The following is a 72,089-nucleotide window of genomic DNA, read 5'->3' on the forward strand; positions in this document are numbered from 1 at the left end:
GAAATTTAAAATCTAGCGAATAAAACCATATCATGTAACATATCTATGGAAAGCTCTTGATGCGTAGATCACGGATCTGTAGTCTCCGCTCAAATCGAAGCTTGTATGTAGAAGTTATGGAGGTCCAAAAATTGTAAAATTGGGCCCCCTTTTGGGGGAAAAAGTACACCCTTTGACCACTCTTACACCTCTCTTAAAAACCCAACATTTCAGTCCACATGGCAACCCCCCCATTTGGCTATTCCTTAATCACCTTGATTAGGCTGGGGCAAATTAAAGGGCCCAAGAAGACCCCATTCACTTCCTAATGAAGAGTCTACACAACTTAAAGAAATATCAATCTTTTTCAATTGAATATTTATTTTATAAATTTCATGAATGTAAGACATGTTTTTAAATGGACTTTCTTGGGAATTTTACCTCCTAATTGTTGGCTATATATAGAATGTCTCTATATATAGCCCTAGGATCTCCTCTATATATACTCATCTATTGTGTGTATTCCACACACTTTGGGGATTCAATCTTGTGTCTCGTGTGCTTCTCTCTCATCTCTCTCATGCTATCGCCTCCATCTCCAACATGGTATCAGAGCTATGGTTCTACATGAGCCTAGAGATCTCTACAGGTCAAAGTCTATCGGAGAGGTTTGTGTGACTCTCGTCTCCATACGAAGGAACTCTGTGTTTCTGGTTTGAAGAAATAAAAAGCAAGTTGAGGATAGAGAGCAGCCTGCGCAACAGCAGCAGCAGAGCCCGAGTCGTGTCTGCTCACGTCTAACAAGATCAACAAAAAGCAAGGTGGGGATAGCTGCGCAACAGCAGCAGAGCCCGAATCGTGTCCGCTCTCACGTCAACAAAAAGTAAGTGTGAGAGGCTGGCTGGCTGGCCAGCAGCCAAAGAGAAACGGTGGTGGGATGCCGCCCAGACACACGACGAGGAAGAAGCAAAGCAGTTGTTGTTGTTGGGCTTTGCAAAGAGATGGCGGGGTGGGGAAAACACCCGTCAGATCGCTCAGCAGCCTTCACCACCGGCGGCGGAATGATACACAAAAAGTAAGGTGGGGATAGAGAGCAGCCTGCAGAGCCCGCGCAACAGCAGCAGAGCCCGAATCGTCACACGGATGTCCAACAAGATCACACACACACAGTAGTCCGTCCACGTGCGCACGTCAACAAGAGGAGAAAGCAAACATGTAATCGTAGTCCGCTCACGTACGCACGTCAACAAGAGGAGAAAGCAGTGGTGTAATATCAGAGGAGTCAATATCATCACACAAGCTGCTTGCGAGCGTGTGGGTCTCACGGATTGGGAACCTGCACCGTTCTTCGTGCGGATGGCAGATTAGCGCAGAGTTCAATCGGTGGGCTTACTCAAGGGCGTCGTAATTGATGTGGCCGGATTAACTTTTACAACCAACTTCTGAAAATCTTCAGATAGAAAGCTATTGCAAGACTACGGATGATGTTTGGGTACCCAGAACTATCTGAAAATTTATGATTTCATGGATTCTCCCCTCCCTGTCAAGCCTGCTGGCTGCTGCGGTAGGTGCCAACAAGAGTAGGAGAGTTTGGATTATGGCGAGATAAGTTCTCTATTTTATAGTTTGTTTTGCATTAACTATGAGAAATTGTATTGAAATTCATACATGAATCCACTATCAAGCGTCTCTTAGACAGAGCATAACTACTATTTTACACATGTTCACGCTAATTTTACCTTTCTCACCCTGCATTTGGTGTCGAGTTTGGATTATGGCGATCGTAACCTGCTAATTTTGACATCTTTTAATGAAAGCTATTCAGGAGTAGTTTGTGACCTTAAGGAAGAACTTGTGGAGACATAATCCTTATCTCCATCAGACAATGGTAGCATTGGTTCTCCATCACGAAAACTGCTATATGGGTAGGTATCCATCAAGTGCGTGGAGGATACTCAAATCTCACTTTTCAGATGAGGAGCTAATAGGTATGATTCTCATATTAAATCCTCAAGAAAAGGTATTGATTGTGATGCTTTTAAATGCATCTTGTTTCTTTCATATTGATGGAATGTGCATCCATTGACTTGGTTACATGTTTCCATGGATCGTTGTTCCATGGTGATGGTTACATGTTTCGTTGATGTTGGTCATTCCAAGCTACATGGTTGATTGTGTTTCCATGGATTTTATCCATGATGCCGTGGTGTTGTTCCGTGATGATGGTTACACGTTTCCTCAAAATGTCCATGATGCCATGGTGATGGTTACATATTTCATCGTTATTGGTTGACTATGTTCCCATGAAAAAGATCCATGATGCCATGGTGCTCTTTTATGATGATTTTTCAAACATACATATGGATGCTTCTTCGTCAAAATGTCCATGATGCCATGGTGTTGTTCCATGATGATGGTTACATGTTTCGTCGATGATGGTTGACTACGTTTCCATGGATTGTATCCATGATGCCGTGGTGTTGTTCCATGATGATGGTTACATGTTTCGTCGATGATGGTCGACTATGTTTCCATGGATCGTTGTTCCATGGTGATGGTTACATGTTTCGTTGATGTTGGTCATTCCAAGCTACATGTTTCGTTGATGTTGGTTCACTTGGGTAATCTATATTGGTTGATTGTGTTTCGTTGATGTTGGTCATTCCAAGCTACATGGTTGATTGATATTGGTTCACTTGGCTAATCTATATTGGTTGATTGTTGTTCCATAGTGATGGTTACATGTTTCATGGATGATGGTTGACTATGTTTCCATGGTGATGGTTACATGTTTCGTTGATGTTGGTCATTCCAAGCTACATGTTTCGTTGATGTTGGTTCACTTGACTAATCTATATTGGCTGGTTACATGTTTCGTTGATGTTGGTCATTCCAAGCTACATGTTTCGTTGATGTTGGTTCACTTGACTAATCTATATTGGTTACATGTTTCGTTGATGTTGGTCATTCCAAGCTACATGTTTCGTTGATGTTGGTTCACTTGACTAATCTATATTGGTTGATTGTGTTTCCAAGGATTTTATCCATGATGCCATGGTGTTGTTCCATGATGATGTTTACATGTTTCATCGATGATGGTTGACTACGTTTCCATGGATTGTATCCATGATGCCGTGGTCATTGGATGCACCGTGCCTTGGCTTTGGCTCATCAGATTGACTAGGTTTATTTAAGTCTATCAATGTCTTTTGTGGTCGACAATGCAACCGTGCAGGTCTAAATGGCTATAATGGTGGTCAAGTCTTGGAATTCAATCTATGGCAACTAACAAGAAATTCCGTCGAGCATATTTTCCGAGAGAGGTTCGTTTTTTCATCATGTCTGGTCTTCCTACCTATGGACGTCAGAGGTTTGATTTCTTGTCCCGTCATCTTACGAGGTTGGTTTACGTTCACGTCATGTCATCCTGACTACATGTCAGAGGTTTGATTTCTCTTCCCGTCAGAGGTTTGATTTCTTGTCCTATCAACTTATGAGGTTTATGTTCACATCATGTTATCCTGGCTACATGCTGCCTGCGGGCGGATGTTAAAGGTTTGATTTCTCGTTCTATCATCTTATGAGGTTTACTTTCACATCATGTTATCCTGGCTACATGCTGCCTGCGGAGATGTCAAAGGTTTGATTTCTCGTTCCGTCATCTTATGAGGTTTACTATCCTGATTGTGAATGTCACACGTTTGATTTCTCGGCCTATCATGTTATCCTGGCTACATGCTGCCTACGGATGTCAAAGGTTTGATTTCTCGTTCCATCATCTTATGAGGTTTACTATCCTGATTGTGAATGTCACACGTTTGATTTCTCGGCCTATCATCTTATGAGGTTTACTTTCAAGTACGTCATGTCAGAGGTTTGCTTTTTTCGTCTCATCAGAGATTTCTACATCCTAATTATCGTTTCATGTCAAAGGTTCGTTTTTTCATCATGTCTGGTCTTCCTACCTATGGACGTCAGAGGTTTGATTTCTCGTCATGTCATCTTATGAGGTTTACTTTCATATCATGTCATCCTGGAGGTTTGATCCAAGATATAGTTGTCTCATTATCTTGACTCATAATATTGGAGGTTTGATCTTATATCATAGATTTTTCCCATGGCAAAGATATGATTCTCGCTTTCCATGATATCCTTACTAACTAGAATGAATGTCATTTTCTATTTTAGTGTTTATTGACAAGTCAATCTTCCAAGTCAACTTCTCCAAGTAACCAAATTCTCTTACCAAATCTAGCTCATTTGCCATTGATTGGATGATCTTCCACAAGTTGACATTGCCATGCATGTCCTTGCGGCGGCGGATGGACTATATTCATAAGCAACCATATAATAGATACCTTTATGTCTATTTCTTTGTGTACATCTTTTCGTGTACATCTCATATTTCTATAACAAAATTATGGTTTTCCATTTGTTATGGAGACTTCTTCCATATTATAGGGTTTATGGATCAGGATTGTATTTGGATATTGTTGAGCTTCAATATAGAGAAGAGACTACAAAAATATTATTGGGCATCGTCACGAAGATAGACTCGCACCCAACCTACATGAATGGATCAAGACAACATGAAGATGGATGACGATGACTCCTTCGAAGCCTTCATGGCTATTGTACACATATAAGAGTGATGAAGTATATATGGGAGTGATGTAGCTCCTTCATGGCTATTCTATATATGGGAGTGATGTAGCTCCTTCATGGATATTGTGTATATGGGAGTGATGTAGCTCCTTCACAGCCTTCATGGCTATTATATAGAGCTGTGGGTTTTTCCCTTGAGCCCCCAAGGGTTTTTTCATCCACAGTTAGAGACCCTTCTTTGAGCGGAGGTGTTGGCTATATATAGAATGTCTCTATATATAGCCCTAGGATCTCCTCTATATATACTCATCTATTGTGTGTATTCCACACACTTTGGGGATTCAATCTTGTGTCTCGTGTGCTTCTCTCTCATCTCTCTCATGCTATCGCCTCCATCTCCAACACTAATTATGTTAGGCATGTCTGTATTATGGAACACTCAATGGAGGGTATCATGTTCCTCCGTCACACAACCTACATGATAAAATTGAAAGCGATATTTCTTTAATGAAAGAGTTAATGAAACCAAAAATAAAAAAGAATAAATTCATACCTCAAATGACCCAAGCCACCAAATATTGTTCTGTGATTGCACACTAAAATATATGGGATCTTTTTTTTGTATTGTGTTATCCAATGCCCCATTCATTAATGTGATTGTTATTCTCTCTATTTTCCTTTGCTTCAAAACTTCACATTCATCAAGTTTGATAACAAACTTAAGGACTCCTCCTCTAGTCTCTACTAAGGTCATTCCAAAAAATTGGACCATTGCCTTTTGTGATATTTTCAAATCAAAGAAAATATTGTTAGTCTTATCATATCTTATTTCTTCGTTGTTATTAAGGTAGGTGTCTTCGATGTGAAAAGGCTGACCAAGCCAAGTTTTGATTGGCTCATTGAGCACCACACGTTCTCTCCTAACATGATATGGTTTCGGAAGAAGTGTAGCCCGAATTCCATTTTCTCTGTATTTTGAGTTTATTAGCTTTAAAATCTTGGAATACCCCTTTCTGTCAATGCCAACATCATCAAGACATTTTTGTATATCAAGAGCTGACACTTAGCTTTTCTTTGTAAATTGTTCTATGAATGTTCGTCGTACTTTCTTATACTTCTTCTCCTTTAGGATCTGGCCTACCATATTTGAAGATAAAAGCATGGAATATTATCTAGCTGCTAAATCCAATTCCATGTTTTCTTTATTTGGATGTAGAAGACACCTAAAATGAATTTGTCTTGTTATAAATTTACAAGTTACATGCACTAAATGTTGTATCATAGAAATGTAGAAGTTTATTACCTTGCATCTTGTATTCTTTTCTTAACTCCCCCACCACCACTTGGATTAAGTTTCTCTATGTTCCTCAGATTCCTTTCTCTTCCTCTTATGCCAATGCTTGTTGCTTTTACACATGCACCCTGTAATTTCTTGTCAAGCTCTTGTATTGTTTTAGATTGAGACTCTATTTTGCATAAGAGTTGTGAACTTCTTTCTTGAAGAGAGGTGTACATTTGTTGCAAATGACTATACTCCAAATGTGCTGCACAATTCAAGTCTTTTAGAACTCTATTCGATTGGATTAGTGCATTGCAATAGCCAAGCAGTCCTTGGTGACCATCACCAACATATCTAATCAATGAGGTTGGATTGAAGAATGAGGGTGTGCTTGAGGTTAGAGGATTATTTGGATACATAGATCCATCACACCATAGGTCTATATGCTTTGAGCCTAAAGCTCTCATCTCTTTCTTGTCTCTTCCATTGATTGAAAGGTGGGGCTGATTTCTTTTCTTCCAAGGTGCATATTATTCTTCAAGATCAATATGCATATGATATGGCTTCCTCTTCTCTCCCATATTAACGTGATGCAACCACATCACAATTTAGCACAATGATAAGCTCGCAATAACCTAAGTTCACGGCGGAGAAATGCACTTGAATGTCTAAAATGGGAGGAAAAAGTCACTAGAAGGGCAATCCTTCGCCAAAGAGGAAATAAACACACTAATAAATCCTTATCTTTTCCTATGTTTTTTTATGGTCGTTGGATAGTTGATGGGAGCACTTTACCTACGTTTTCTTTCTTCTTTTTCTCCCTAAGAGATCTCTGCTTGGTTCTATTTCCATTAAGAATTTGTTGGACTGCACCACCTTGGAGTTTATGCTTTGCGCTGCCTTTCTCTTGCCTTCGTCAGTTTTGTTGTGTGTCAATTGGTGTTGACGGGGCTGACTGCTTATTGTTGGAAATGACAACTACCTATTTGCTGCTAGGGCTAGTGATGCTTGCAGAGTGTCTCTAGAAGCCAATCAACTTTGTCCCTCAGCAGCAAACTGGTGCTGCAGTTTGTGATTTGTGGTGTGATTTACTCACTCTATCTGTACCCATCGATGCAGTTGGTCATGGTGCCAAGGAAAATGCGGTTGTTGCTAAAGCTAAGGAACACGCCTATTCTTCTTTCTCACTTCATGGGCCTCCCGACCATTGTTGCTTCTATGTCTTTGTCTTCGTCGTCTTCTTCACGACAATGTTGCTTTCATCTCGTCAACTTCTTCTTTGTCCTCACGACTACGTTGTTATGTGGCTGATTCCAGGACCTCGCACAGGTACTACATTGACATACATTGGGTTTTGGGGGATGATTCCATAGTTTTTGGATTTCTTTGTCGGTATTCACTATTGAGGTCGCCTTTCGATTTCTGTGTCATTTTCATGTTTCTCTAAGATATGATCTTTTCATAGGTGCCCATCTAATGTAGGTAGCTCATAAAACATTGTATCCACCAACACGGCCACAATAATCTATTAGGAGGTCATCCCATTGGCAATTATACTTTGTATCGTGCCGTTGTGATCATTTTGGGAGATAGAAAGTTTAAGAGGTGAGTCCCCTTCTATCTACAAAAACTACCACAATAACGCGAGGGGAGGGCATTCTACCAGCAAGTATGTGTCGTATCGCGTTGTTGTGGCAAAGAGAAATGCAAGATGGGAAGTCCTTTCCATCGCCCAAAACTACCACCACAACGTGATGCTAGGTCATCCTATCGGAAAGTATACCCCATATCGTGTTGTTGTGGTTATTTTGGGTGTGAAGGTATGTTTTGTTTGAATGCAAAATCTTATATTTCGATAAATGATCACAACAATGCAATACAGACCAATCTTGGTCAAAGAATGACCAACATCACGTTGTTGTGGTCGTGTCTTGTTTTCGTGCTTCTCTGAGATACGACCTTAGCGCAGGTGCTCGTCTTATGTAGGCAGCTCAAAAAACATTGTATTCACCACAAAACATTATGTAGCGTAGGCAGCTCAAAAAACATTGTATTCACCACAACTACATGTTGGGAGGTCATCCCACCAGCAATTATACTCTGTATTGCGCTGTTGTGGTCTCTTTGGGATGTGAAGGTATGTTTTGTTTAAATGCAAAATCTTATGTTTCGTGCAGATGCATTGGCAACAACAATCAATGCCCTCATGTGCTTGATGATGATTTGGTAGACATTACCTTGCGTGGTCTTGGCAAGGAGTATAAGTCTTTTGATACATCCATCTCGGTTCGGAGTACAGGTTTACCAGATTTTGATGGGTTGGTTTCACTCTTGCTTGTTGTTGAGGAAATCAAACTCAGTGACTCTTTTCATGATGCATCTACTAGCCATGATGATAATGGCAGAAATCAGGCTTTCTATTCACAAAGGGGATTTAGAGGCAGGGGGAGGTTTGCATCACGTGAACGTGGTAATGGTCGTGGATGGCAGGACAGGTCACCACAACAGAATTTTCACCCTACATATGGTGCTAGAGGTGGTCGTGGATATACACCTCAGAGAGGCAGAGGTAATCCTCGTGGTAGAGGACATTGGCAAGGCCAACAAACATCTATGCAAAATGTGGAATGCCATTACTATGGGAAATTTGGTCATATGGCATGTGATTGTTTCCGTAAACAAAATGATTTGAGAGGAAGTAGAGCACAACATGGTGTGAACATTATGCACAACATGGTGGAAATTATGCAAGTGCTAGAAATTATGCATCAAGCAGTAATGATGGCAGTGCAAATCACTTGTTTGCCATCAAACATGTTGTGGGATCTATGATGATGAATGGTGAAAGTGATGACACTTGGTATATGGACTCTGGAGCATCAAACCATATGACTTGTCATGGCGAATGGTTTGAGCATATGAAGCCTATGGGGATGTGAAAGGCTATGTGGAGATAGGAGATGATACCCAACATGCTATCACACATGTTGGAAGTGTACCATCGGTTATGCACAATGGTGAAACAAAGTCTATGGTAGATGTCTTGTATGTGCCCTCTATTACAAAAAGTTTGGCCTCAGTTGTGGTCAAATGGTGGAACAGGGTTTACATGTTCATTTCAACGAGCATGATTGCTTCGTTGAGGATTTCAAAAATGGATGTAGAGTCATTGCCAAAGGCAAGAAAGAAGGTAGGTTATTTAAGTTGGATGCTGGGATTCTTGAGTTGAAATCAGCTATGTTCTCTAAAAGCCAAAATGTGGTACAAGACATTGACATGTGGCATAAAAGGATTGGACATGTGAACATACAAAGGTTAAAGAACATGCAGGCAAGAGGCATTGTTAGTGGGCTGCCTAGATTCAAGTATGATGGGAATATGCATTTTTGTGATGCCTGTCAGTTTGGAAAGTAGGCGAGGTTGCCGTTTCCTAAAGAAGGCAACATGAGTACCAGGCCACTTGAGATAGTTCAAAGCGATGTATGGGGTCCTGCACAAAACCCATCCATTAAAGGCAGCTTGTATTATGTGACATTCATTGATGATTTCAGCAGAATGACTTGGATTTACTTTCTCAGAGAGAAAAGTGAAGTGTTGGGAAAGTTTATGGACTTCAAAGCTTTTGTAGAGAAGCAATATGGCTCTTGGATAAAATGTTTGAGGACAGATGGAGGTGGTGAATACACCTCACATGCTTTTGAGCATTTCTTGAGAAAGCATGGCATAAGAAGGTAGTTAACTTGTAGGTACACACCTCAGCAAAATGGTGTTGCTGAGAGAAAGAATAGAGTCATTTGTGATGTGGCCAGGCGATGCTCAATGAAAAGAGCATGCCAGACTATTATTGGGCAGAAGCATGTGCCACCGCAGTGTATGTACTTAATAAGACACCCACAGCAGCCATACATAGAAGTATGCTAGAGATGCGGCTTACAGGTTTTAGGCCAGACATTGGACTCCTCAAAGTGTTTAGTTGCATAGCTTATGTACATGTGCCTAACGAGAGAAGGAGGAAGTTGGATCCTAAGGCAGAAAAGTGTGTTTGTTGGATATGCATAGGATCGCAAGGCATATAAATGTTACAATCCACAAACTAGGCAAGTGGTTATCTCACGAGATGTGGTGTTTGATGAACTTGCTAGTTGGTACAAAGCAATGAATGAGGGTGTCATTGATTCCCTTGATACTGATGTGCATGTGAACTTGCCACAAGCAAGTTCTATTTCTATGTCTGGGCTAGTAGAGTCTGAGAGTAGCACTATACGTCCATGGTCAGGACGCTTGAGACATGAGAGTGTGAGCACTGGAAGTAGTGCTGGATAAAGGGAAAAAGAAGGTTGAAGGAATTGGCATTACAAGGTATGAGTCATCAAGTTCAGAGAGTTTGGATGAGGAACTTGGCATACCAGTTTTACGCACACCTGGTGGGCAAGGCATGATAGATATGTGCCTCCACATGCTAGAGTGATAGGTGTTCAGAGTGATCCGCATGCATTGCGAAGATCCCAAAGGGTCAAGTATCCAGTTAACAGGTTGACATATCGTGATTTTGCTATGCATTACGCATATATGACCTCTTTGGTGAAGCATGTGCAACCTACATGCTATACAGAAGCTATTGGGAACCATGTATGGGAGAAGGCAATGGATGTTGAGATGGACGCCTTGGTTCATAAATAATGAAACATAGTATTTAGTTGCCTTACCACCACAAGGCAAAAATGTCATTGGTTGTAAATGGGTTTACAAGGTGAAATGCAAGTCAGATGGTTCCATTGAACACCATAAAGCAAGATTGGTAGCTAAGGATTACAAGGCAAAAATGTCATTGGTTGCAAATGGGTTTACAAGGTGAAATGCAAGTCATATGGTTCCATTGATCGCCATAAAGCAAGATTGGTAGCTAAGGGTTATGCACAAACCCAAGGCTTGGACTATCATGAAACATTTAGTCCAGTTGCAAAGATGGGAACAGTGAGAGCAGTCATTGCTATGGGTGCAGATGGTTGGGAAATGCATCAAATGGATGTGAAAAATGCATTTCTAAACGGTGATCTAAAGAGGAAGCTCATATGGCACAGCCAGAAGGATATGTACACTCGAGGTATCCCACTCATGTATGCAGATTAAAGAAAGCATTATATGGTTTGAAGCAAGCACCTCGTGCTTGGAGTGATAAGATAAGCCGATATCTTATCTCCCTTGGATTTCAGGTTTGTTCATTCAGCAGATTCTTCACTCTATGTGAAAAAAACAGATCATGGGATTGTCTTACTTGTCATCTATGTGGATGACATGATTGTCACAGGAGATCATGCTACAGATGTTATGCATGTGAAGAAGGCATTGAGTGGGTAGTTTGACATGAAAGACGGGTGAATTGAGATATTTTCTTGGGATTGAAGTGATCAAAGGCCATGCAGGTACATGGGTAGTGCAATGCCAATATGCATTGGATATGTTGGCAAAATATGGGATGACAAGGTGTAAGCCAATGAGTACACCTTTGGAGCAGAATGTAAAGTTGCGGGCTGATTTTGGTGAAGAGTTGGATGATCCATCTATGTATAGAAAGATGGTTTGGCAGTCTTATTTACATGACTACCACATGCCCGGATCTCAGTTATGCTATGGGGCTAAGACAATTTATGCAAAGCCCCAGAAAACCTCATTTGGATGCAATGAGATGCATTATGTGATATGTAAAGACCATTACACATTATGGTCTTCTTTATGAGCATGGTAAAGGCTTGGATGTACATGGCTACACAGACACAGATTGGGTAGGTAGCTCGTATGATAGGAGGTCTACTAGTGGTTATGCCTTTACATTTGGAAGTGCAGTGGTGAGTTGGAGAGTAGCAAAAATCAACCTACTGTTGCTTTATCTAGTACAGAGGCTGAATACATGGGTGCAGCCATTGCTACATGTGAAGGAGTATGGTTAAAGAGTCTCTTGGCTGATTTGGGTGAGCCTATTGATGGCAAGGTTGTCATTCATTGTGATAACATGAGTAGCATACAGTTGGCCAAGAATCTAGTTTTTCATGCGTGGACCAAACACATAGAGGTCCACTATCATTTTGTCAGAGAGAAAGTGCTGGATGGTACAGTGGATTTGCAGTATGTGAAGACTGACGAGCAGGTGGCCGACATCTTTACAAAGCCACTTAGCAGGGAGAAGCTTGAGTACTTCCATACTATGTTGGGAGTACGTGGGATGAGCTTGACGAGGAGTGTTGAGAGCTTTGATAGCCCAAGCTCATCTACATCTTCATCTATGGCAGTACATCATGAGATTGAGAGGGGCTGTTGAGATTCAAGCTTGATGTCAGCTTGTGACAGCTGCACCATGTGCTGGCATGTTAGGTAGCAGCATGTGTGAGACATAAATGACTGCATCTAGCTGGTCATAGTGTGTGGACATTAGCTAGGGTTAGCTGTTGTGTGTGGACACAACACATAGTGTGTGTTGTGTATTATGGATTATGGCTTTATGCATTGTGTGACAAGGGAGATGGCTTCCCTCTATGGTTAGGGTTTGCAATATACATTAGGGTTTGCTCCTGTGTGTGTGTCTCCTCTCCCTCTACCTGTTTTTCATCACCTTGCACTTTGTTTTCCTTCTAGTCGAGTTGACAAAAAACCTTGTAAGTTTTCACAAATGACATACATCATGGTCAAGAAGATTAACAAACATAACAAACAAAATAGAAATCATGATTAGCAAACATAGCATAATGAAGTTTACCAAACTATTTAGATTGAATAAAAAAAGAGGCTTAGAGAAGAAGAAGAAGAGATGAAGCAAATATGGCGGAAATAAGTGAGGCTATAAGAGAGGCGGGAAACAAAGAGAAATAAGTTCAAATTGTAGAGAAATACATTAGGGAAATTATGAGCTCATTTTGGGTCCCTCTAAGGAGTTTCATGTTCTTTCTCTCACTAAAGAATGGGGCCATGGTGAGCCCTATCAATCTTATGTCAGAACCACTTCATGTGATATATCATTGATAAGCTTATGATGAGAGTAGATTTCAAATATACAAGTAGTAATGCTCAAGATACACCACAAACAAGATTTAAGATGCCAAAATGTAATGTTACATGCCACATCATCACTTTTGAAACCACTTTTTGGGGAGCTTCACTATCCTATGTTAGAATCCTATCATGTTATATACCATTAGAAAGATCTTGAAGCGTACATTCTAAATTTACCAACTCCAAAAAAAATGGGAATGATGTGCTTAAATTTCATTGTGGCCCCATTTTTTAGAGAGAGAAAGAGAATGAAACTACTTAAAGGGCCTCAAAATGAGCTCATACTTTCCCTAATGCTTCAATCAAACTAGCTTTCAATCAGTCTAGCCTCTTTTTCTCATATTCCTTTTGACATACATTTTGGTAGGTGGTATTCAAGCCTGATATTCTTCTATTTTTGAGTTTTATGCCAATATATTTTATTCTTTTTTGAGAATCAAAATTTTGGGGACCACTTTGACAAAAAAGATCCATGTTACATGGATCTAGAATCCAAGAACTCTCATTGTCTACCCTTATATTATTTTAATGGAATCTAAAAGGGCCCATTTGGAGCCCGAATCTCCCCCAATGTCATGTTTGTTATAACTTTCCACTTTGATTTAGCATGCTTCAATAACTTAGAGAGACAAAGATAATGTCTTCTAATCCAATTATCATAGCACCATGCAGATTTATGAAGCTAATCATGGTGCTTATTAAGGACTAGAAGAAGCCAACCATGAAGAACATTAGGGAAAATCAAGACTCATTTTTGGGCCCTATAAGATAATCCGTCACCGTATTTTTTTGTGGCCCAAAAATTAGAAAAAGGAAGGATTTTTGACCCTTTTGTGTATTTTTGTAGAGAGAGATAATCAACACGATGGTCTAGACGTTCTTAAATTCTAAGATAATATACCGTCACCCTATGGGTACATAATAAATATCGAAGGAAGAAAGGCGCAATATGTATCTATAGGTAAGCGAGCTCTCATTAATGCACTTTCTGAGCGTGTTTATTTCCTCTTTGGCAAAGGATTGCCCTTCTGGTGACTTTTTCCTCCCATTTAAGACATTCAAGTGCATTTCTCCATGAACTCAGGCTATTGCGAGCTTATCATTGTGCTAAATTGTGATGTAGTTGCATCACGTTAATATGGGAGAGAAGAGGAAGCCATATCATATGCATATTGATCTTGAAGAATAATATGCACCTTGGAAGAAAAGAAATCAGCCCCAACTTTCAATCAATGGAAGAGACAAGGAAGAGATGAGAGCTTCAGGCTCAAAGCATATAGACCTATGCCTCATTGATTAGATATGTTGGTGATTAGATATGTTGGTGATGGTCACCAAGAAGAACTGCTTGGTGACCATCACCAACATATCTAATCAATGAGGTTGGATTGAAGAATGAGGGTGTGATCTATGTATCCAAATAATCCTCTAACCTCAAGCATACCCTCATTCTTGAATCCAACCTCATTGATTAGATATGTTGGTGATGGTCACCAAGTGATGGTCACCAAGGACTGCTTGGCTATTGCAATGCACTAAGCCAATCGAATAGAGTTCGAAAAGACTTGAATTTTGCAGCACATTTGGAGTATAGTCATTTGCAACAAATGTACACCTCTCTTCAAGAAATTAGAAGTTCACAACTCTTATGCAAAATAGAGTCTCAATCTAAAACAATACAGGAGCTTGACAAGAAATTACAGGGTGCATGTGTAAAAGCAACAAGCATTGGCATAAGAGCAAGAAAAAGGAATCCGAGGAACATAGATAAACTTAATCCAAATGGTGGGGGAGTTAAGAAAAGAATACAAGATGCAAGGTAATAAACTTCTACATTTCTATGATACAACATTTAGTGCATGTAACTTGTAAATTTATAACAAGACGAATTCATTTTAGGTGTCTTCTACATCCAAATAAAGAAAACATGGAATTGGATTTAGCAGCTAATATTCCATGCTTTTATCTTCAAATATGGTAGGCCAGATCTTGAAGGAGAAGAAGTATAAGAAAGTACGACGAACATTCATAGAACAATTTACAAAGAAAAGCTAAGTGTCAGCTCTTGATGTACAAAAATGTCTTGATGATGTTGGCATAGATAGAAAGGGGTATTTCGAGATTTTCAAGCTAATACACTTAAAATATAGAGAAAATGGAATTCGGGCTACACTTCTTTCGAAACCATATCATGTTAGGAGAGAACGTCTGGTGCTCAATGAGCCAATCAAAACTTGGCTTGGTCAGCCTTTTCACATCGAAGACACCTACCTTAATAACGACAAAGAAGTAAGATATGATAAGACTAACAATATTTTCTTTGATTTGAAAATATCACAAAAAGCAGCAACGGTCCAATTTTTTGGAATGACGTTAGTAGAGATTAGAGGAGCAGTCCTTAAGTTTGTTATCAAACTTGATGAATGTGAAGTTTTGAAGCAAAGGAAAATAGAGAGAATAACAATCACATTAATGAACGAGCCATTGGATAACACAATACAAAAAAATATCCCATATATTTTAGTGTGCAATCACATTAATGAACTGGGCATTGGATAACACAATACAAAAAAAATATCTCATATATTTTAGTGTGCAATCAGAGAACAATATTTGGTGGCTTGGGTCATTTGAGGTATGAATTTATTCTTTTTTATTTTTGGTTTCATTAACTCTTTCATTAAAGAAATATCGCTTTCAATTTTATCATGTAGGTTGTGACGGAGGAACATGATACCCTCCATTGAGTGTTCCATAATACAGACATGCCTAACATAATTAGGAGGCAAAACAAAGGAGAAACGCTTCATGTAGAAGATATAGGAATTTTCACTGTGGAATAACATGTGGCAGGTATGGCTTGTATTGAGAGAATGACACAAAAATAATTCCCAAACAATTTTTCTAAACAGGAAGCATTTAATACAATTCTTTTGATTTTATATTTCAGGATACTTGAAAACACTCAAGTGCATGTATAATATTTCAAAGGAGACTTGAAAACACTCAAGTGCATGTATAATATTTCAAAGGTTGGGAATGTAAAGTTTCCCTGCCTATACTGCATGCAGGAACATGCAAGTATGATGGACAAAAGAAACTGGTCATGGGCCCTTAACAGGCATGAGAAAGATCCAAACTTCCAACCTATGCTAGATATTCCTCTTGCAAGAGTACATATATGCATATTGCACTCACTATGCAGGATAATTGAGAAACTCGTATTCCTATACATTCGATTATCTTTGAAGCTCTTGCCTATATGCAGGAGCAAAAGGGCTATCAAATCCTTGGAAAAAGTTTTGTCTAGCATTGGCTTGCATGGGGGTAACATCAATATAACAGCAGACGAAAAGAGGTCAACAAAGAGCGTCCAAGTACCATCAAAGCCATCAATTGGTGGAGTGAAAGCAAGACGCTTTCTGTCCAACAATAGACATAATGTAGAAACAAGGAGGAGAACTACAGTGTCATATGAGAAATGGAAGGCATTGCTTAATGCAGTAAAGGATCATGGGGATGATGGAAGTGTAAGAACGAAGAAGAAAGATGTGTGGAAATCCATAGACAAGATCTTCCATTTCTATGCGAGAAGAAACATTGGGGAATAATGAACTTAACACCTTCGAAGCCACCATCGAGAAATTTCAGAAATCGATGAAAGATGCATGGAGCGAATTAAACATCACACTTTATATGGTTGAATTCATTTCATTCATTCAACAAGGACTCATTCTATTCATCATGCATTGTAAGGACATAACTCATTTCATTCATAATTATCTTTTTGCAGCACATAATATACAACCGTCTACCATGGCTTGTGAAAGAGTATGGAACTCCATCAATATGGTCAACAAGGACTCATTCTATTCAACAAGGACTCATTCTATTCATCATGCATTGTAAGGACATAACTCATTTCATTCATAATTATCTTTTTGCCGCACATAATATACAACCGTCTACCATGGCTTGTGAAAGAGTATGGAACTCCATCAATATGGTCAACACAAGGAGAATGGAGAAGTCTCACTAGCAAGCAAGAAACGCATACTTTCGCCACACTAGACATACAGGAGGGAAAGTGAGAGCAAACACTCTACATGTATTCCAATGGTTCTATCGGAGGATTTTACAAAAATTATGATGAGTAAGAAGAAAATTGGAGTGCGTGAGGCCTTACAAAGCACATTGAGTAGCACAAAAAGCAAAAAGGCAACAAGCATATAGAGGGTCAAATGTTGCATAAAAACACTTAGAGTGGCAAATTGGCAATCACAGAAAGTGTGCATCAATCAATGTTGCGAAGACCGCACAGAATGAAGCTGCTCTTTTGAATTTTTTTGTACGTTAAAATAGCAAGAGGAAGTATGTACAAGCCTTTTTATATCTGGACGGAGATAATACCAAGGAATTTCATCATCTTTTTCCTTATAACATGATTCTATTAACAAGACATGTTTATAATTACAAAAGACGATACCAACATGTGACAAGGGGTAGTCCTGTGTTGAAAGAGAACCTATATTACGTTGCTGTGGTCACTCCTAAAAATCATGTTTAGTGAATAATGATATGAAAAAATAATTTTTAGTACCTCATGTTTGCATTCTCTTTTACAACTAAGGAAGTTGATCATCATTTTGTTCTTGTCCATAAGACGGTGCTGTTAAAAAAACATGTTTATTACAAAAGGCCACAACAACGCAACAGAGGGTAATCTTGTCTTGAAACATAAAATCTTGCATTCAAACATCTTCATTTACCGAAACATAAGATTGTGCATTAAAACATTTACATTCAAAAGAAACATACCTTCACAACCAAAATGACCACAACAACGCGATATGGGGTATATTTGCAGGCAGCATGACCTAGCATCGCATTGTGGTGGTAGTTTTGGGGGATGGAAAGGACTTCCCATCTTGTATTTCTCTTTTCTACAAAAAATACCACAACAACGTGATACAACACATACTTGTCTCGGTAGAATGCCCTCCCCTCGCATTATTGTGGTAGTTTTCATAGCAAAGAGAAATGGACATTTGATCAATGGATTTTCCCACCAAGAGAGAGAGAGAGAGTCTAAGGCAAAGATCTGAGAGAATTGGACATTTGATTAAAGTATTTTCCCACCAAATGAAATTTTGTTGTGTCTACTTCTTTTTCCTGAGATAGAGAGTGATACTGAAATAAGGGCATTTGTATGGAGCATTTTACCACCAATTTTGATATTTTCTGAGAGTGTGTGTGTGTGTGTGTGTGTGAGAGAGAGAGAGAGAGAGAGAGAGAGAGAGAGAGACTCAGGCAAAGAGTTGAGGGAGTTTCAACAAGATAATTTAAATAAAATAAAACAAGGATTAAATCCTTATCTTTTCCTATGTTTTTTTATGGTCGTTGGGAGCACTTTACCTACGTTTTCTTTCTTCTTTTTCTCCCCAAGAGATCTCTGCTTGGTTCCATTTCCATTAAGAATTTGTTGGACTGCACCTTGGAGTTTATGCTTTGCGCTGCCTTTCTCTTGCCTTCGTCAGTTTTGTTGTGTGTCGATTGGTGTTGACGGGGCTGACTGCTTATTTTGCTGGAAATGACAACTGCCTATTTGCTATGCTGGTGATGCTTGTAGAGTGTCTCTAAAAGCCAATCAACTTTGTCCCTCAGCTGCTGCAGTTTGTGATTTGTGGTGTGATTTACTCACTCTATCTGTACCCATCGATGCAGTTGGTCACGGTGCCAAGGAAAATGCGGTTGTTGCTAAAGTTAAGGAACACGCCTATTCTTCTTTCTCAATTTTCTCTTCTATGAGCTATTCAAAGAGCTTATGCTAGTTGTCCCCTTGATTAATGAATGCTTTCATTGACACTCAATGAATGCTAGTTGTCCCCTTGCTACACATTGATCAATAAATGCTTTCATTGACACGCAAGGTTCTAGTGCTTGATCTCATTATTTAGCTCACTGAGGAAGCTCACAAGTTGCTCCTCTTGATTGATTAGGACACAAGGTCCTCTCTCTTCTTGAATGCGCAAAGCATCAAATAACTTAACCTAATGTAGAGACTAAATGAGAGGATACGGGCACCACAACCTAACCCTAAATGGCATGAATAACAAAATGCCTAATCACTCCTAAAACTTGCTAATGAAGATTCTTAAAAAACTAATGGAGAGCCTCACCCCCTTGCTATGATACCATGTTGAAAGCATGGATTGAGCCCTCCTAACTACACATCCTAACCACACACTAATTTATTCTAATGACATTACTAATCTAAGGTGGATATAAAGGAAGGAGACACATTGTGAGTGTGTGCTAATTAAGATTAGACTTAAGTTCAATCAGGTTACAAGATGGAAACTTGTACTCATAAAAAAACTTGAGATGTTGAAATTTTCCCCTTTTATATGAGGAGATACACCCTTTGGCTTGTACATCAATGTGAGATAAATCTCTTTGCACATGTGACTTAATGCTAGGCTTTGCACTTTCTTAGCTTGCTCAACTTACTCCCTACCTCTTCCTTGTGCTCTTTTGCACCGACATGTCTCAAAATAGATTGTAGCTTCTTACACATGTGCCTCTTTATGCTTTGTGTGAGAGAGTGTAAAGAATGAGATAGGTAAGTGAAAAAACTTCTTAGTGACAACAACGAGGCTTGGGAGTTAGAGCTAGCAACCACCATGATTGGTAGAGCTTAGAGGTCAAAGAGATACTGAGTTGGAAGCAAGGTAAGAATCCCATGGTCGTGGTTTCTTGTTTCACTTCTTGCTTGAATGGTAGAAGTCCTTGGAAGAGTAAAAATATATCATAACACTATTAACAAGGATTTTGCTACATCTCTTTTTAAGGACACACCTCTCTCACTCCCTACACTCTCTCTCACTAATCATAGAAATGCACGTGTACTAAGCAAGCATCTCCTTTTAACTCTCTATCTCATACACACACATACACAAGAGTAATAGAAAGAACTCACTTAGCACAAATTTAAAGGGGATTATGTCTTTGCAATATTAGCAAGTGTCTTATATACAATTGGCCCTTATTTACATTTGGGTGCCTAAAACTTTAAAACTAACTAATCATTGGCCATATTTTCTTGTAAGTTTTAAAAATTTTAATAGTGACTTTTCATGACACTTATTGCTACTCTCTGTAGTAGAGAGTGCCTCAATTTATCCCAAAATAGGATTAACACTCCTCTCTACCTAATCTAAGTTCCATCCTCAAAGCTTTCTTATTACTACCCAAAGGCATGGTTACCAAGCTTGACTTTGTAATGGTTTCTTCTAGAATGCATCTTTGGAGAGTCATCTGAAATAAGGATGCAAGAACCAAAAAGATGTATCTAATCATATCTTCAAATGTGATGCATGTAACGTGGTATACATCAAAGACTATGATAATTCCCATATTCATGTCAAAGCATAAGACTTATTTCTCATAATCATTAGGGAAAAATAGGACTCATTATTGGGCCTTTTAGAGAAGAAAAAATAGGCGCCCAACCAATGAGCATAAAGGCTACGCAACGTAGAAATTCTTCAAAAAAGAGTAAAATTTTTGAAAAAGATCGAATTTGTTGCTGCAAAAGAGAGAGGGAAAATGACATTCTCTCTCTTCTTTTTCCTCTTGTATGTCAGATGTTGTCAACATTAAAGTTATGTGACAAGATATTGATAGCCATTTTTTCGGCTATCCACATTACCACAGGGAGCTACCTCGGCCAAGGAAAATCACATAAACTCTTTGTCATAAATACCTTTTCACTGTAAATAGGCGTGTGTGCGTTAGGGACTTTACCCATATCTTCTATATATTTTTTATGTTATTAAAAAAAAGTTTTTTCTAGCTACTCATCAAAAATAAATAAAATTATTACGGCCCATTTTGTGTAAATATTTCATTTCATATAAGGGCCTAAATATGGGAGTCTCTATTTTCTCAAATATGTAAATACTTCATTAGGTGTGTGTATTACAAAACCTAAGTATATTTTATTTATTTATTATTATTTTTTTCATAATACTTTCGGACCATCATTGTACATATGCTTCAACTTCACCATGCATAAGTAAATCCTATGCCCTCACATTTCTATCCACACCATGTAGAAAGCCTACTATCCAAATCACTTTTTCCCTCATCTTTTATTCTCTCATTTACCCTAAAATAAATGAGGGTCTCCCTCCCTTTTGACTTCCATAGTTTAGTATTTTTGTATATATTTTTTACTATTAAATATTTTATATATTTTCATTAAATACTTTTTTATATATCAATTATTTTTGTATGTTTTATTTTAGTATTTAATTCACAATTGGATCTCTTTGTTTATTTTATTTTCCTATCATAATAACCATATTGTCATGATATGTTGACTAGTTAAATACTAGCTTGTTTTTTCTTATTATGTAAATTCTTTATAAAATGGAAAAAATCTCCTCCATGCAAGTGTCCACATACACTTGAGTCTCTAAGGTCAGGGTATGATTTATTGGGGGGTCACTCTTGGAGCTATCAAGAAATTCCACCAATGGGGACCCACACAAAGATTTTAAAAATTCAAAAAATACATGATTCTGCTGAATTTTTTGCGCCCGCCTCCACTCCTAATTTGGACTGGTCATCAAAAGACAAAAGCTAGCTCAGGAGCTCAGGAATATGTTCAATGTTTTTGAGAATTTTTGGAGCTGATGGCGGTGAGATATGAATTTTTTATTGGACCCCAGTCTGCCCACTTTTGGCAAGGTACACCTAGTCTCTTCTCAGCTCCCTTACACATTCATCACCTACACACTTACTCATTCCTTTCTCACTCCATCAAACCTGCAAACTTCATGTCCTCTCTCACCCTCTCCACCTTTGCCCTCTCCTTTCATCTCCATTTACTCTCATATCTACTCTACACCCATACCTCATCTCCGTTTCTCTCCCTACTACTCCCATATTACTAAATTATTTTCCCAATCTCAAAAAATACATAAAAATTCAGCATGAATGTATCATATTAACCTCTGCAAATATGGGGTTTCCATCTACAAAAACCCCCATGTTCTTCACCTCAATCAACTTTTGTGGCGTCAAATGCAAGAAGGAGACCGGCGGTTAACTTAAAGATCTACACATGGGAGAATCCAAGCTTCTTTGAGCTTTCAACCACACAAAGGATCTTTCCAGATCTTTACTTCTCTCACTCAACCTCTCAGCCCTTCTCACCCATTTTGTACATTGTACTACTAACCTTTTATAGTGATTAACCACTAACATTTGTAAATAAGCACCCACTCTACTACTTTTGGAGTAGGCATTACTACAAGTTATTTGCTCAAACCTCTACATCACACTCTCCTCTCATCTTCAATAATTCTCTCACCTTGAGCCCACATCCATGTGACTCAAGGGATAAGAAGAGGCCCACTCTCATTTCAAAATAAAAAATCCATAATCTATGATTTTTTATAATAAGATTGATTAGGCTTAATCCTAATTGGGGCTTCTCAAACCTATAAATAGAGCCCCCTCCATTCCTTGTAAAGGGGGATTACACACATTGTACACCATTCCCAACTCTAGTGTGTAAGGAGATAGTGAACTTGTGAGCTCTCTCTATACATCAATACCTTTGATTGCATAGAAAAGCTTGAAGCTAGTTATGTCATTTGTGAGGGCTTGAGTGATGCCATACTTCCTATCATAATTGTATCTTGCCTTTGTGCATAAATAAGATTAGTATTTTGGGTGCAATTGTGTACAAAATCTTGGACTCCTACAACTCCAAAGTTGATTTAGCAAAGCGGTCCGATGTTTGATTTAAGGTAAATTCGATCCTTGTATTTTGTGGTGTGATTTTATGCTTGGCGGCTTGAGGGCCTGTTTTTGATTTATTGCCTTTCATTCCATGGTAAGAGGGTTGTATGGTGAGAGGGCTCCCGTAACCTTAAGACCATGTATATACCGCGACAACAAAATCAAGCTTATATTGTCTTTCTAAGTTCTTCTCCAAGTTTAGTGTGCATCTATTTGTGTTATGCTAGTCTCCTTCACACAATACCATATGTTATGAGTGTTTGTTGAGGGTGTGTGTGTCTTTTGACTGATGTATATGGTTAGCTTGTATTGATTAGCTACAAGGAAAGATCTTTGGTGTCCTAGTTCACACACATAACTAGGTGGTGCCCCTTTCTTGTTGAGTGTGTGGTTTTGGGGTTCTTATGTTTATGTTGCGTTGTGCCCCAAGCCCATTGAGCAACACGGGAGCCTTGAGGAGTGCTTAGAGGCCACTCTTCTTGTTGCCCACCCGGGACTGCCTCAATTTTGGTGCCCCCACTGAGGAATGAGCAGTTGAATGGGTATTTAAGGTACATCGATCTCTTTAACACATAAATTTCCTTGTGTGCTTGTTGGGTATCATATTTTAAGAAGGAAAGTTGGTACTTTTATGTGTGATCTTTCATGAATAATCCACCTCCTCCTAATCCTCTTGGGATTCAATTCAACCAGTTTCATTGGGTGCACTCCATTAGAGTGAATGTTTACATTGATGTAAAATTTTCTACCAACGCATGGTTTTTCTTTTTGGTCCAGAAAGACTAAGAGAGGTTTTAGCATCACCTAATCCTGTCATACTTTCCATTGTAGATTACACAATTTCCTTTGATGTGCATATTTTCATCTTGTTTTAGCTTAGTTTTATGAATCAAGAAGACTTATACCGTAGGTTAATTTCTTATGCTAGGCAAGAAATACACATAGTTGTTGGTAGTAAATTGCAATTTCAGCGTGTCATTCGTCGTATATTTGGACCTAGGCAAGTAGCAGCCATTAATGCCTCAGTTAATCCATTTATTTTGCCTTTGATTCATTATGACATAAGCTTTGACGTCTACATTTTCATTCTACTTTGGAAAAAAAAAAGAGTGAGAGAGAAAGAGAGTGAAGGAAGACCTTTGTGTAATCATATTTGTGCTTCCTCTTCTTAAGCATGGATACCACTAGGCAAATGAGTGGCTACCCCTTATTCTTTGGAGAGCCTGGTGAGGATGCTGAGTTGTTCTTATCAAACTTTAGAATGGCACTCCACATAAAGAGAGTGGTAGGAGACCAAGAGTGCTTAGACATGTTTGAGTTGGTCCTACGAAGAGATGCTTCCAGCAATCATATTTGTGCTTCCTCATCTTAAGCATGGATACCACTAGGCAAATGAGTGGCTACCCCTTATTCTTTGGAGAGCCTGGTGAGGATGCATGTTCTTATCAAACTTTAGAATGGCACTCCACATAAAGAGAGTGGTAGGAGACCAAGAGTGCTTAGACATGTTTGAGTTGGTCCTACAAAGAGATGCTTCCACTTGGTTTCAATCTCTACCTGCACCTGCACGAGTAGATTACAAGGGGGTCATACAACTTTTTAGAGACAATTACTTCACTCCTTTGAACACACAAAAGCTATGGCAAGAAATAGTTGCTCATAAGCAAAAGGATCTAGAGGACTACTTGAGTTATAAGCAAGAATTCTTACGTCTTTGGACTCTTTGGTTGCGTAGTCTTCCTAACCCTGGAGATGGTGCAGAATTCTTGAAGAAGGAGAGATTTATTTCAAGGATATACCCATCACTAAAATTGCAAGTAGAGTCAGGAGAGCCCACAACATTTGATGTTGCTGAGGCTAGGGCTACCAAGAAACTCCGAAAGATGAGGTGTATGCTTGGGGGGGGCTTTATCTTTGATGACTCAAAGCCTAGGGAAGAGGTATAGTCTTGCACTCGTAGAGAATCACCTGAGGTCACAATCGAGGTGATAGAAAAGTTAAATGAGTCTTTAAATAGAAAAGTTAAATGAGTCTTTAAATAACTTGTCTATCCACTTTGCACAAGCTGTGGAACAGAAGGGCCAAGCTAAAAGGGTTGAAGAACGAGAGCAACGACCTAGGTGACTCTTGCAATGTTGGTGTAAGATTCCTCCCCCAACCCCTTTTTTGATGTCTAGTATCTTCCCCTAATCAATCCCTCTTCAGAAATATAAAGACCTTGTTTCTAACTGTTTTAACCTAGAGAGAGAAAATATTCTAGAGAGAGAATATTCAGATTTTGAATATTTTTGGATAGAAAAATATCTCATCTTATTAAAATAAGTTCCCCTGAAACAGAAATTCAAAAAGAATTTTCTAATGTGCAATTGGAATTAATTGGAAATGGGTATAAAGGACCTTAGTATATGGGTCTAGATTTTTAGAAATTTTTGGATTATGATCCAATTAAGGTTCCTATGGGCCAATAGCATCAATCCATGTGTAGGGAGGAGATAAATCCAATTTGTAAAAGAAGATACCCAAAAATGAGTAAATGCTCACATAAGATGAAGAGTTGAAAATGTACAAGGTTTATTAGTAAAAAACTATGAGCAATATTAAAAATATGAGATATTTTAGGTATCCAAAAATGAGTAAATGCTCACATAAGATGAAGAGTTGAAAATGTACAAGGTTTATTAGTAAAAAAACTATGAGCAATATTAAACATATGAGATATTCTGGGTATAATGATTCCATTTTGACACATATGTGTAAGAAAGGGGAGTTCTTTAAAGGAGGTGCATATTTCACATAAGATGAAGAGTTGAAAATGTACAAGGTTTATTTTAGTAAAAAACTATGAGCAATATTAAAAATATGAGATATTTTGGGTATAATCATTCCATTTTGACACATATGTAAGGAAGGGAAGTTGTTCAAAGGAGGTGCATATTTCACATGCTTGAATGAGTTTTAAACTCAAAAATAATGTGATATTTTTATCTCTCATCTCTCTTGAACCAAACCAAATCAAAATGGAACCAAACCGAATCAAAAAGTAACCAAACTAGGTCCAAATCTAGTCCAAATTCAACCAAACTGACTTAGAAAATTCTAGAATCAGTTTGTTTGGTTAGGAGCTCACTTTTTCCTATAAATAGAAGCCTCCCCTTGTTGAAAAAAATATAGTGTCTTATGCTTTGTTACTCTACTCCACCTAAGCCAAGAACTGTGAATTCTTTAATAATTCACTAGTTTTTGACATTTCTCTCTTTCTTCAATCCCCATTGGTGGCTCCATCAACATACTAAACCATTGGTGGCTCCATCAACATACTAAACCAATTGATTGGTTGGGGGCCTCTACCGTGAACAAAGAATCAAGCAATTTGTAAGGTAAGTATAGTGAATTTTGCTCTTTTCTATAATTTCTCAATGTTTTATATCTTCTCAATCCCTCTCAAGCTTGAGAAGCTTAATTGGTATGGTTTTTGAATGCTATTGAAGTTAATTGATTAATGATAGTAAAGAATTACATAAATTTTCATTTATGTTTAATTCTAATGGCTTTTTCTCTCTCTCACTCAAGAAATGGTCATACTCATGACCCTTTCTCAATCCAAATGAAGCTTTTCATAAAGTTTTTCCTTAATCCAAGATTAATCTATGCTTAAGACCAAATTAATGGCTTTCCCTATGCTTTTAGTTTATGTATTTCATGAATATTGATGATTCAATCCATTATGGGTTAATGATCCAATTAGAGATCATTCTAATCATTCCCTTAATAATAAGCTTTATCTTTTTAGATAATTGAGATTTATCAGTCATAGCAGCAGAGCTATGGCAAAATTTTTATAAAAATTACACATAAAATAATTTCATTCAAAGCATGAAAAGAGGACTTCCTACCATATTCTAAGAATTATCATCCTAGATTAATTAAAAGAATTTTATTGTAATCATGGAGATGTGGATGTATGCATGTAGATGTAGATGTATAGATGTGGATGTGAATGGAGATGTGGATGTATGCATGTAGATGTAGATGTATAGATGTGGATGTGAATGGAGATGTGGATGTATGCATGTAGATGTAGATGTATAGATGTGGATGTGAATGGAGATGTGGATATATACATGTAGATGTAGATGTATAGATGTGGATGTGAATGTGGAGGTGGATATATGCATGTAGATATAGATGTATGGATGTGAATGTGAATGTGGATGTGGATGTATGCATGGAGATGTGGATGTATGCATGTAGATGTAGATGTATGGATGTGAAGGTGAATGTGGATGTGGATGTGGATGTATGCATGGAGTTATGGATGTATGCATGTAGATATGAATGTATGCATATAGAGGTGGATGTATGGATGTGAATGTGGATGTAGATGTGGATATATGTATGGATGTGAATATATGATATGTGATGTGAAGGAATCTGAAGTGAGGAGATGGAAAATGATGTGATTGGATGAGTACACATATAAATGGAATGTGGAATAAGTAATGTGGGTTGATGGGGGATAATGTGGAAAAATGAGAGTTAATATAGAAACTGTAATTGTAAACTGTTTGTAAATGCTGTTTGTAAATGACTGTTTTATGTCAAGAATGCTGGGGAAGCATTTTGACCGTCTTGTGATTAAGGTCGTGCTGATAAAGTTGCAACTGCTGACGGAGAGTCAATGGAGGACGTCTCGCGTAGCAAGGTCGGTGCGATTAAAATGGTGAGCTTCCGGTACGGTGGATGAGGGGCCAAGGAAGCGGCCTATGAGTGAAGCGCTAGGTCACCTGCTCTGCTGCGAAGGATCCTAGAGGGTGCTGACCATACGGTGCTCGGCTCTGGGTCGCCTAGGATACCCACGCATGCGTCGAGGAAGATATTGGAACAAGGAGTAAGAGTTGTTTTCTGAAATCGGGCATGGATCTGGTTGATTGACCTTGCTGGTCTTCAATGGATGAGTCCATGGCTCTTTATATGGATCTGTTGGTTGATCTTGCTGATCTTCAACGAGAGTCCATCTTGATAAGTGATTATATTGCCGAGTATTATGGGCTAGGGACTAGGAAACGGCCCCTGAGTGGACAGGTGGTGAGCGTCCTAGTTGCCAATGATGCTATAGATACTCTGATGAAGGAATGATGGGAAAATTAAGAATCAACCGGATAAATTGGAAGATGGTGATCAGTGATACTATGGTTTTATTAAAGGATTGTTTTAAAACTGGTTGAATCTGTGAAAAGGCAATTTCATATTGGGTGTGTAAGTGGTGTGACTAGTTTTATTTTTACATGAACTTCCGGCTAGGGGGCCTTGGAACTCTTTTCCTTGGTACCCGGGACAAAACCTAACCAAATTCTTAATTGGATCCCATCACTACAGTGGTTGGGCGGTTGGCTAACCCATGGGACTGGATGGGGTTAGGTTGGACTGATGGATCCGTAAATCGAGACTCAAAAATTCTATTATTACGATAGATAAAGTAAATCCCGGATAGTAATTGTTCTATGGATAGGAATCAACGGCTGTGCCTCTTGAATGGGGAAAAAAGCGTTGATCCCAATGATCCAAGTGCAAGTTTCTTCCTTGATCTGACCAAGTATCTTATAGATGCAATTGGATCAGCTCGATTAGAAATGATCTTGACTACGTTAGAGTAAAAAGTTATCCTGGTGGAATCGCCCCTGCTTTTCGGTAAAGGAAGTTTTTTCGGGTTCAGTTTTGGAACAACCGACGGATTTGTCTCTTATCCGGATATCCGTGGGTAAGGCCCCGAGTGTGGGACCCCTGTCCCGCGCGAGAAGTGTTACTTCCGCTGCTAGTACCCGAATCCGTTGCTCGGTGGGAACAGGGGATCTCACAGTTGGAATTGCAGAGAGTCGGGGAATGGAATGTATAATTGTCCTTGGCCTCGTGGGGAGCCAGGGAAGCCTAACATGAATTATCCAGTGATGAATGCAGGTGAAGGCACTAGTCAACAACAAGCGATGATTTTGCAGAGGCCCAATGTAAGATTCCTCCCCGGCCTCTCAAAATGTCCAGTATCTTCCCCTATAATCAATTCCTCTTCAGAAATATAAAAGACTTGTTTCTAACTGTTTTAACTTAGAGAGAGAAAATATTCTAGGGAGAGAATATTCAGATTTTTAATATTTTTGGATAAAAAATTATCTCATCTTATTAAAATACGTTCCCCTGAAACAGAAATTCAAAAAGAACTTTCCAATGTGCAATTGGAATTAATTGGAAATGGGTATAAAGGACCTTAGCCTAAGGGTCTAGATTTTCAAAAAATTTGGGATTATGCTCCAATTAAGGTTCCTATGGGCCAATAGCATCAATCCATGTGTAGGGAGGAGATAAATCCAATTTGTAAAAGAAGATACCCAAAAATGAGTAAATGCTCACATAAGATGAAGAGTTGAAAATGTACAAGGTTTATTAGTAAAAAACTATGAACAATATTAAAAATATGAGATATTTTGGGTATAATGATTCCATTTTGACACATATGTAAGGAAGGGGAGTTCTTTAAAGGAGGTGCATATTTCACATAAGATGAAGAGTTGAAAATGTACAAGGTTTATTAGTAAAAAACTATGAGCAATATTAAAAATATGAGATATTTGGGTATAATGATTCCATTTTGACACATATGTAAGGAAGGGGAGTTCTTTAAAGGAGGTGCATATTTCACATGCTTGAATGAGTTTTAAACTCATAAAAATTGAGATATTTCATCTCTCCTCTCTCCTCATTCAAGTCTAGTTCCAAAAAGTTAGCTTAACTGACCTACAAATGGTCAAAAATTGACCAAACTGATTTGGAAAATTCTAGAATCAGTTTGTTTGGTTAGGAGCTCAAATTTTTCCTATAAATAGAAGCCTACCCCTTGTTGAAAAATATATAGTGTTTATGCATCGTTACTCTACTCCACCTAAGCCAAGAACTGTGAATTCATCAATAATTCACTAGTTTTTGGAGCTTCCCTCTTTCTTCAATCCCCATTAGTGGCTCCATCAACATACTTAACTAATTGATTGGTTGGGGGCCTCTACCGTGAACAAAGAATCAAACAATTTGTAAGGTAATTAGTGAATATTGATCTTTTCTATAATTTCTCAATGTTTCTCTCTTCTCAACCCCTCTCAAGCTTGAGAAGCTTAATTGGTATGGTTTTTAAATGCTATTGAAGTTGATTGATGAATAGTAGTGAAGAGTTACATAATTTGATGAATGCTATTGAAGTTAATTGATTAATGATAGTAAGAATTACATAAATTTCCATTTATGTTTAAATTCTAATGGTTTTTATGTAATTTCTCTCTCTCACTCAAGAAATGGTCATACTCCATGACCCATTGTCAATCCAAATGAAGCTTTTCATAAAGCTTTTTCTTAATCCAAGAGTAAGCTATGCTTGAGGCCAAATTAATGGCTTTTTTCTATGCTTTTAGTTTATGTATATTGATGGTTCAATCCATTATGGATTGATGATCCAATTAGAGACCATTCTAATTATTTCCTTAATGATAAGCTTTATCTCTTAGAAAAATTGAGATTTATCAGTCATAGCAGCGGAGCTATGGCAAAATTTTTATAAAAATTACGCATAAAATAATTTCATTCAAAGCATGAAAAGAGGACTTCCTACCATATTCTAGGAATTATCATCCTAGATTAATTGAAAGATATTCATTGTAATCATAGAGAAATTGATTTTTTATATTATGCATAATTGATTTTCATGCATAGAGGTATGCATAAAAGATTATTATTTTAACATAAAAGTGTTACTTTTATCATATTTGGATTTCATGCATACAGGTATACATAAAAGATTATTACTTTAATGTAAAAGTGTTACTTTTATCATAATTTATTTTCATGCATAGAGGTATGCATAAAAGATTATTATTTTAACATAAAAGTGTTACTTTTATCATATTTGGATTTCATGCATAGAGGTATACATAAAAGATTATTACTTTAATGTAAAAGTGTTACTTTTATCACAATTGGATTTCATGCATAGAGGTATGCATAAAAGATTATTATTTTAATGTAAAAGTGTTACTTTTATCATAATTGAATTTCATGCATAGAGGTATGCATAAAAGTTGACTATTTTAATATAAAAGTGTTTCTTTTATCATATTTGTATTTCATGCATAGAGGTATGCATAACAGTTGATTATTTTATTATAAAAGTGTGACTTTTATCATATTTAAAATTCATGCATAGAGGTATGCATAAAAGTTGATTATTTTATTATAAAAGTGTGACTTTTATCATATTTGGATTTCATGCATAGAGGTATGCATAAAAGTTGATTATTTTATTATAAAAGTGTGACTTTTATTATATTTAAATTTCATGCACAAAGGTATGCATAAAAGTTGATTATTTTATTATAAAAGTGTAACTTTTATTATATTTGGATTTCATGCATAGAGCTATGCATAAAAATTGATTATTTTATTATAAAAGTGTGACTTTTATCATAATTGGATTTCATGCATAGAGGTATGCATAAAAGTTGATTATTTTATTATAAAAGTGTGACTTTTATTATATTTATATTTCATGCACAAAGGTATGCATAAAAGTTGATTATTTTATTATAAAAGTGTGACTTTTATTATATTTGAATTTCATGCATAAAGGTATGCATAAAAGTTGAATATTTTATTATAAAAGTGTAACTTTTATTATATTTGGATTTCATGCATAGAGGTATGCATAAAAGATATTCTTTTTATACTAAAAGTGTGATTTTCATCATAAATGGATTTTATGCATAACTTAGTTGCATAAGAGAAATTCTTTTATTCTAAAAGTGGAATTCCTACCAAATTGAATTTATGCATAAGAAGATGCATAAAAGATTGATTTTTATTTCGAAAGTGTTAGTCTCCTTAAATCGAATTTATGCATAAATAAATGTGTAGAGAAATCTTATATCAAATATAAGAATTCTCTTAAAAAAAGATATGAAATGTGATAAGAGGTGTATGAGATGTGATAAGATGTGATAAGATGCATATGGGAAGTGATAGGATGTGATAAGATGTGATAAGATGTGATAAGATGCGTATGGGAAGTAATAGGATGTGATAAGAGGTGTATGAGATGTGAAAAGATGTGATAAGATGTGTATGAGATGTGATAGAATGTGTTAAGATGAGTTAGGAAGTGTTAAGATGTATATGGGATGTGTTAGGAAGAGAATGGATGTAATATGGTTGTATGAATGTGATGTGGATGTATATATGTAGATGTACATGTATGTATGTAGATGTGGATGTATGGATGTGAATGTGAATGAAGAGGTGGATGGATGTAGATACGGATGTGGATGTATGTATGTGACTGTGGATGTATGAATGAGGATGTGAAAATGGATGTATGCATGTGAATGTGGATGTATGAATGTGAATGTGGATGTGTGGATGTGGAAATGGAAGTATGGATGTATAAATGTGGATGTGGATGTGTGAATGTATGATGTGGATGTATGGATGTGGATGTATGCATGTAGATGCGTATGTATGAATGTGAAATTGGATGTATGATGTGGACGTATGAACATGGATATGTATGTAGAATAATTAATATGAAGGTGTATGTGAGATAATGTGTAGTCTATATGAGTGAATGGATGAGAACGAATGGAATGTAGAATAAGTAATGTGGTCCGAGAGTGGATAATATGGAAAGACGAGAGTTCGTTATAGAAACTGTATTTTGTGACTGTTTGTAAATGACTGTTTTATGTCAAGAATGCTGGGGAAGCTTTTTGACCGTCTTGAGGATTAAGGTCATGAAGACCGAACTGATAAAGTTGCAACTGCTGACGGAGAGTCAATGGAGGACGTCTCGCGTAGCAAGGTCGATCGAGGTCTTGACCAGTCTCGGTTCGATTTAAATGGTGAGCTTCCGGTACAGTGGATGAGGGACCAAGGAAGCGGCCTATGAGTGAAGCGCTAGGTCACCTGCAAAGGATCCTAGAGGGTGCTGACCATACGGTGCTCGGGCTCTGGGTCGCCGAAGATACCCACACGTGCATCATGGAAGATATTGGAACAAGGAGTAAGAGTTGTTTTCTGAAACCGGGCATGGATCTGGTTGATTGACCTTGCTGGTCCTCAACGGATGAGTCCATGGCTCTTTTATATGGATCTGTGTGGGTTGATCTTACTGATCTTCCACAGAGATTCCATTCTATTATATGAATATATTGCCGGTTACTATGAGCTAGGAACTATGGAAAAGGCCCCTGAGTGAACAGGTGGTGAGCGTTCTGGTTGCCAATGATGCCATAAGTATACCAATGAATGAATGACTAGAAATAAGGATTCAACCAGAGATTGAGGATTGTCATCAGTGACATAATGGTTTCATTAAAGGATTGTTTTAAAGTTAGCTGCTGATGCTAAGAAAAAGGCAATTTCATATTGGTGGGTGTGTAAGTGGTGTGACTAGTTTTATGTTTGCATGAACTTCTGGCTAGGGGGCCTTGGAACTCTTTTCCTTGGTACCCGAGACAAAACCTAACCAAATTCTTAATTGGATCCCATCACTTCAGTGGTTGGGCGATTGGCTAACCCATGGGACTGGTGGATGGAGTTAGGCTGGACTGATGGATCCATAAATCCAGATTTAAATTCTATTATTATGATAGATGAAGTAAATCCCGGATAGTAATTGTTCTATGGATAGGAATCAACGGCTGTGCCTCTTGATGGGGAAAAAAGCGTTGATCCCAATGATCCAAGTGCAAGTTTCTTCCTTGATCTGACCAAGTACCGTTAGAGGTGCAGTCGGATCAGTTTGATCAGTAATGATCTTGACTACGTTAGAGTAAGGAGTTATCCTGGTGGAATCGCCCGTGCTTTCCGGATAAAGGAAGTTTTTTCGGTTTCGGTTTCGGATAAACCGATAGATTAGTCTCTTGTCCGGATATCCGTGGTGGGCGAGGCCCCGAGTGTGAGACCCTGACCCGTGCAAGATGTGTTACTTTCGCTGCTAGCACCCCAAATCCGTTGTGCGGTGGGAATAGGGATCTTACAATTGGTATCAGAGCCAAATTGAAAGCTAATAAAGATAATTAAATTCTTATCTGAAGTTGGTAATAAGAATTCAGAAATAGCATTTTCATAATGTATTTTCATTCCGTAAGCTTCTTGAATGAAGAAATTTTAATCAAAGAAATTGTTTTTATAGATGGAAGTTCCCCATTTATCTGGTATTCCCGACCTCACCCAGTCTCAAGATATGATTGCATTTGCCTTCGAGCATCTCATCTCTTCCGCTTCAACTCGAACAGGCGGAGCAAGACTCGCACGCCATTTCGAGGAATTATATTTTCCTAACCTAGTGGAGAGACAACAGCATAAGTGGTTTGCAGGGCTATATATCCATGCCTCTTGCAACCGGCATACAATGCTGAGGCAGAACCTCTCATTGGCCATGATTTTGATAAAGCTGAAAATGACGCGTGGTGTCATTCTATATCTTTCAACGCCTCAAAATTTCAGACTTGCTTGCCGAGTTTATAGACTCTTCAGTCGATTTATCCCTAAGGAGAAAATAATAGCTCCCTTCGCAATTAGAGAAATTATGTAACAGGGCATGACTATGGCCCAGTACTGTCGTCTTATGCGTCTCTCGAGGAGATTTTGAATTTTGGAGCCGAGCCACTCTATGTACTTATTGCAACTTGTATATAAATATACACATGTTTTTTTTTAACGAACGATCGGATAAAGAAAAATCTGTTTATCAGACTTATGTCATAGATCTCCAATAAGATCAACTAAGGAGCCAATTATGTCAAAAGTTATCAAGATGCACAAAAAGGTTGTAATTGTGTGATATAATTCATACAATTTGTTATTCAAACTAAAATTCATAAATTAGGACTTCAATTGGAAGTACCGCAATTTTATAGAACCCTGACTTGCTTGAGACCTAGACATGATGGTATTTACCTTATAGTTTCGAATATCATGACTATCCGTATATACCGAGGGTATAACTGCAGCTCTTTACCGACAGTATATACGAGTAAATCTAAGACTTGAAATTATAAGCATTAATGCTATCCAATTGATGAATTCGAATGTGGTTGATATGATTTTTAATTCTGTTGAGAATTAATGGATTGATTTGGATTCTGATTGAAAAATGATGATTTTTGAAATTTAGTTGAAATGTAATAAACTGAGCGAAACCACAATATGGATGATTGGGACGAGTCCCTGTGATGATAAATGATGATAATGATTTCAGCAAATCACTATGAGATTAGTGGATTTTGCTATCAAATTGCTACTGTTAACACTTGACTTGGTAGATCAAGTTAAGGGATGCTAAATTGAGAACTTACTTAACTGAAATTCCCGTGGTGGTGGAGGAATGTTCAGAAGAAAATTTTTCGGTCTAATGGACCATTATCGTATGAATGATATAATCTAAATGAATTATTATTTAATGATGAGTTCTATATAAGGAATATTTATCCCAGTATTCTGTTGGGTTAACCAGAATATAAGGAACCCAGAATAAATTGGAAAAAGAGTTTTCCTCTACCTGCGAGATGAGGACATCTCGCACCTTTTTTGAGTGGGGTAGAAGTTTGTAAGATTCCTCCCCCCAACCTTCGAGGTATATAGGAGTAAGAATCTCCTTTTCTGATCTTATAAATTTTCTTTCTCTAAATAAAAGAAAGATTCTATTTAAAAAGGGAAGACACTTTACCCATAATACCTTTTCAGGAGCCCACCTATTTTAAAGATTCAGAATGATGAGTTCAGAAGAAGTGAGAACCAGTGTTTTGAATGCCAAGGTTTTAACCATCAGTTAAAAGATTGCCCGACTCCTACCATGAAAAAGGCACAGGGAAGTCTAGAACCCAAATTCAGAGACCAATTCCTTCATACCAATCTAATCAGGGTCTGTCTCAGACAAGATTACTTAACTCCATTAACTAGGTCCGATCCATTGATTAGGGTCGAGATGACCAGTCAAATGCTTGGCGACTTAGAGCAACACATGCAGGCAATTCATAAAGATATAAACGCTGCCCAGGATTGACAGAGACAATATTCAGATAAGAAGAGGACAGTCAGAGAATTCAAAGAAGCAGTTATAGTCTTCATTTGAATACTGACCAAAAGAAATTCTTTATCTCTAGGGAAGTATAAGTAGTTATCCCCCAGATATTGTGGACCAAAGAAAGTAAGTGACTTAGCCTACGAACTTCTTTTATCTCCTCATCTCAAAGTTCTTAATGCCTTCTATAGAAATATGTGCCAAACCCAAATCATGGAAAGACGGAAAAACTTCAGTGGCAAGATACCGTTGGCTTCTAGATTACGCTAACTCCTTCCTTTATATAAATCGTAACTTTTACTTATCGCTCACAGTAATCTTACTTCCATCGATCCCCCTTCTTCTTAATCTCCTTCATGGCTTGGCAACAGGAATTAGTTTTATCCGTGATGATTTCTCACCTTCAAGACGCAAGCGAGTCTGTGAAGAAGGATTTTATAGAACAATATGAGTGCTCACTTTTTCCTCACTTGGAAACTTCTGTAGCTCAGACCAAATGGCGAACCTATCAAGACATAACTAGGGTAACACCCTAGGGTCAGCAGCACTTTCGTAACAATATCCGCTTGGCCATGGTTATTGAAGCCTTGGGTTTGGATCCCCGATACTACTGCGTCATGAGATCAAGACATCTTGGGTTTTCAGAGCGGGTCTTCTTACTGGCGTGTTTTCTTCCTCATCAGAAGATATGCCTTTACCCCGTTTTTGGCCTCAGAGGTCCTTTTGTTAGATCACCTCATACCACTGAGATAGGTGCGGCAATAACCAACAGAATTATTCCTATAGATGAGTTACCTTATACGTGCGCAGCTTGTGAGTGCTGCTTTTGTGATCATATGATGGACGGGCTTATGGAAGTGTAAAGAGTTCTTCTATCTTTACTGTATATGTTTCAAGAATGAATAAAGTTTAAATCTTGTTCTTGTCTTGATCCTTACTCTCTTTGAGACTTTTTTAATTGGTGGTTAATCTTAATTAAAAATTTTCTCTCAGTCTCATACTTGTGCATTTTGCGAAATTACCCCCAGTTTGCGAGATGAGGGCATCTCGCGTTTTTCAAGTGGGAGAGAATGTAAGATTCCTCCCCGGCCTCTCAAAATGTCCAGTATCTTCCCCTATAATCAATTCCTCTTCAGAAATATAAAAGACTTGTTTCTAACTGTTTTAACTTGGAGAGAGAAAATATTCTAGAGAGAGAATATTCAGATTTTTAATATTTTTGGATAAAAAATTATCTCATCTTATTAAAAAACGTTCCCCTGAAATAGAAATTCAAAAAGAACTTTCCAATGTGCAATTGGAATTAATTGGAAATGGGTATAAAGGACCTTAGCCTAAGGGTCTAGATTTTTAAAAAAATTTGGATTATGCTCCAATTAAGGTTCCTATGGACCAATAGCATCAATCCATGTGTAGGGAGGAGATAAATCCAATTTGTAAAATAAGATACCCAAAAATGAGTAAATGCTCACATAAGATGAAGAGTTGAAAATGTACAAGGTTTATTAGTAAAAAACTATGAACAATATTAAAAATATGAGATATTTTGGGTATAATGATTCCATTTTGACACATATGTAAGGAAGGGGAGTTCTTTAAAGGAGATGCATATTTCACATAAGATGAAGAGTTGAAAATGTACAAGGTTTATTAGTAAAAAACTATGAGCAATATTAAAAATATGAGATATTTGGGTATAATGATTCCATTTTGACACATATGTAAGGAAGGGGAGTTCTTTAAAGGAGGTGCATATTTCACATGCTTGAATGAGTTTTAAACTCATAAAAATTGAGATATTTCATCTCTCCTCTCTCCTCATTCAAGTCTAGTTCCAAAAAGTTAGCTTAACTGACCTAAAAATGGTCAAAAATTGACCAAACTGATTTGAAAAATTCTAGAATCAGTTTGTTTGGTTAGGAGCTCAATTTTTCCTATAAATAGAAGCCTACCCCTTGTTGAAAAATATATAGTGTTTATGCATCGTTACTCTACTCCACCTAAGCCAAGAACTGTGAATTCATTAATAATTCACTAGTTTTTGTAGCTTCCCTCTTTCTTCAATCCCCATTAGTGGCTCCATCAACATACTTAACCAATTGATTGGTTAGGGGCCTCTACCGTGAACAAAGAATCAAACAATTTGTAAGGTAATTTAGTGAATATTGATCTTTTGTATAATTTCTCAATGTTTCTCTCTTCTCACCCCCTCCCAAGATTGAGAAGCTTAATTGGTATGGTTTTTAAATGCTATTGAAGTTAATTGATGAATAGTAGTGAAGAGTTACATAATTTGATGAATGCTATTGAAGTTAATTGATTAATGATAGTAAAGAATTACATAAATTTCTATTTATGTTTAAATTCCTTAAATGGTATGGTTTTTAAATGCTATTGAAGTTAATTGATGAATAGTAGTGAAGAGTTACATAATTTGATGAATGCTATTGAAGTTAATTGATTAATGATAGTAAAGAATTACATAAATTTCTATTTATGTTTTAATTATAATGGTTTTTATGTAATTTCTCTCTCTCATTCAAGAAATGGTCATACTCATGACCCATTCTCAATCCAAATGAATCTTTTCATAAAGCTTTTCCTTAATCCAAGATTAAGCTATGCTTGAGGCCAAATTAATGGCTTTTTTCTATGCTTTTAGTTTATGTATATTGATGGTTCAATCCATTATGGATTGATGATCCAATTAGAGACCATTCTAATTATTTCCTCAATGATAAGCTTTATCCCTTAGAAAAATTGAGATTTATCAGTCATTAGCAGCGGAGCTATGGTAAAATTTTTATAAAAATTACGCATAAAATAATTTCATTCAAAGCATGAAAAGAGGACTTCCTACCATATTCTAGGAATTATCATCCTAGATTAATTGAAAGATATTCATTGTAATCGTAGAGAAATTGATTTTTTATATTATGCATATTTGATTTTCATGCATAGAGGTATGCATAAAAGATTATTATTTTAACATAAAAGTGTTACTTTTATCATATTTGGATTTCATGCATACAGGTATACATAAAAGATTATTACTTTAATGTAAAAGTGTTACTTTTATCATAATTTATTTTCATGCATAGAGGTATGCATAAAAGATTATTATTTTAACATAAAAGTGTTACTTTTATCATATTTGGATTTCATGCATAGAGGTATACATAAAAGATTATTACTTTAATGTAAAAGTGTTACTTTTATCATAATTGGATTTCATGCATAGAGGTATGCATAAAAGATTATTATTTTAATGTAAAAGTGTTACTTTTATCATAATTGGATTTCATGCATAGAGGTATGCATAAAAGTTGACTATTTTAATATAAAAGTGTTTCTTTTATCATATTTGTATTTCATGCATAGAGGTATGCATAAAAGTTGATTATTTTATTATAAAAGTGTGACTTTTATCATATTTAAAATTCATGCATAGAGGTATGCATAAAAGTTGATTATTTTATTATAAAAGTGTGACTTTTATCATATTTGGATTTCATACATAGAGGTATGCATAAAAGTTGATTATTTTATTATAAAAGTGTGACGTTTATTATATTTAAATTTCATGCACAAAGGTATGCATAAAAGTTGATTATTTTATTATAAAAGTGTAACTTTTATTATATTTGGATTTCATGCATAGAGCTATGCATAAAAATTGATTATTTTATTATAAAAGTGTGACTTTTATCATAATTGGATTTCATGCATAGAGGTATGCATAAAAGTTGATTATTTTATTATAAAAGTGTGACATTTATTATATTTAAATTTCATGCACAAAGGTATGCATAAAAGTTGATTATTTTATTATAAAAGTGTGACTTTTATTATATTTGAATTTCATGCATAAAGGTATGCATAAAAGTTGATTATTTTATTATAAAAGTGTAACTTTAATTATATTTGGATTTCATGCTTAGAGGTATGCATAAAAGATATTCTTTTTATACTAAAAGTGTGATTTTCATCGTAAATGGATTTTATGCATAACTTAGATGCATAAGAGAAATTCTTTTATTCTAAAAGTGGAATTCCTACCAAATTGAATTTATGCATAAAAGATTGATTTTTATTTTGAAAGTGTTAGTCTCCTTAAATCAAATTTATGCATAAATAAATGTGTAGAGAAATCTTATATCAAATATAAGAATTCTCTTAAAAAAAGATATGAAATGTGATAAGAGGTGTATGAGATGTGATAAGATGTGATAAGATGCATATGAGAAGTGATAGGATGTGATAAGATGTGATAAGATGCGTATGGGAAGTAATAGGATGTGATAAGAGGTGTATGAGATGTGAAAAGATGTGAAAAGATGTGATAAGATGTGTATGGGAAGTAATAGGATGTGATAAGAGGTGTATGAGATGTGAAAAGATGTGTATGAGATGTGAAAAGATGTGATAAGATGCGTATGGGAAGTAATAGGATGTGATAAGAGGTGTATGAGATGTGATAAGAGGTGTATGAGATGTGAAAAGATGTGATAAGATGTGTATAAGATGTGATAGAATGTGTTAAGATGAGTTAGGAAGTGTTAAGATGTATATGGGATGTGTTAGGAAGAGAATGGATGTAATATGGTTGTATGAATGTGATGTGGATGTATGTAGATGTACATGTATGTATGTAAATGTGGATGTATGGATGTGAATATGAATGAAGAGGTGGATGGATGTAGATACGGATGTGGATGTATGTATGTGAATGTGGATGTATGAATGAGGATGTGAAAATGGATGTATGCATGTGAATGTGGATGTATGAATGTGAATGTGGATGTGTGGATGTGGAAATGGAAGTATGGATGTATGAATATGGATGTGGATGTGTGAATGTATGATGTGGATGTATGGATGTATGAATGTGGATGTGGATGTATGCATGTAGATGCGTATGTATGAATGTGAAATTGGATGTATGATGTGGACGTATGAACATGGATATGTATGTAGAATAATTAATATGAAGATGTATGTGAGATAATGTGTAGTCTATATGAGTGAATGGATGAGAACGAGTACACATTGAATGGAATGTGGAATAGGTAATGTGATCCGAGAGTGGATAATATGGAAAGACGAGAGTTCGTTATAGAAACTGTATTTTGTGACTGTTTGTAAATGACTGTTTTATGTCAAGAATGCTGGGGAAGCTTTTTGACCGTCTTGAGGATTAAGGTCATGAAGACCGAACTGATAAAGTTGCCACTGTTGACGGAGAGTCAATGGAGAACGTCTCGCGTAGCAAGGTCGATCGAGGTCTTGACCAGCCTCGGTTCGATTTAAATGGTGAGCTTCCGGTACGGTGGATGAGGGACCAAGGAACCGGCCTATGAGTGAAGCGCTAGGTCACCTGCGAAGGATCCTAGAGGGTGCTGACCATACGGTGCTCGGGCTCTGGGTCGCCGAAGATACCCACACGTGCGTCGTGGAAGATATTGGAACAAGGAGTAAGAGTTGTTTTCTGAAACCGGGCATGGATCTGGTTGATTGACCTTGCTGGTCCTCAACGGATGAGTCCATGGCTCTTTTATATGGATCTGTGGGTTGATCTTGCTGATCTTCCACAGAGATTCCATTCTATTATATGAATATATTGCCGGTTACTATGAGCTAGGAACTATGGAAAAGGCCCCTGAGTGAACAGGTGGTGAGCGTTCTGGTTGCCAATGATGCCATAAGTATACCGATGAATGAATGACTGGAAATAAGGATTCAACCAGAGACTGAGGATTGTCATCAGTGACATAATGGTTTCATTAAAGGATTGTTTTAAAGCTAGCTGCTGATGCTAAGAAAAAGGCAATTTCATATTGGGTGTGTAAGTGGTGTGACTAGTTTTATGTTTGCATGAACTTCTGGCTAGGGGGCCTTGGAACTCTTTTCCTTGGTACCCGAGACAAAACCTAACCAAATTCTTAATTGGATCCCATCACTTCAGTGGTTGGGCGATTGGCTAATCCATGGGACTGGTGGATGGAGTTAGGCTGGACTGATGGATCCGTAAATCCAGATTTAAATTCTATTATTACGATAGATGAAGTAAATCCCGGATAGTAATTGTTCTATGGATAGGAATCAACGGCTGTGCCTCTTGATGGGAAAAAAAGCGTTGATCCCAATGATCCAAGTGCAAGTTTCTTCCTTGATCTGACCAAGTACCGTTAGAGGTGCAGTCGGATCAGTTTGATCAGTAATGATCTTGACTATGTTAGAGTAAGGAGTTATCCTGGTGGAATCGCCTGTGCTTTCCGGGTAAAGGAAGTTTTTTTCGGTTTCGATTTTGGATAAACCGACGGATTAGTCTCTTGTCCGGATATCCGTGGTGGGCGAGGCCCCGAGTGTGAGACCCTGACCTGCGCAAGATGTGTTACTTCCGCTGCTAGCACCCCGAATCCGTTGCGCGGTGGGAACAGGGATCTTACACCCACCAATGCAACAAGACCACCTCCACGAGGAGTGGAAGGAATGCCACCCTTGCCGGACCCAATTGTACATGTGGTAGAGGTAACAAAGGCCAAGGAGGTAGACATTGAAGAAAATGGTGTCAAACGAAGGCGTGGAAAAGAGAAGGAAAAGGAGGGTGTGGCATCACAAAGTGACCAAGGACAAGGAAAGAAAGTGAAGGAAGACAAGGAAGTTAAGAGGAGACGATGTCGTATAAACCTCCAAGATTTCCCCCTTGGAGGAAGACAAGGAAGTTAAGAGGAGACGATGTCGTATAAACCTCCAAGATTTCCCCCTTGGACATGGTATGGCTCCATACAACCTTTTGGAAGACATGAGAGGTAAGGGTCCTGATATCTCGTGGCCTCAATTTCTAGCCTTATGTCCACAAGTTAGGAGAGAATTAACAAAATCCGTGAGCACTAGGAGAAAAACAAAAGAGAATGTGCCTGTTGTAAAAATTTCACAAGCCGAGATGGATGAGGACATTACACCTATATTAGATTGCTACATCAAAGGAAGGCTAGTTAAGAAGGGTCTAGTAGATGGGGGTGCACAAATTTACATTATGACAGAGGACCTTATGCAAAGACTAGGCATGCATATTCATGAAACACCTGAAATTAAGGTGAAAATGGCAAACAATAGCAAAGCAAAGTGTCTTGGGATTTGTAAGAATGTTTCTGTGGAAGTTTTTGGCATCAAGAAGGTTGTTGATTTTTATGTTATGTCTACCAAGGGAAGTGGTTATCCATTTATCTTAGGTAGACCATGGCTAATGAGAATGCGAGCTTTGCAGGATTGGGAAAATGGAAAGTTAATTAGCAGGAATGAAAATCATAAGAAGATTATTTTTGACATGAAGGAGCAACGACGAGAGGAGATAAATGAAGAATCTACTCACGGTGAAACAGAGGAGGATTGGGACCGATGACACCTCAGAGGAAGAAAGCAGTAGTAGCACTATGGAAGAGGAGTCTTCCATTGAAGTTATGGGGGTAAGATTCAGAGCAAAAGACAAAGAGACACCCTGTCAAGGTTTGGAGGAGGTAGGCTCTCAAGAAGACCAAATTGTGCATGATGAAGAAATGTTTGATGCTATGCTCTCAAAAAAGCTTACATCGGAGGAAGGAGAGGAGTTTAAATGTGTACTAAGGGAATTTCCCAGGTTTTTTGCTAAAGATTACACAGATGTGCATGGCGTAGAGGCCATTCAACACAAGATCGAGCTAAAGCCAGAAGCCAAACCTAAGGCACAAAAGCTACGAAGACTAGGAGTCATCAAGGAGCAAGCACTACTCAAAGAGGTGAGGAAGCTTCTAGCAGCGGGGTTCATATATCCTGTAGAAAATTCAGAGTGGGTCTCTCCCGTCATGGTCACTCCCAAGAAGAACGGCAAATGGAGGGTGTGTGTAGACTATCGTCCACTCAACGAGGCGACAAAAAGGGACCACTTTCCTCTCCCATTTCAAGATGAGATCCTAAATGAGGTAGCAAGTCATGAGAAGTATACGATATGTGATGGCTACTCGGGTTACTTCCAAATTGGGAGGATCAATTAAAAACAACCTTCATCACTCCTTGGGGTTGTTATGCTTTCAGAGTCATGCCATTTGGTTTGACCAATGCTCCAGCGACATTTCAACGTTTCATGAACATGGTGTTTCAAGCATTCTTTGGGAAATCCATTAGAGTGTTCATAGATGATTTTTGCATCTATAGCTCTAAGTCATTGCATGTGCAGAAGAGGGTGGAAGAAGGCTTGAAGAAACTCTACGACATGGGGGGCCAACTCAATCCCGACAAATGTCATATTGGTGAGGATGAAGTAATCTTGCTTGGTCATAAGGTTTCTTCCAAAGGCATTGAGGTGGATCCTACAAAGGCAAAGGCTCTTATCGACCTACCATCTCCAAAGAGTCTCAAGGAGGCCATCTCATTCATTCAAAAGGTGAAGTACATGTCACGCTTCATTCACTTAGCCTCAGAGAGTTACTTCACCCCTTGCAAAAATTGACTCAACAAGTAGAGTTTGCATGGTCTAATGAGCTTGAGGAGTACTTTTGTAACATTAAAGTCATTTTGTCAGAGCTACCAACACTCATGCCTCCTTGTTGTTGGGAGTACACTTTCTTTGTTAGCTCTAGTGTTGGAAAGGAAACAGTGGGTGTAGTTTTGTTACAGCAAGATCCCCACAGTACTAGGATGCGGCCCATCTACTTTGTAGGGTCATGAATGTCTTGGAGAAAGGCTACACAGAAGCGGAACTCATGATGCTTGCCCTCATCTTTGCGGTGAGAAAATTTAGATCCTACTTGTTACCAAAACCTTTTTTAATTCTCACTGCAGAAAATTTGTTTCCTTGGGTGTCTTCTCAAATGACTATCAGTGCTAGAATCACAAAGTGGGTTATGGAATTGCAAGAATTCCAATACTCTTTCAAGGTAGAAGATAGTGTGCGTGCACAATTGGCAGGGATTCTCACTTATAGAGTGCATGAAAAGGAGATTAAGGTGCCTGAAGTAAAGACCCTACCATTGCCACCACCCAAAACTATACCTAATGCATTCACCTTGTTCTTTGATGGAGCTTTTAGAAAAGCCACAGGTAAAGCAGGGGGAGGGCTGGTGCTGCTCAACCCAAGTGGAGAGGTGGTTATGAAGGAGAAGGTCAACTTGCCAAGTTATACTAGCAACAATGAAGCAGAGTACAACATACTACTTCATGGCTTGAAGGTGTGCATCAATCAAGGGATACAACATCTCCTGTGGTAAAAGGGGATGCACTATTGTACGGTAAATGTTAGGCATTTGGGCATGCAAGAATGAAATATTAAGGCAAAAGGTTTGCATTTAAACAAAACATACCTTCACACCCCAAAGAGACCACAACAGCACAATACAGAGTATAATTGCTAGTGGGATGACCTCCCAACGTGTAGTTGTGGTTGTTTTGTGGTGAATACAATGTTTTTTGAGCTGCCTACATAAGATGAGCACCTATGCTAAGGTCGTATCTCAGAGAAGCACGAAAACAAGACACCACCACAACAACGTGATGTTGGTCATTCTTTGACCAAGATTGGTCTGTATTGCATTGTTGTGGTCATTTACCGAAATATATGATTTTGCATTCAAACAAAACATACCTTCACACCCAAAACAACCACAACAACACGATATGGGGTATACTTTCCGATAGGATGACCTAGCATCACGTTGTGGTGGTAGTTTTGGGCGATGGAAAGGACTTCCCATCTTGCATTTCTTTTTGCTACAAAAAGACCACAACAACGCGATAGGACGACACATACTTGTTGGTAGAATGCCCTCCCCTCCCGTTATTGTGGTAGTTTTTGTAGATAGAAGGGGACTCACCTCCTAAACTTTCTATCCCCCAAAACGACCACAACGGCACGATACAAAGTATAATTGCCGATGGGATGACCTCCTAATAGATTGTTGTGGCCGTGTTGGTGGATACAATGTTTTATGAGCTACCTACATTAGACGGGCACCTATGAAAAGATCATATCTCAGAGAAACATGAAAATGACACAGACATCGGAAGGCCACCCCAATAGTGAATACGGACAGAGAAATCCAAAAACTATGGAATCATCCCCAAAAACCCAATGCATGTCAATGTAGTACCTATGCAAGGTCATGGAATCAGCCACATAACAGCGTAATCGTGATGAGGACAAAGAAGAAGTTGACGAGATGAAAGCAACATAGTCGTGAAGAAGAAGACGACGACAAAGACACAGAAGCAACAGTGGTCGTGGTGGGAGGCCCATGATGACAAAAGTGACGGCATGCAAAATTAACTTTAGCATTAATTGGCATTGAATGCACCACCATGTCAATCACATCATGCACTTTCTGTTAGTTTTGGGCCACGTGGAAAAAGTATTGGTCCTCGAGCCCTTTACCCAAGCCTACCCAACGTTCCCACTCTCATTCCTTTTTTTTTCTGGTTTCCTCGTCATATACCCTTCGTCTTTGTTTGAGTCCTTCACTACGCCTTGGTCAAATCCTGAATCCTTCCTTGTCCCATTTTTATGTGTTTCTACCTTTCAATTTCCTCATATTTCTCTTTGTTTGGATTGAATTATGCATATTATTCCAAAACAACCATAACAACGCAAGGAGGCATATTCTTTCCATTAAGATGAACTCCCGTCACGTTGTTGTCATTTTTTAAGAGAGAATGTCTACTACGCTCAATTTTTTTGTCATGTTCTTGTTTGCTTAAGCTTCAAGTAGTTTTCTACTAATATTCTTGTAAGGATGGCCAACATCATGTTTTGGTGGTCATTCTAAGCTATAGTGTTTGTATATCTCTCTTTTTTGCCATCGTTGAGGGTTATTTAGTTACTTGAAAAAACGACCATTACAATGCAATGAGAGATTTCTTTGCGTACAACTCGCTCCCTTCACGTTGTTATGGTCATTTTTGTTATGTCATTGTTTGCCAATAAATTCTTCACATTGTTTAACTTTGGTGCTCATCAACGGCTTGTTTGCTTCTTTTGGTTTTTGGATGAATATAGGTTGGTCCTAGCAATTTCGCAATTATGGAGGAGGAAGATGAAACTGTTCCTATAAGAAACCTAAAGTCAGGCTGTTTGACTTTATCTACAAAGTCAAATAGCACTATCGTGAGCTAGAGATTTTTAAAATGTTCAATGCTGAGTTTGTTCTTGCAGACATGCTAAGGTCCCTTGATTCCCAGCTTGCTACTCAACACCTTGAGTTCACAAATGTTACTTCTGCTGGTCAAGTGGAGTTTGAAGGTGTTTCGTTCGTTCATGCCCTTGACCTGAAGGCGAACAAAGGAAGTTGTATGAAATCTTAGATGCCTTCTTAGCAGGTTGTCGTCCAATGCTCTTCACACGAGGAGCGGAGATTCCGACTCCACAAGAGAAAATACAACTTTGTTTGCTTTTATGAAGGATTCATCGTCTACCTCCATCTGCAAACTGGATGAGAACTCCAAGGATTCGCCTCTGGACCTCAAGGTGAAGGTGGTATTCTCCAAGATAGAGCTCAAGAAGCTCTGGAAATAGAGGACGATATTGAATGGGAGGAGGAGAGGAGGGAGGCCCAGAATGTTGACATTCAGGCTCTTCACTGTGACACCATCATTCTTGTCAAAGTAAGACACACACCAGCATCATGCGGACAAGGGCATCGAGGATGTTCCCTTGTCAATTTTACCCTCATTTTTTATTGCAGGCAAGCATTCTATCCTCTTGTCAGACATACAAGCTCTATTCAATTTGCGGTAAGACTACTGCCTTACCATCATTGCTCAACATCTCGACGAAGATGAAGGCTTTGTCCATACAGAGATGACAAATACCTCCAAATAGACAGAAAACCCAAGGAAAGGGAGTTCTTATCCATGGTAAATACCCTTTGTCAAATGTTTCACGATGCGGCTTCTTATTACGAGTTCACTCTACCCTCCGAGAAGTTTAGGGCTATCCAAGAGAGAGGCTGAACATTTCCCCTATGGGAGTAGATGCTACAATGATGAGTTGCACGGTTGAAAACACAAGTGTCAATCTATAGAAACCAGACATTGTTGTTGAAGATGAAAATCATAAGGTACGCATTGCTATAGTAGCTCTATTTATTTATATAGCGATTGAGTTTGGCAAGTTCTAATCATTTCTAAAATTTTGTCTTCCAGTTGTATGTGGAGTCGAATCCATTTATCCTCCTTTGTGCCTCTGGAGCTCTTTATGCGGCAGGACTAGGAAATGACTCCTCGTTGGGAAATTACCTGAAGTCCCTTAGATATCCCCAAGTACTGGTCTACCATTCAAGGTTCTTGAAGGAGAACGTTACTTCTGTGCGCTTAATGTATTGAAGGTTCTTTTAGGTATCTAGGGGGATATCCAAGAGGTGGAACACAAACAAATATTTTCTTTTGGATAAGGAATTTTCTCTTCGGACCTTTGGACAAGGCCCTGGATACCTTTTTTTAAGAAGTAATTATTATTTAGCCTATGCATTGGCGTGTGGGCTGAAGGATCCCATGATGCTTCCCCAGTATGGAAAACAAGAGCTTCTTTGTTTCCAACAACCCATTTCAAGAGTGCTCCCTCAACCAACTACAGAAGATCCCCCTCCCCCAACTGTAGAGGAGCTCGCTTCCCCCACTATTGAAGAGTTTCCTTCCTCCTCAAAAAAGACAAGGCTTGATATATAAATATGATCATAATAAATCCTGTCTTCCTTTATAATTTTTACTTTTCTTAAGTTTTCAATGTGTCGTACTCAAGATCTAACTTTACTTTTTCTTTTTTTACATTGAGATATTTATATAATCAGATTTAGCATATCTCTTCCAATTTGCGACAAATAAATATTGAAATATCATTATATACGCATAAAAAATTTATTACAAACTCTTCATCGAGGAGTGATGATAAGCACATTGCGTAAAACAACTGTGACCTTGAAATATGAAGAGTTACAAATAGCCATTCAAGGAGGTCATCACAACAGCCATAGTGCTTTGCTCTTTGTGATAGCGAACCATCTCACCATGGAGCGGCATTCTTTGAAACATTGGCATAGATAGCTCGAACTTGGCACCTTAGTCTATATCCGTTCCTGCATGAAAAAGTATGGTTAATTTCTGACAAAATCTCCATTGAATATAGTTCAAATAACAAAACAAATATGGACACAAAATAGCCACAACAACGCGATGTGGGTCGAAAGTCCATGTAGAATGTCCCATATCACGTTGTTGTGGTTATTTACCGAAACATGAGATTTTGCATTCAAACGTAAGACAGGGCAAACATAGTTTTAATGATGTGATGAGGCACTATAAAGTGCATTTTCCTTGACCCCCAACGTGATACAAGGTATACTTGCCGATAGAATGACCTAGTATTGCATTGTTGTGGTTGTTTAGGTCTTGAAGTGTATGTTCCAATTTGTTTGCACATCATTCAAAAAACGATAACAACAATGCAATATGACATAGAACCCAACTCCTAACGACCAATATCGCGTTGATGTTGTTGTCTTCTTTGTTTAAAGTGTGTCTTGCAATTTTGTCTCATTGCCCTCCTCGGCCTTCTCGTAATTGTTTTGAAATTCACTCTCAAAGTCAAAACACTGTAAAATAATAATAATCAAGGTCACTTACATGTTAGTGTCACCTATTTGTCCTGCAGGTCTTTACAATATATACGTTGCTCACATCTCGATGATGACACCTACACGGTAAACAAAATTATTTTCGGAATTGTCACATTATGCATTTTGAGAGTATTGGATTGTTTACTTGCTTATTGCCTACTCTGAAATGAAAGTTAGAATGTAGTTTTGTTTGGCTCTCGTCCATGATATTGAGGCAGTCCGAGGCGGGCAACAAGAAGAGCGGCCTCTAAGCACTCCTCAAGGCTCCCGTGTTGCTCAATGGACTTGGGGCACAACGCAACACAAACATAAGAACCCCAAAACCACACACTCAACAAGAAAGGGGCACCACCTAGTTATGTGTGTGAACTAGGACACCAAAGATCTTTCCTTGTAGCTAATCAATACAAGCTAACCATATACATCAATCAAAAGACACACACACCCTCAACAAACACTCATAACATATGGTATTGTGTGAAGGAGACTAGCATAACACAAATAGATGCACACCAAACTTGGAGAAGAACTTAGAGAGACAATATAAGCTTGATTTTGTTATCGCAGTATATACATGGTCTTAAGGTTACGGGAGCCCTCTCACCATACAACCCTCTTACCATGGAATGAAAGGCAACAAATCAAAAATAGGCCCTCAAGCTGCCAAGCATAAAATCACACCACAACATACACGGATCGAATTTACCTTAAATCAAACATCGGCGGACCGCTTTGCTAAATCAACTTTGGAGTTGTAGGAGTCCAAGATTTTGTACACAATTGCACCCAAACTACTAATCTTATTTATGCACAAAGGCAAGATACAATTATGATAGGAAGTATGGCATCACTCAAGCCCTCACAAATGACATAACTAGCTTCAAGCTTCTCTATGCAATCAAAGGTATTGATGTGTAGAGAGAGCTCACAAGTTCACTATCTCCTTACACACTAGAGTTGGGAATGGTGTACAATGTGTGTAATCCCCCTTTACAAGGAATGGAAGGGGCTCTATTTATAGGTTTGAGAAGCCCCAATTAGGATTAAGCCTAATCAATCTTATTATGGAAAATCATAGATTATGGATTTTTTATTTTGAAATGAGAGTGGGCCTCTTCTTATCCCTTGAGTCACATGGATGTGGGCTCAAGGTGAGAGAATTATTGAAGATGAGAGGAGAGTGTGATGTAGAGGTTTGAGCAAATAACTTGTAGTAATACCTACTCCAAAAGTAGTAGAGTGGGTGCTTATTTACAAATGTTAGTGGTTAGTAGTTAGTAATCACTATAAAAGGTTAGTAGTACAATGTACAAAATGGGTGAGAAGGGCTGAGAGGTTGAGTGAGAGGAGTAAAGATTTGGAAAGATCCTTTGTGTGGTTGAAAGCTGGAAGAAGCTTGGATTCTCCCATGTGTAGATCTTTAAGTTAACCGCCGGTCTCCTTCTTGCATTTGACGCCACAAAAGTTGATTAAGTGAAGAACATGGGGGTTTTTGTAGATGGAAACCCCATATTTACAGAGGTTAATATGATACATTCATGCGGAATTTTTATGCATTTTTTGAGATTGAGAAAATAATTTAGTAATATGTGAGTAGTAGGGAGAGAAACAGAGATGAGGTATGGGTGTAGAGTAGATATGAGAGTAAATGGAGATGGTAGGAGAGGACAAAGGTGGAGAGGGTGAGAGAGGACATGAAGTTTGCAGGTTTGATGGAGTGAGAAAGGAATGAGTAAGTGTTTAGGTGATGAATGTGTAAGGGAGCTGAGAAGAGACTAGGTGTATCTTGCCAAAAAGTGGGCAGACTGGGGTCCAATAAAAAATTCATATCTCACGGCCATCAGCTCCAAAATTTCTCAAAAAAATTGAGCATATTCCTGAGCTCTCGAGCTAACTTTTGTCTTTTGACGACCAGTCCAAATTCGGAGTGGAGGCGGGCGCAACAAATTCAGCAGAATCATGTATTTTCTGAATTTTTAAAATCTTTGTGTGGGTCCCCATTGGTAGAATTTCTTGATAGCTCCAAGAGTGAGCCCCGAAAATACATCATACCCTGACCTTAGAGACTCAAGTGTATGTGGACACTTGCATAGAGGAGATTTTTTCCATTTTATAAAGGATTTACATAATAAGAAAAAACAAGCTAGTATTTAACTAGTCAACATATCATGACAATATGGTTATTATGATAGGAAAATAAAATAAACAAAGAGATCCAATTGTGAATAAAATACTAAAATAAAATATACAAAAATAATTGATATATGAAAAAGTATTTAATGAAAATATATAAAATATTTAATAGTAAAAAATCTATACAAAAATACTAAACTATGGAAGTCAAAAGGGAGGGAGACCCTCATTTATTTTAGGGTAAATGAGAGAATAAAAGATGAGGGAAAAAGTGATTTGGGTAGTAGGCTTTCTACATGGTGTGGATAGAAATGTGAGGGCATAGGATTTACTTATGCATGGTGAAGTTGAAGTATATGTACAATGATGGTCCAAAAGTATTATGAAGAAAAAATAATAATAATAATAATAATAAATAAAATATACTTAGGTTTTGTAATACACACACCTAATGAAGTATTTACATATTTGAGAAAATAGAGACCCCCATATTTAGGCCCTTATATGAAATGAAATATTTACACAAAATGGGCCGTAATAATTTTATTTATTTTTGATGAGTAGCTAGCAAAAACTTTTTTTTAATAATATAAAATATATATAGAAGATATGGGTAAAGTCCCTAATGCACACACGCCTATTTACAGTGAAAAGGTATTTATGACAAAGAGTTTATGTGATTTTCCTTGGCCGAGGTAGCTCCCTGTGGCAATGTGGATAGTAGAAGATCATGTCATACTCTAGCACAAGATCTCCTTCTTTGATACCCTTGTCTTTCAAAGTTGCATTGAACTTCTCCGCTTCTTGCATGGTTTTTCTTCTATAACACTCATATGCAGCTTCTCTTTTCCACTCTAGCTCAACTAAAGTGAGAAGTCGATCCACCCATGCATCTTGATCTCCTAGTCCACCTTTTCCATGTAGCCGCATTGTTGGGATGTTGAGCTCAATAGGCTGTAATGCTTCTTGACCATAAACCAAGTGAAAGGGTGTAAACCCCATTTATTCTCGGTAGGTAGTCCGGTATGCCTATAGTGCTCCATCAAGGAACTCATCCCAAAGCTTCACCTTGTTCTCCACCATCTTCCTTATGATTCTTGCAATGACACCATTAGCCTTCTCTACTAACCCATTTGATTGGGGATAGTAAGGTGTGCTATGACGATGTGAAATATGAAGCTCTTCACAAACTTTGGTGAGCAAACCTTTTCTAAAACCTGGACCATTGTCAGAAACAATCTCCAAGGGTGTGCCAAATCTGCAACATATATGAGTGTAAACAAATTTGCTTACAGTCTTTCCATTCACCCTTGCCACATTTTGAGCCTCTCTTATGTTTTGGTAAATGACCACAACAACGAGATACAAACCAATCTTGGTCAGAGGATGACCTCCATCACGTTGTTGTGGTCATTTCTTGTTTTTGTGTATTCGGTTCTATATCTATGAAAACTACCACAATAATGCGAGGGGAGGGCATTCTACCGGCAAGTTTGTGTCGTATCACGTTGTTTTGGTTGTTTTTGTAGCAAAGAGAAATGCAAGATGGGAAGTCCTTTCATCCCCCAAAACTACCACCACAACGCGATGCTAGGTCATCCTACGAGAAAGTATACCCCATATCACGTTGTTGTGGTCATTTTGGGTGTGAAGGTATGTTTCGTTTGAAAGAAGATATTTGAATGCAAAATCTTATGTTTCGGTAAATGACCACAACAATGCAATACAAACCAATCTTGGTCAGAGGATAACCACCATCGCGTTGTTGTGGTCATGTCTTGTTTTTGTGCATCTCTGAGATACGATATTAGCATAGGTTCTTATCTAATGTAGGTAGCTCAGAAAACATTGTATCCACCAAAATGATCACAACAACATGTTGGGAGGTCATCCCACCAGCAATTATACTCTGTATCGTGCTGTTGGGGTCTCTTTGGTGAAGGTATATTTTGATTGAATGAAGATGTTTGAATGCAAACTCTTATGTTTCGTTAAATGACCACAACAACACGATAAAGACCAATCTTGGTCAGAGGATGACCTCCATCGCACTGTTGTGCTCGTTTCTTGTTTTCATGTATTCGTTTCTTGTTTTCATGTATTTGGTTCTATCTACGAAAACTACCACAATAACATGAGGGGAGGGCATTTTACCAGCAAGTATGTGTCATATCGCATTGTTTTGGTCATTTTTCATGTATTCGGTTCTATCTACGAAACGAGCACTGTTGTGCTCGTTTCTTGTTTTCATGTATTCGGTTCTATCTACGAAAACTACCACAATAACACGAGGGGAGAGCATTTTACCAGCAAGTATGTGTCGTATCGCATTGTTTTGGTCATTTTCGTAGCAAAGAGAAATGCAAGAAGGGAAGTCCTTTCCATCCCCCAGAACTACCACCACAACACAATGCTAGGTCATCCTTCCCACAAGTATAGTACCCAATATCGTGCAAATTGTGGTCGTTTTGGTGCAAACGGTATGTTTTGTTTGAATGAAGATGTGTGAATGGGAAATCTTATGTTTTGGTAAACGACCACAACAATGCGATACAAACCAATCTTGGTCAGAGGATGACCTCCATCCCGTTATTGTGGTCGTTTCCTATTTTTGTGTATTTGGTTCTTCTATGTCATTTTCTCAACTTGCTTTTCATCATATCGTTATTGTTGCCATTTATAATAGGTTGTCTTGTGTTTTTGTGGTTTCATGCTGCTGCTGTCATTGGCTAGGATGAAGTCCATGGCCCGTCATACCTCACTAAACGATCCTGGCATAGCGAGATGAATAGGATTAAAGGGCAAGAACGTATAGATATACTAAGACTTCTCTTCCAGAGGTTGGTCAAAGGTATCTGTTTGGATTATGGCCTAGATATGAGCTCGCAAGCTTCTGCCTTGGGTTGCTTCCAAGAGTCCGCATGCGAGAAGACTTCCTTATGGATTTCTTTCAAGATAGCTATGTCCTTGCGGCATTGTTAATCCCATTCGGATTAACAACATGATCCTCAATTGAGAACATTAATAAGTGTCATGTAAAGACACTATAAAGGTTGTACATTATGAGATATTGGCCACCCAAGGCCTAGTTAGTAAGTTTTGGGCGCCCAAGTGTGAATAAGGGCCAATTGTATATAAGGGAATTTCTTATAATGAAAAGGACACAATCTCCTTTCTGCTATTGAGAGCTCTTCCCTTGTGCTTGTGAGAAAGTGAGGAGTGAAAGCATTCTAGCATTGTGCCTCTTTCATGCTTGTGTGTTTATGCTTTTATGAGAGAGTGAGAAAGAGTGCGATTGGTCTATGTGAGGGTGTGAGCTAAGATCGAAGCATTGGTAAGTACCCCACGACGGTTGTGTTCTATTGCTTATCCATTAGACGAATGTGTAGAGTTCTCTCTTGGAGGTGAGGCAAACCATAACATTTTTGGCACCGCTGCTATGCCGGGGAAACACCTTTGTTTCTTCTATACTCTTTGAGTTTCAGCTCCCATTGCATAGTATTCATTGTTGCCTTTGCATTTTGGTAGTGCATTATCTCTGCATTATGTGGAAATGAAAGGATGTGTATGTGGTTGAGAAAAAAATTATAGTTTTGATGCTGTGAATGTTGTGGAAAGTAGTTTAGGAAAGGATTCATTGATTACTCTTGATAAGTTTGATGTTAGCAGCACAAAAAACACCAACGTGAAGAAGCACACTGGGTGTTGTTTTCTTCTTTTTTCAAAAAATTCAAAAAAATAAAAAACATAAGGGACTATTGATTGAGCCAGGAACTTGCATTTCATTCCTTAGCATTGGCACAATCTAGCTTTCATCATTTGGATAAGTATTATGCACCCAAGACTACAAATTGCCGACGCGGAAAACTCCACGTGAAAGTGCAGGAAGTTGTTCACGACGTGAACCATTTTCTTGCAATTTCACGCCGCAAGTCAGTCATGAAATCAGTGCCGAGATTTTTGCCGAAAATCATGATTCATGAGATTACATTCCAAAAATAGAAAACCTTATCCTGACACCTCTGACACGGTACAACCTGCCAAAAATTGGAGCACATGAAAGTGCAGTAGACCTTTTGAAACACTTTTTATTTCACGATGTGAAAGAAATCTTGTGGTTTCACCTGAAGACCAAAACCGACGGATTGATAAAACTAAGGCTGTGAGGGTCGGCTAAAGAAGGGAATTTGATTGAACGAAGGAATTTAATCTTAAGGAGGGAAATTGTTGAGCACGTGAAAGTGCAGGAAAATAATTCACAACATGAACCATTTTCCTACAGTTTCACGACGTGAACCATTTTTCTATTGTTTCACGCCTCTTGAGAAAAGAGCAATAGAATCAAAAATTGAATCAAATTGGGTTAATTAATACCTTATCAAATTATACATACATGCACTTAAGATCTGGAAAACTCATCTCGGAGACGATCTTACGCCTGACGATAGTGCATTAAATCATCCAAGAAATTCCTACCAAAGAAGTGTGGGATCAGGACATTCCGCAAGCACACACTTGAGTGTTTTGAGAAACCTGACCATCGTAGAAACAAATAGTGAAGAATCCATGGAAGAAGGGCTGAGATACACTGGGTTTGGGGAAGGAGATAAACCACCCTCTCCAACCAAGTCTAGTGGGATCATTGATATCGCAAGGGCATTTTTTGATCTCCAAACTAGTCATGATGAAGAAGCACAATCTACGGGCATGGGTTCGTCAACTAGTGCTGGACTCGGTCCAAGATAAGAAGTGCCATTCCAAATGTTGAGTTCTAGGCTGACAAATACTGGCACCCCTCAAATTAGACAAGATATGAAAAGAGAAGTTATTAGGACGGGTCAAATCTTCTTTCCCACCACCGAGGAAATGGAATTGGACCTCCAACGAAGTGAGGTAGAATGATAGCTTCAAGAATTGAGCTTAAGGAAACAAGAGCTTGATACTCGTAGGGCAAGAGCTGAGAGAAAGGAGACAGGAAGTGTTAACCCTCTCTAATCACGAGGAAAAGACTTGAAATTGCTACAGGTAGAAGCAGTGGAGAAATTCCAAACTTGGAACCCATTAACGAGGAATCCAGAATGAAGGAAGGGTTTACAACCTGAGAAGAAGAGGGTAACATAGCTAACGCGGCTGTAGAAGTAGAGGACCGACTCTATACCAAGAAGGATATTGAGTTAATGATCAATCACCCTACATTCTTACTACAAGACATGGAGCTCTTAATAACACAAAGACCACTATTGGTGGGACCCTAGTGAATCCCACCAGGGTACCACAACTGGACTAGTCCATGAACCTAAGATACCTAGAAGAGCCAATACAAGTAGGGGATGAGGTCTAGGAAGGGGGGGGAGCAATTTTCCCCAAAGACCTAGAAACGATCTAGCCATGGGCCTTAATGTAGCCACAAGGGCAGACTTGTTAAATATGGCAGCAGAGATGGGTAGGGGGATGGTCAGGGAGTTAGGTTCTACTATAGAACCCCGAACTTCCCAGATGAAACCCCATATCATCTCAAAGCTTGTCCAAAAATTCTTTGGGGATGGGGATCATATCCAGCATGTAGAGATTTTTGAATCTACATGTGAAACCTGTGGACTGGTCAGTGATGTGACCATGATACATGCTTTCTCTTTAACCTTAGAGATAAAAGCTCATCAGTGGTTCAGAACCCTTAAGCCTGAGGACAAGGTTAACTTCACCAAGTTAAAGAATGTTTTTGTGCCCAGCTTTGCACGTAGTGGTGACAGATGGAGCCCTATGGCCCAACTACATAGCCCAACTACATAACATCAAACAAAAGGAAGATGAGTCTATGAGAGACTGTCTCTTGCCTGAAACACTTGAATTCAAGATGCAAACTTTGGGAAAGATTGATAGATGATCAATTGTTACCTTGTTTCAGGAGAGGGGTTAGAGACCATAAAATGCATGATTACTTGGTACTAGCCCAGCCAGCTTCTCTTGATGCATTCTACAAATTGGCAATCGAATATGAAGATAACATGTTAGAATTGCCGCAACCCGAGGATGTTAGAACGTCTGTAGTAGCAGCACCACGACTTCGCATGTCTCGAGTCACCAAGAAATTGGAACTCGAAGCAAACAAGTCGGACATATGACTGTGGATGAGCTTAGCAATGCCATATTGGAGAAATTAAAGGTCAGGGAAGGAAGAGAGACGTCGGGTCTCATGGGAATAGTCACCTTTACCCCCATAGGGAACTGGTGTGGTGCTCCATGTGCAGACTAAATCATACCACCACCGAATGTCCACAGTTAAGGGCAAGACCATTACTATATTATGTTCATTCTGTTAAATTAGATAATCATGACATGTCAATGTGTAGATCTCCAAGGTTTCAGAATGTGGCACAACTACCAGCAAATAGAGCCCCATTGGCCTTGCTGGCACCATCCGTGCAAACCACTACCACCACTGTTGGACAACCCAACTCTTCTTACTTACCTACGGGGATGTTCCGGGTACAAGACGCCTCGCCCTTACCACCACCACTTCTATTGCCACAACCACCACAAGCTAAGATCAATCAAGTAATGATTGAAGAGCCAACAGAAGATGTTGAGCTTGTATGGGAATTAGAATTTAGTGGGGTATACTAGGAGGACATGGGTGAGGTCACACCAGATTACTATGTCCTACAAAACAGCACACCAGTACCTGTGTTTCAAACCACAGTACAGTGGAAGGGCAAGGAAATAAACTCAAATCTGAGAAGAGGACCTTTACAATGCTATGGCTATGGTGGGCCACATCGAGTAGCCGAATGCCCAAACAGGAATATGAATCATACATACCAACCACAACAAGTGGCGACCATGCCTAATGACATGCCAGTGCTCACATGCACTAAATGTGGAATTGATCATTTGATCAAAGATTGTCCCTTCCAATCCACTTCTACTGCTAATCAGGCCACCATTAGTACCATTAGTGTGCAATCTGGGAAGATCACACCGCTCAATGTCCTAACACGAGCTCAAGCCCAATCAAGAAAGAACCAAGCAAATGCCACTATTTCCAGATCTGGCTGTAGGAAGAAATTAGGAAAAGGAGAGACATGGGTTACAATCCAAGATGGATCCGAAGAAGATACAATTGATACCGGATCCACATAATCAAAGGAAGAAGGGGGTCAAGGGATCAACCTTCGAGGCTTAGACCAGGGAAAGCAAGGAGAACAACCAACAACCCCAAAGGGGGTGGTGAGTATCCCAATGCCGACAAAGAAATAAGGAAGCTAGAAGATGCCAAAGTCTTAGTTGAAGAGTACCAACAACTTCATGAACCTAAGCCAAGGGCCAGTCGAGTAAGGGATACCATCCATCCATGAGATGAACTACCCCGGAATAGGGTCTTGAACATGCCAACCCCGATTCCGTTTAGATTTGGAGTGCCATAAGATAGAATTTGGTGGATTTCAAAATTAGTAAATTTTGAGGCCCTAGGGAAATAGGAAAAATTAAATAAAAAATCATGATAATTAATTTTTCTCGAGAATTTAATATTTTCAGGATTTATTTAGTGTTGAAGCACATTTTTTATGTGATGACATTAGATAGATGTGGGTTATTTGCATATAATTAATGCGAGTGTGCTTGTATTTGTAGTTTTTTTCATTTGGATTAATTCTAGATGGTGTTTTCATGATTTTTAACCGTTGTTTAGATGCATATTTTATTTCCATGTTTTGCATGGGATTAGACACCAGCTATACAGGCTAAGACCTTCCCGTAAAAATATTTCATTTGTGTTCGCATTTTTGGGGTCCTAGATACTGCCATAGAGACTTAAGAAGCTCATGGTAAGACCACTTGCTGCATGACATAATGTCGCATCAGTATAGAAAAAGAACCAAAGGCACAATGAAGAGGGAAATATCAAAATGAAAAAGAAGAAAAGATTTCAAGAAGAAAAAGCAAAAAGAGATTCAAAAAAGAACGAAGCAACAAAGGAGATACCAATCATTACCCAACTCTTAAACAAAAATTTGTTGTAAAAATCCTACTTCCTACAAAAAGTGCTTGTAACCAGCCTTTGGGACCAATGACATATCCAAGCTGGAAATTTATCTCTCACCTAGAACCAAAGTAGCATTAAGGGGGGAAAGTGCCAAAGGAGCACATGAGCCAAAGTTGCTCACAACACATAGGGAAATGTAGAAAGTAAAAAATCAAAATAAGACTTTGTAATTGACATCCAACCACCTTGAGTAGCCCAAAGGTTTGGCACCAAGGGGGGGTGTTGAGAAATATGGTGCCAAAAAGCACAAGGAAGAGGTTGGGAGTGAGTAAGGTACAAGGTCATCTAGCAAGTTGCCACATCATCAAAGCTAATTTATCCCACATGAGCTCTCAAGAAACTTAGTAGCCACCTCATATAAAAGGGGCACCTTCAAGCAATGTAAACACAATAAACTCATCTCAAGCAATATCAAGTAAGTCCGTTGGTTGCATTTCTTGTTCATCTCTTTTTAGTTATTCTGTACTCTTAATCATGTTTAGCATTTGCTTTAATTCACCTTAGTTTAAGTCTAGCGTTGGTCCATGTTTCTCAACATAGAAATGGAGGGGTATATCAATGGAAGTAAGTGTAAAAAATATTATGGACCCCTGACCCCTAACCCCCAGAAAATGCTCGCACAAGAGGATCTTCTAAAACAAAAGAAAGAGATAGCAAAGGAAAAAATCAAACAAGCTCATGAGGAAGTTAAGGCAAGGGAAGCCAAAACAAAATAGAGACTCCAAGGGAGAATGCTACATGTAAAGACAACTTCACTCACCTTTCTTGAAGAGGATGACCTAGATATTGAGCTTGCATGCCTCAACATACATGTCTCTACAAAGGGTAGTCAAACAAAGAGAATTGCTCTGATTGATAACCGGATCAAGTCATAACTTGATTTCCTATGAAACATGGGTATCTCTAAACAAACCCCACTTAGAGGAAACTAATTCACAAGTTTGTAGTGTGCATCTATCAGTTATGCAAACAATGGAATTTTTGAATGTTAATATCTCCATCAGAAATAAACCCTTGGTTGGGAATGTATTTGTTATGCCTACAGGAACAATGGAAGAGGAGATGATTCTAGGACGATCTTGGATTTGCGCCAGCAATTGTAACATCCAATGGCAAAGACGGACAACACAACTCAACGATGGCAATGATACCATGACCATACCATTATGGAGTAGCTGGAATAAAGGAATGCATGAAATTACATGTGACATGGAGCTGCCAATGCCAAGAAAAGCGAAAGAATCCACAAAACAAACATCCACCACAAACCAGCATAACCACTCTCAAGAGGACCACAGAAAACACACTATATGTATCCAGGAAGACAACAATGGGTTCCCAAATCCCAGCTTCAAGTCCAAGGATACTATGATAATAATAAAACCTCATGGGTGTCAGGGCAGAGAAACAAAGCTCCATGTAAGAGCTAAGGGAATCAAACCAGGGAGAGAAAGCAACAACCCAAGCATGCATGAACACCACTCAAAAGATGTGGTTAAGAAAAGACTTACTAGCAACATAGGGCTACTATCAAGGAACAACAAAAGTATGTGTACCAAAGGACAACACAAGATCTAGTGCGGTGTTTACCTCTCCAAAAGAACATAAGAGAGCCATAGGCACAAGCAAAATCAAAGCACAGATATATCAAGTGTCAAGACAACACCAAAATTGGTATGGAGAAAGAAAACCATTCACCCAAGTAAACAAGGGAGTGCAACACCACCAACATCACCCCAGAAAAAGATCATGCCGAGGCAAGTTCTAGATAATGGAAACACTGAAGTGAACCCACATGCACATGAAACACAACAGGTTCACAAAGATTTGGTGGATGTAATCCTCCACTGGAGGATGGAAGGAAAACTAAGAAGTTCTCACTCAAAACTAAAGCGTTTACGAGACATACTCACAAGCTCCAAATTACCAACTTGGTTTCCATTGAAATAAGAATGAAGGAGGGTGACAAAGAGTACCTAGATCCAAGCTTTAACTTCAATTTTAAATAGGTACAAGGTAAAGGGTTATGCATCTCACACCATAAAATGTCTAACCCATTTCACGCTGTGAAACAGGTTCATACATTTCATGTGCTCAGTTCTCCTCCTCTAAATTCATATTCTTTGACATTGGAATGTTTGAGTATAATAGGAATTCCTAGGGTATCAACATTTGTATGCATAAGGGAACACGAGCTTTTCACGTGGTGAAATGCTTCGAACTATTTCATGTCGTGAAACGCTTCAGACTATTTCATGTGGTGAAACACTTCAAGCCATTTCATGCCATGAAACGGTCAAAAAGATCTAGGAATCATCTCTAGCCATGTGGCATGCCCAAATAAGATGGCCGCCGGGCTGACGGCTAGAGCATAAATACATTGCATTTCCTCTTTCATGCACTTTTGCTCATCATAATCTTCTTTGAAGGCCTTCTTCTCTGCACTACTGTTGATTGTGATCATTGTCTATGCTCCGTCATCCCAACACTTTGCCACATTTGTTTCTCGGATAGGAGATCTACGCTCTCCTATGTGTATGCTTCAATCATTGATTATCATATAATGTAGCAAAGGTAGAAGAAATAGTCAAAATTTGTAACCCTACTCTTAGAAGAGAGCTCTAGACCTCAAAGATAGGTCGAGTCTCTATCAAGGGGGGGACCTCACGCTAATTAAAGATGACCTTTAAGCCTCAAAGATAGGTCAAGTCACCATCAAGAGGGGGTGAAAATATGTTGTAAAACCTCGCATTCCGACCACCTTGAGTAGCCCAAATTTTTGGCACACCAAGGGGGGGTGTTGATAAATGTGGTGCCACAAAGAGCACAAGGAAGAAGAGGTAGGGAGCGAGTTGAGTAAGCCAAGAAAGTGCAATGCCTAGCATAAATCCACATGAGCAAAGGGATTTATCCCACATTACTGTACAAGCCCAAGAGTGTATCTCTTCATATTAAAGGGGGACATTTCAAACAATGGAAACAAGCACAACATCTCAAGTCTTTCCACCTTAGATTAGTAATGTCATGAGAGTAGATTAGTGTGTGAAAAGGATATTTAGTTAAAGGAGGCTTCAATTCATGCTTTTAACATGGTATCAGAGCAAGCCTGTTGAGGCTCTCCATTAGTTGTTTTTTAAATCTTCATTAGTAAATTTTAGGAGTGATTAGGTATTTTGTTATTAATGCCATTTAGGGTTAGGTGGTTCCCTTATCCTCGCATTTAGTCTCTCCATTAGGTTAAGTTATTGGGAACTTTGCACATTCAAGAAGAGAGAGGGCCTTGTGTCCCAATCAATCAAGAGGAGCAACTTGTGAGCTTCCTCAATGAGCTGAATAACGAGATCAAGTAGCAAGAACCTTGAGTGTCAATGAAAGCATTCCTTGATTAGTGAGGGGACAACTAGCATAGGTTCTTTGAATAGCTCATAGAAGAGGAACTTGAGAGAGAAGAATAGGCGTGTTCCTCTGCTTTAGTAACTATGGCACTTTCCTTGGCATCGTGACCAACTGTAGCAGTGTGTACAGATAGAGTGTGGAAAGCACGCCACAAATCACAAACTATAGCGGAGGGAGAAGGTTGATTGGCTCCTAGAGAGGTTTTGCAAGCTAGAGAGGTTGTGCAAGCTATAAGAGGGAGTGGAGAAACTTGAGAGAGAAGAATAGGCGTGTTCCTCTGCTTTAGTAACTATGGCACTTTCCTTGGCATCGTGACCAACTGTAGCGGTGTGTACAGATAGAGTGTGGATAGCACACCACAAATCACAAACTATAGCGGAGGGAGAAGGTTGATTGGCTGCTAGAGAGGTTGTGCAAGCTAGAGAGGTTGTGCAAGCTATAAGAGGGAGTGGAGCATCACCAGCAAATAGGCAGTTGTCATTGCCAACAAGTAGTCAGTCCCGTCTCATCGCCAATTAACATAACAAAACTGATGAGGCCAAGAGAAAGGTAGCACAAATCATGAACTCCAAGGTGCAGTCAACAAAATCTTAATGGAAACAGCACCAAGCACAAATCTGTGAGGGACAAAAAGAAAGAAAGAAAATGCAGGTAAAGAACTCTCATCAACTGTCATGACCACATAAAAATGTAGGAAAAGATAAGGATGTAATCCTTGTTTTATTTTATTTTTAAAAAAATCAAACAAAATAAAATCTTTCTTAAGGGTGTTCTCACATGGAAATACATGACTTGGCTATCATCAAAACAAATGATTTTGCAAATATACAAACATCATCAATCGTAGTAAAATCTTTCACACATCTTTTGTAAACTACCAAATGATCACGCTAGTACATGAGAAAAGGAGGAGTACAATTTTTGTAAAACACTACATCTAAATGAGTATGCAATTGTGCATGTGCATAAGCAAAAAGCATCAAGTGGCATAAGAAGAACGATGTCCACACCAAAGGAGCTATCCAAAGAGCCAAGAGTTAAGCCAAAGAGCAAAGACTACGATCCCACCACAAGCATCCAAAATGCAAAGAAGAAAATGGACACGACCTTGGGGGGTTCACTGTATGTAAACTCTCTATATCATATGCGTTTAAGGCCTAATTCAAAAACCCCTTATCTTTGAATTTTTCATGAATAAAATACACCCTTTTTTATTCAATCTGTAAATATCCCCTTTTAAATGGTACCCTTTTGTATGTAAAAAATGTGTAAAAAAGGGATTTAAAAAACCCATTCTGTTGAATCCACGTGCTACGCTTACATATTTATGAGTGACCCCTCCTCCCCCCCTCCCCCCCCCCCCCCCCGCACGATCCCCCCGAGGACATGACATCGACATGAAGCATGAAGAAAATAACTATGTGGAATAAGATCACTTTGTGGCAGAAAATGCAATTCAAGATGCCTCTAGCTTCATAAATATCCTCTAAAAACATTGTATGTCCTATCCTCTGGCACCAATGATGTAGCAAAGGTTGAAGAAATAGCTAAAATTTGTAACCCTACGCTTAGAAGAGAGCTCTAGACCTCAAAGATAGGTCAAGTCTCTATCAAGGGAAAGACCTCACTCTTAGAAATGACCTCTAGGCCTCAAAGATAGGTCAAGTCACTATCAAGAGAGGGTGAAAATATGTTATAAAACCTCGCATCTCCGACCACCTTGAGTAAGCTAAAGATTTGGTACCAAGGGGGGGTGTTGAGAAATGTGGTACCAAAGAGCACAAGGAAGAGGTAGGGAGGAGGAACTTGAGTAAGCCAACAAAGTGCAAAGCCTAGCATGAAGCCACATGAGAAAAAGAATTTATCTCACATTGATGTACAAGACCAAGGGTGTATCTCCTCATATAAAAGGGGAACATTTGAAGCAATGAAAACAAGCACAACATCTCAAGTCTCTTTAGGAGTACAAGTTTCCATCTAATAATCTAATTGAACTTAAATCTAATCTTAATTAGCACACACTCAAAATGAATTTCCTTCATTTCTATCCACCTTAGGTTATTAATGTCATTAGAGTAGATTAGTGTGTGATTAGGATGTGTAGTTAGAAGAGCTCGATCCATGCTTTCAACATGGTATTATAGTAAGGGTAAGGTTCTCCATTAGTTTTCTAAAAATCTTCATTAGCAAGTTTTAGGAGTGATTAGACATTTTGTTATTCATGCCATTTAGGATTAGGTTGTGGTTCCCTTATCCTCTCATTTGTCTCTCTATTAGGTTAAGTTATTTGACGCTTTGCACATTTAAGAAGAGAGAGAGAAGGCCTTGCGTCTCAAACAATCAAGAGTGGGATAGGTTCTTTGAATAGCTCATAGAAGAGAAACTTGCGAGACAAGAATAGACATGGCATGTTCCTTTGCTTTAGCAACAACCGCATTTTCCTTAGCACCATGCCTAGCTGCAATGGTGGGTACAAATAGAGCACGGAAAGCACACCACAAATCACAAACTACAGGTGAGGGAGAAGGGTGATTGGACGCTAGAGAGGCTGTGCAAGCAATAAGAGGGAGACGAGCATCACAAGCAAACAGGCAGTTGTCATTGTTGCCAACAACAAGCACTTAGCCCTGTTATCGCCAATTGACATAACAAAACTGACGAAGACGAGAGAAAGGCAGCGCAAAGCATAAACCTCACGGTGCAGTCCAACAAAACCTTAACGGAAATGACACCAAGTAGAGATCCATGAGGGAGAAAAAGAAAGAAACAGAACACAGGTAAAGCGCTCCCGTAAACTGCCCACAACCACATAAAAACGTAGGAAAAGATAAGGATTTAATCCTTGTTTTATTTTATTTTTAAAAAATAAAATATTTCTTAATGGTGTTCTCACATGGAATTGCATGACTTGGCCATCATCAACAAATGCTTTTGTAAATACACAAACATCATCAATCTCAGCAAATCTTTCACACATCTTTTGTAAACTACCAATATAATCAGACATCCATGAGTTTTCTTTTATGCCTCATGTGTGAATCCATGGAAGATGTATCTCTCCAAGTGTGTGGGTATCCTACCTAGACTATGACTCAAAAATAAGATGTAAATGCGGCCAAATGAGCATATGCTAGTATGTGAGAAAAGGAGTCCAATATTTATAAAAACATTGTAACCAAATGAGTATGCAATTGTGCATGTGCATAAGCAAAAAACATCAACAAGTGGCAACAAAAATAACGTCGTACACACCAAAGGACCTATCAAAGATCCAAGAGTGAATCCAAAGAGAAAAGACCAAGAGCCCACCACAAGAATCCAACAATGCAAAGAAGAAAAAGGACACGACACATCGACATGAAGCATGAAGAAAATAACTATGTGGAAGAAGATCACTTTGTGGCAGAAAATGCAATTCAAGATGCCTCTAGCTTCAAAACTATCCTCTAAAAACATTGTATGTCCTAACCTTTTGCACCAGTGATGTAACAAAGGTTGAAGAAATAGCCAAAATTGGTAACCCTACTCTTAGAAGAGACCTCTAGACCTCAAAGATAGATCAAGTCTCTATCAAGGGGGGGTCCTCACACATAGAGATGACCTCTAGTCCGCAAAGATAGGTTAAGTCACCATCAAGGGGGGGTGAAAGTAGGTTGTAAAACCTCACATCCAACCATCTTAAGTAGCCCAAAGTTTTGGCACCAAGGGGGGGTATTGATAAATGTGGTGCCAAAGAGCCCAAGGAAGAAGAGGTAGGCAGTGAGTTGAGTAAGCCAAGAAAGTGCAACGCTTAGCATGAAGCCACATGATCAAAGGGATTTATCCCACATTGATGTACAAGACCAAGGGTGTATCTCCTCATATAAAAGGGGGACATTTCAAGCAATAGAAACAAGCACAACATTTCAAGCAATGGAAACAAGCACAACATCTTAAGTCTTTTTATGAGTACAAGTTTCCATCTTATAACCTAACTCAACTTGAGTCTAATCTTAATCATCCCAGAGTCACAATGAGTCTCCTTTATTTCAATCCACCTTAGGTTAGTAATGTTATTAGGGTAGATTAGTGTGTGATTAGGATGTGTAGTTAAGAGATCTCAATCCATGCTTTCAACACAATCAAATCCTCTTGATTTTCTCTCTCTCTCTCTCTCTCTCTCTCTCTCTCTCCATACGCATAGAGTACTAGAGCTCACCCAAATATTTCATCTTTTTCTTTAAAATCATCTTGACATCTTATCACCAATGTTAATCAAGTCATCCACATAAATTACTAACACCATGATTCCTTTTTTCCAAAATCTTTTTTACATAAAGTAAAAAATGTGCATTGGATAGTTGAAATCTAATGGTAACAATGCCCTAATTTTGTTTGACATGCTTTGGGAGACTTCTTCAAGCATTACAAGGGTTTGCATAACATGCACACAAAATCAAGATGTGCATCGTTCTCATAACTTGGTGGTGGCTGTATCATGTAAACTTCTTCTTTCAAATCACCATACAATACCACATTCTTTATAATGTAAATAACAACCTTTTGTTGTAGCCATAACAATGGAAGCTCTCATGCTATTTGTTTTTTTCCCCGAAAAGAAACTTTTATTAAGTATGAAAACATTTACAGCTAAGGGAGATTTCAGATCAAGAAGGGGAGAAATCTCAACCAATCTGGTGCCTTGTGCTACTAGCAAGGTCCCATATGAGTGGTAGTGAAAAAGATACCATGATCCCACTCTCTCATAAACTAGCCACACTTTCTCTCACTGTTTTCATTCTCACAACCAAGCTAAATGTTACCTTATAGTTAATGCCATATGTCGATGCATAGTTGTTGTAAACTTTTAAGATCCATTTGAGTTATGCCTCACCTTGTACACCCACTTATATCCAATTGTCTTCTTCCCCTTAAGTAAATGCATTAATTTCCATGCTGCATTTTGATTTAACCATGTAAGTACAGTGATGGTGTATCTAACTCACATAGACTTGTGTACACGTGGATCACTGTCGGGTGTCCTCAAAATAGCCTTGGTTCACCATGCACTAAGAGTAACCCTACTAACGGGATGCAAATCTCCTTAGGCTTCTCATCAAGCCACTAGAGATGATGTCCACATAAGAGTGACCTATTGACAAATCATGGACAAAGGTTGATCTACATTTTTCTTCCCTTTATGTGATACATGTGTACCAACACCTATAGTACGACAAGATAATGCATCTAAATTTCTTGCATCTGCTATCCTCAACATACTTGACTATGGATTAACACTGGATCCACTACTAGAAGACTCTCCAAGTTCATTAAGCACTTGTGATTGTTGCTCTGCATGTGGGACATCATTATTACTTCATTGGTGTGCATACTAGCTACTCATCTCACCAAAGATAATATCTCTACATACTTGCATCTTTAGGAGTGAGAGGTTTATAGCATCTATAGCCTTTGTTCTCCAAAGCATAACCAATAGTGATGCATTTCTTTGCCTTTTCATCTGACTTGGTTCTCACTTTATCAAGAACATACACATATACAATACATCCTAACACTTTTAAGTGAGATAAATATGGTTTTATGCCTGTAAACTCCCTACAAACTTATGTTCATGCTATGAAGAGCTATAGTGGGGGTCCTATTTATAATGTAAACAAGAGTTGCTACTGCTTTAACCCAAAAATAATTTGACATATTCTTTTCACACATCAAAGTTCAAGTAAGTTCTACAATGTGCCTATTTTTCCTTTCTGTAATACCATTCTATTACAAAGTGTACATGTATGTGAATTGTCTCTTGATTCCCTCGTTTCTCGAGAAACCAATGAACTCATTGAAAAATTTTCACAATCCTTTGATATTAGATAGTGGATATGCATACCTTTTTCCTTCTTGAGCAAGATTACGCATATCTTTCTCCTTCATAAAGTAAATCCACACTTTTCATCAATAATGTAAGATGCAACTTGCAATTATTATAGTCTTGGTTGGTCCCCATACATCAGAATGTATAAAATCTAATGGCGTACTTTTCATATCAAAAAAGCATGTTTGGCCTTCTTACCAAGCTGGCATACTTCACATACTTTGTGCTTATCATGAACCTTAAACTTGAGTAAACTTGCACTAATATATTGGGCATGCATAGACTTCACTAGAGCATCCAGGTGCTTTGCAATATAATAAGCAGTGGCAAGTGCTTCACGACTACAGAAGCGAGGAGCATCAAAATTTATCTTGGGAGGAAAATCTCCTTCATTGCTCACTTTGTAAGTATCTATTTTACTATTTTTCTTTATTTAATCAAATTTTATTTTAAACTATATTGTTTCCTTTAACTAATTGTATCTTTTTTTAATTATTTTTTGTAGACAGAGGTTATTGGGCATGACCCAACAAAAGAAGAGTAGAATTATGGATATAAATCCCCCCATCCACCACAATTATGAGGTTGGATGCATACATGAGATGTACGTTTGAACAAGTCCATTTTGGGGACTTAAGTTAACGAGGTTAGTAACACATAAGCCCTTCTCTTATCTATATGTAATTGTCTTTTATTGTTTTATACTTACTTTTCTCTTATTTACATGTATATAGGATGAAGAGGAGGATCTAGACACTACAAACATGAAGTGGATGAAGCAAGAGAAGATTCCAATTAGCCTCCTCCTCTTCTTTGATTTTTTTGTATTTGGCCAAAGGTCTTACCAATCAAGTAATATAATATATATTTTCTTCACTTGCATTCTTACTAATTTTAATTTCTTTTTCAAGTTTCTATCTATATAAAACAAAAAGAGCAAGGGCGCAGACTGGGGAGTCATGTGATGACTCCCCAGTCATCACAAGTGACTCCCCAGTCACTTGCATTCTTACTAATTTTAATTTCTTTTTCAAGTTTCTATCTATATAAAACAAAAAGAGCTGGGGCATAGACTGGGGAGTCATGTGATGACTCTCTAGTTTGGGACAAACTAGGGAGTCATGTGATGACTCTCTAGCCTGTCCCATCTTTTTTCTCCATGCAATGCAATCGCTGTTCATAGCAGCAAAAATAGGAGTGATATTTTGCTTCTATTTTCACTACTAATTAGCAATCCCATTGCTAATTAGCAATCCCATTGCAGTGAAAATAGCAGCGTGTCTAGAAGCAAAATAGGCCCAACATCTCCGTATCCTTATAGCTATAAAAGTGCTCCTATTTTCATACCAGACCCTCATTTTGTTAGTTTTTTTCTCTCAAACTCCAATTCAATGGATGAGGAGAGTAATCAGTTCCTAAAAATCATGAAAGTTCTCTCAAACTCTTTATGGAGGTGGTTTGAAACTGACTGAATTTCTTGCCAAGACTACTCAAGGTCATTGAAACCATATCATCATCATTTATTGGTGATCCAATAGAAGTAAGGGCATGTGCAAGCCCTTTAACCTTCATGGAGTAATCATTTATACTCAGCTTCCCTTTGGTCACATTATGTAGCTCCTTTAGTTTTAAACTTCTATTGGAAAAATCATTTATACTCAGCTTTTCTTTGGTCATATTATGCAACGCCTTCAGTTTTAGACCTCTATCAGAGTTCAAGAAAACTTTTCTCATTTTTAGGAATTGATTTCTCTCCTCATCCGTGAGGAGATAAATATTGGAGGAGGTTCATCTTTCAAAAATTCACATGAGTGGTTCTTCTTCTTAAATACAAGTACAGTTAAAGGAAAATCATCATCCAAAAGTCAAGATGTAGGTATTCGTTAAACAAAAAGCATGGTCAAAAAACAACATAAATCTAACGTTCAAAATAGGTGGAAGAGACCACTCTAGAGAGGTAGGGGAGGCAGGCCAAGGTGGGTAAATAAATCAAAATACCATGGAATGTTATTACTATGGCAAGCAAGGAAACATAATAAAGGATTGCTATAAAAGGTAGAATGATATCAAAAGTGAAAAAATGTAAAACAAGGCAACTATACATCATTAAGTAACATGGTGATGGAAAAATTGAGCAACTATTTATGATACATAACACATGCTCAATTCCATGATAGGAGATGTATCAAGATCAAGATCTAGAGATATTTGGTATGTATATTATGACATCTCTAACCATATGACCAATCATGGTAAGTAGTATATCGGTGTGTGGATTATGGCACCTCAACCACTTTAACCATATGATTAGTTATGGTGAGTGGTTTAAAGATATGTAAAATTTGAAAAAACCAGGGTATGTGGAAATAAGTGATATAGTGCATACCCCATTATGCATGTTTGCAATGGGCCATTATTTATATAGAATGGTAAAATGAAGCACTCAAAAGATGTAATTCATGTCCCTAATATTACAAAAAACTTAGTTTTCTCTAAGTGAGCTTTAATCCTCAGGGGGTAGTTTGTGATGGAAGACTTTAAAAACCAGTGTCACTTGGTTGCAAAGGGCAACATAAATGCTAGGATGTTTACTTTGGATGTTGGCATGCTTGAGGTGAAGGGCACTCATGTTTGTGTGCATATATAGGACATGTTTGTACATGCTTGCACATAAGGGGACATGTGTCATCATACACTTTTATATATAGAACAAGAACATTGGTCGTGTGAATACAAAGCTCCCATTAGGGAAATTATGAGCTCATTTTGGGGCCCTCTAAGGAGTTTCGTGCTCTTTCTCTCTCTAAAAATTGGGGCCATGGTGAGCCCTATAAATCTTATGTCAGAACCCCTCCATGTGACATATCATTGAGAACCTTATGATGAGTAGATTTCAAATATACAATATTTGATAACTTTAAATTAGTAATGCTCAAGATACACCACAAACAAGATTTAAGATGCTAAAATGTAACGTTACATGCTACATCATCACTTTTGAAACCACATTTTAGGGAGCTTCACTATCCTATGTTAGAACCCCATCATGGTATATACCATTGGAAAGATTTTCAAGAGTACATTCTAAATCTACTAACTCCAAAAAAATTGGGAATGATGTGCTCAAATTTCACTGTGGCCCCATTTTTTCGAGAGAGAAAGAGCATGAAACTCTTAGA

This window comes from Cibotium barometz, chromosome 50, assembly GCF_041138505.1.
Source record: "Cibotium barometz isolate CiBa-2024 chromosome 50, ASM4113850v1, whole genome shotgun sequence".
Classification (NCBI taxonomy): Eukaryota; Viridiplantae; Streptophyta; class Polypodiopsida; order Cyatheales; family Cibotiaceae; genus Cibotium; species Cibotium barometz.